General features: G+C 36.4%; 1 pseudogene; it reads left to right on the forward strand.

Moving 5' to 3' along the window:
* The first annotated feature begins 11,358 nt into the window (after positions 1-11,358).
* Positions 11,359-12,690, forward strand: LOC119528890 (annotated as a pseudogene).
* The last annotated feature ends 59,399 nt before the right edge of the window (positions 12,691-72,089 follow it).

Consider the following 72,089-nt stretch of genomic DNA (forward strand, 5'->3'; position numbering starts at 1 on the left):
TATCCCACTTCCTAGCATAGGGATGGGATGAGGGTGGAGGAGTGTGATGTGTCAACTTGGTTAGATTACGGTGTCCACTTATTTTGTCAAGCAAGCACTGGCCTGATTGTTACTGTGAGGGTATTTCATGAAATTAAGTCATCAGTAAGTTGATTAAATCATCTATGGCTAACTGCATCTACAATCAACTACGGAGATTGCCTTCAAGAAAGCTGAATGCCATAAAAGAAGAACTGATTATTTCAGTTGTTGGTAGGAATAATTTCCATTTCTACTTCAGCCAGTCAACTTCTCCTGGGGCATTCATTGAAAACCTTCATCAGAGTTCCCAGCTTATGGCCTGCCCTATGGAATTTGGACTTGACCATCCCCTCAGTCACATGAACCAATTTCTATAATAAATGACATATTTACATTATACATACATATGTATATATATGGTTTCCCTGGAGAACCCTGGCTAAAACAGAGAGGAATCTAGGCTTTGCTGTGCATCTGCTCTTTCACTTATCAAGATAAAGATTGTCCCCCAATGGACCAAGGACACACTACTTATGACTCTCCTTTTTGGCCAATGTCAGATTATCATCCCACTTTTTACCCCATTACACCCTCCACACAATTCCCAGGATGGAGGGAAGTTAGGGCATTGTGCAAAGGGAGGGAATGATGGAAGCAGGCCTAGAAGCATACTAGAAGTTAGTGGACAAAGCCTACTCCTGGTTGGGCCAGCAGTCCCCTTGTGAATTATAATGGTTTGGAGATGCAGGTACCCCAGAAAAGCATGTTCTTAAACTTAATCCATTCCTGTATGTGTGAAACTATTGTAAGAAGGACCTTTAGATAAGGCTACTTCAGTTAAGGTGTAGCCACCTCAGTCAGGATGAGTCTGAATCCTATTACTGGAATCCCTTATAAGCAGAATGAAATTCAGACAGATAGAGATAAAGCCATGAAAAGCACAAATTGAAGGTCATAGGAACCCAGAAGAGAATACAGAGGCCACGAGAGGCTGCCACATGCATTGCCATGTGACAGAGAAGCCCAGGACCAAGGATCACCAGCAGCCAGCCCTAGAATGGCAGTCTTTGGAGAGAAAGCACTGCCTTGATCAGACATTTATTTGGACTTGATTTGGACTTTTCCAGTTTCAAAACCATGAGCTAATAAATTCCCACTGTTTAAGCTAACTCATTGCAACTTAGTTTCAACAACTAAGGAAACTAAAACAGGAAAAATCATGGGATACCTTTGAGGAGTCCTGACAACTTCCATCTATCAGGAATGGTTGGAAGTGGGCCAGAAGATATGGGTAAAGTATTTAGATCAATGGGAAAGAGGAGAAGTTATAGCTCAGGGCAAGGGACAGAGAGACTGTACAGGTGGCCAGTCAAGGAGCTGATTTTCTCTGCCTCAGCTTTGTGCTAACAGTTGGAAGTCCCTGTGACAAAGATAACAGCACAGCCATTAGAGTGTACTCTTCTTCCCCACACCCCTGGACAACCTGCTAGAATACAATTCCTGATATAAGGAAACTGGCAAATGGCTCAGTCATCTTTCTGCTAGCTCCCCAAGGTGACCAGTGACTCTCTAAGTGTGGGCTGTTTCCTTCCAAGGTTTATCCTCCTTTGTGGACAAAACAAAACCTGCACTGGTGGGACCACTCCCTGCATAGGTCATTGGACAGTGGCAGGATAATGCACCTTCCAGTTTCTCAGCGTCCCCTTGAAAATTCATAACCAATGTCAGACTTCTCATTGGATTACTCCCCTCAATTTATTACCACAAGCAAAACCTGCCTGGTGGGGTCCATGATTCTGGGTTTGTCTTTTTTTGGCAGATCATTATTGCTCCAGCTTGGAGTAAGCACCATTGTACGCATGATATACAACCTGTCAGTCACCTTGACTGACACTGCTTAGTTCATAGCACAAGCCTGAAGACTCAACAAAATCATTAGACTCCCCTTCTGGAGAGGTGGAACAGGAAGTAACTAAAATTCAGTGGCAATCTCACTGGCTGCAAAGTGTGCTAACAGATTCTATGTGTGAACTCTTCACCTGGTTCCCAGAGATTTAGGGACCATGGATACAATCATTACTCCAAATAGTCCTGATCACTCTGCTTGGAGTAATTGTATGTACAAGAAAAGCCCTCCAAATATGCAGCAGCTTCTGGTGTTTCCAAATTTTTACTGTCAACAATGTTGAGCGCCAACGGTTGATAGACCTGACTCACCTCCACCTTTGTGTCTGAGGTGGAAGGTAGGCTTAAATTGTGGGAGCTATTGCAGAGGAGTAGGCTATGCCTGGTTGAGATGCTGAGGGATACACAGCTATGGAAGTCACGGACATGCTCAGTGCCATCTGCCCGCCTCCATCTATCTCCTTCCTTTTCCCTGCTTGCTTGCTTGCATACAGATATTTCAACATGTTTCCATTTCAGTCAGTGTAGATGTTAGTTCTAATAGATTGCCTGACCACACCTTGAACTCAAAACCAGGAACAAGCAGCCCCAGGTGCTTATCAAGGCTGGAACTCTGCACAAATTTTGCTTGATGCATGTTTTTTGCTCAGCAGAGGCAAGGTCTGCTCTTCTTGGGGTGCATAAATACTCAAGCCTCAGGCAGCACATATGTACACAGGGCATGCAGAGCTGCCATCCACCAACCCTGACCCGAACAGAGGCCTCACCAGGGGACTTGCCATGAAGGGATCTCTTTGACCCTGTTCTTTTGGGCTACATAAGTAATAAAGCGGTCATTTGCTGAAAGTTTTCTGTTGTGCCTGAGCCTGAGTTCCCATGATGCTCCATGTAGCAACTCATTCTACATGTCTTCCCAACTCCTCCAAATTTCCGACAGGCTGCAAATCTCTCAATGATCTGGATTCTTCTAAAACAAAATAAGTAGTGAAAAGTAACCATAACATATTTCCAGTGTTTACAATGACACTGGGTAAAGAGAATATCAGTTCCCCAAGAGAATTACTTCACAGGAACAGGCCTCAGTCTTCTCTGAGGTCTGTGTCTGCAGTAAATGATACTGACAAAATTATGCCGGATTGAAGACATTTTTAAGATGCTAGCCATGATTAAATTCTGTGGACATTTTATGAATTAAACCCATTGCTTTATATGTCAAGACCTATGTAGCATTTGACATCAAAGGTAGTAAAACAATAAGAAAAAAATTAGGAAAGTCAAAGTGCTTTAATTTCTTTTAATTGAAATTAAAACAACATAAATTGCTTAACATTTAACACCCTGCCTTTGTTTTCCATTACCAATTTTACAAGTAAAATACTTTGCTTAATCTCTCAGGGACACAATAGATTTGGTACACCCAATAATGGCAAGATGTTTTATCAATTAAAAGAAATTAAAGCACTTTGACTTTCCTAATTTTTTTCTTATTGTTTTACTACCTTTGATGTCAAATGCTACATAGGTCTTGACATATAAAGCAATGGGTTTAATTCATAAAATGTCCACAGAATTTAATCATGGCTAGCATCTTAAAAATGTCTTCAATCCGGCATAATTTTGTCAGTATCATTTAACTACTGTTTGCTTATAAAACTAATCCCAAACTGCCTATATTAGTCAGGATTTTTGTTAAATAAAATAGAATCCACTCTAGTTCATTTAAAGAGAAGGAATTTATTGCAAGGCTATAAATGGTTATAGTTTCTTTAAAAGAGCTACAGATACTGAGTAGAAGCTGAATTATCCAGAAAAACTCACAAGGTCAAAGTTGGTAGCCAACTGCCATTGGCAGTTTGGCAACTGCTTCTGCCATGATCCTAAGGGAATGGAATCAGAAAGCTGCTTGATACATTTTGAAGCCACCTCTATGCCACCCTACTCAAAAGCAATGCAATTTCTACCATATTTCACATCAGCAATATAGAGCTTCATACCCTGCATCTCCCGCACATGACTCAGTTCCAAATCCAAGTCCACTGAGTATACATTTGAGTGGCCAACTCAAAACCACGGTTAGAATCCTAGCTACAAGAGGATTTAAGAAATGCAATTATAAGCTTTCCTGTCTCAGGAAATGGGTTTGGAATGTTGGTTGAACAGGTCTGGAATGCGTATGAAAGAACCAACAGCAATGTCTTCCCATGCAGAGGAAAGCCAGGAGTATCATATGGCGCATGAATAAGTAACAACTAATTAAATAACAAACGATTAAATGATAAAAATTAAAATGGGAATACAGACAAAAATATTCATTTCTAAATAAGGATATTATAATTTTAATCTTGATAATATGCAGTTTAGTTTTGAACAATACTTTCTTAAAATCTTTTGCATAAAACAGATGCTTATTACTTTAAAAGTTAAAATATAAAAAGTCCATTAGGTTGTCAAAAAGTATACCCAAATTACTATCAACAATAATCAAAGAGGATAAATGTAAAAGGTAATATATATATATGTGTGTGTATATATATATATATAGATATATTGATATTTTTCTTAAAGACCATTGAGACTATTGACTATTCTAGTAAAAATAAAGACAATATACTGTGCTTGTTTAGGATGTATAGTAATAAAACATGTCATTGACAATAATGTTTTGGGTGGGTGGTAAATGGAATTGTACTGTAGTAAAGTCTTACTCCGCACACTAGAGCAACAATATAAAAATAATACAAAGAAGAATTTATCCCAGGTATGCAAGGGTAGTTCAACATAAGAAAATCATCACATTAACAGAGAAAAGGGGGGAAAAAAAACACATGATCATCTCATTTGAAGCATGAAATCATGTGATAAAATCCAGCACCCCTGCTTGATAAAAAACACTTAGAAATATTAGGAACAGAAGGAAACTTCCACAATATGATAAAGGGCATAAATGAAAAATCCACAGTTAACATAATACTCAATGGTGAACAACTGAAAGCTTTCCCTCTAAGATTAGGAACAAGACAAGGATGCCCACTGTCGCCACTGTTATTCAACATTGTATTGAAAATTCTAGTTACTGCAATAGGCAAGAGAAAGAAAGAAAAGACATCCAGATTGGAAAAGAAGAAGCAAAACTTTCCCTATTGGCAAATGACATGATCCTATATACAGAAAATCTTGAAAAATCCACAATAAAGCTACTAGAACTAATAAACAAATTCAGTAGTGGCAGTGTACAAAATCAACATGCAAAAACAAACCAGTAGGAGAATTAATCTCAAGATGGCGGCATAGAGAGGAGTGGAAGCTAAGTAGTCCCCCTGGAACAACTAAAAAAAAACAGAAACAGCTAGTAAATAATCTGGAATAACTGCAGGGGGACAAATGTGACCATCCACTCATCATACACCAACCTGAATTGGGAGGAATGCCCGAGATCCCAGCATAAAATCTGTAAGTAAAAACTGCGGCTCCAAATCAGGAGATCCCTCCGCCACAGCCCAAGCTACAAAGCCTCATTGTGCCAGAGAGAAGCTTTCTCCCAGCAAGTGAATATAGCTCAGCTGAGCTCCAACTGGGGTTTTAATTAGCGAGTGTGAACTGTTCACTATGAGGTATGAGTCCCCTACAAGTAGACAGAGGCTTTGAGTGATGACTGACCTTGGAGAGCCGGAGGGTCGCCTTGGACTAGCTCTGTTCCTTTCTCGACTCAGTGGAGAAAGCCTCAGCGATTTTCAGTTCCCAGTTCTGTGACCCAGACAAAGGTATAGCACAGGCAGAGGGAGACCATTGAAATGCTAATGACCTCCCCCTAGGGCGTCTATCTTCTCTAAGAGGAAAGGGGTGGGGCCCAGCTCTACTACCTGCCTTTCACTCAGAATTTACACCAGTCAAGAATTATAGGCTAACAGGTGCCACCTGCTGGGCAGAAAAGCACAGTGACCTGAGGCATCATAGAATGTACTAATTTTCTAAGACACACCCTCAGGGAACCTGGATACTGAATATCTTCCTTCTGGGACCTCAGCCCATTCTGGTCTGGGGAGGCCTGTTTGGGGTAACCAAGTAGACAACAGAAAACTACAACCTACACCAAGAAAAATGAGGTTATGGCCCAGTCAGGGGAACAAACTTGCATTTCAACTGTGATGCAGGAATTGAAACAACTAATAATAAATGAATTCATAAAGTTTAGGGAAGATATGGCAAAAGAGATGAACCATATAATGAAAACACAGGACGTACATAAGGTAGAAATTGAAAGTTCAAAAAACCAACTGGCAGAATCTATGGAAATGAAAGGCACAACACAAGACATGAAAGACACACGGGAAACATACAACAGCAGATCTCAAGAGGCAGAAGAAAACACTCGGGAACTGGAGAACAAGGCAACTGAAAGCCTACACACAAAAGAACAGATAGAAAAAAGAATGGAAAAATACAAGCAACATCTCTGGGAACTTAAAGACAAAACGAAAAGCAAGAATTTACATGTCTTGTGTGTCCCAGAAGGAGAAGAGAAAGGAAAAGGGGCAGAAGCAATAATAGAGGAAATAATCAATGAAAATTTCCCATCTCTTATGAAAGACATAAAATTATGAAACCAAGAAGCACAGCATACCCCAAACAGAATAGATCTGAATAGGCCTATGCCAAGACACTTAATAATCAGATTATCAAACATCAAAGATAAAGAGAGAATCCTGAAAGCAGCAAGAGAGAAATGATATATCACATACAAAGGAAGCTTGGTAAGACTGTATGTGGATTTCTCAATAGAAACCATGCAAGCAAGAAGGAAGGGGGTAATATATTTAAGATACTGAAAGAGAAAAACCACCAACCAAGAATCCTATATCTGGCAAAACTATCCTTCAGATATGAGGGAAAGCTTAAAATATTCTCTGACAAACAGACAATGACAGAGTTTGTGAACAAGAAACCTGCTCTACAGGAAGCACTAAAGGAAGCACTGCAGACAGAAAGGGAAAGACAGGAGTGAGAGGTTTGGAAAACAATTTTGGGAGACAGTAGCACAGCAATGTAAGTACACTGAACAAAGATGACTGTGAATATGGTTGAAAGAGGAAGGCTGAGACCATGTGGGACACCAGAACAAAAGACAAACGATAAAGACTGGGACTGTGTAACTCAGGGAAACCTAGGGTGCTCAACGATTGTAATAAAAGGTACAAATATGTTTTTACATGAGGTAGAACAAATGAATGTCAACATTGCAAGGTGTTAAAAATAGGGTGTGATTGGGGGGAAATACAATCAATGCAAACTAGAGGCTAGAATTAACAGAAACATTGTATTATGCTTCCTTTAATGTAACAAAAGCAATATACCAAAGCTAAATGCATATGGGGGGGAGGGGGAATAGGGGAAGGGTTTGGGACTCCAGGCATTGGTGATGTTGTCTGACTCTTTATTCTACTTTAGGTTGATGCTATCTTTCTTTCTGTCACCTTCTAGCTATCAAGTTTTTTTGTTTGTTTATTTGTTTTTCTCTCTTTCTCTTGCCTTTTTCTTTTGCCTCTCTGCCTTCTTTGACTCTTCGTCCGTCTTTGTGGAAGAAATGTCCTTATATAGAGAGTGGCGATGGTGCTCAATACATAAATACGTGATTATACAGGGAACCAACGATCGTTTACTTAGGATGGAATGTATAGTGTTTGAACAAAACCATCTTAAAAGAAATGGGTTGATGAAGAAACCTTGAGGGCACTATATTCAGTGAAATAAGATAGACAATATAGGCAAATATTGCAGGGTCTCACTGATATGAACTAATCATAATATGAAAACTCATAGACATGAAATATAAGTTACCAGGATATAGAATGAGGCTAAAGAATGGGGAGCGGTTGCTTATTATGAGCAGAATGTTCAACTAGGGTGAACTTAAATATTGGAAATGGACAGGGGTGATGGTAGCACTTAATGAGAATAACTAACAGTGCTGACCAGTGTGTGAAGGTGGCAGAAAGGGGAAGCTCAGAGTCACGCATGTCACCAGAAGGAAAGTTGGAGGTTAAAAGACGGGAATGTATCAAACAGTGAATCTTGTGGTGGACAATGTCCGTGATTAACTTTACAAATATTAGAAATCTCTCTCACGAACTAGAACAAATGTATGTCACTATAACTAGAGGTTAATAATAGAGAGGCATATAGGGGAAAAATATATACCTATTGCAAACTATATACTACAGTTAGTAGTATTTTAACATTCTTTCATCAACAGTAACAAATGTACTATATCAAAACTATGAATCAATAATGGGGGGGCATGGTTAGGGGTATGGGAGGATGTGTGTTTCCTTTTTTTTGTCTTTGTTTCTTTTCTGGAGTAGTGAAAATGTTCTAAAAACTGAAAAAAATAATTGTGTTGATGGATGCACAGCCGTATGGTGGTGCCATGGGCAATTGATTTTTTGGATCTTTGGATACTTGTATGGTATCTGAACAATCTCAATGAAAATAAATTAAAAAAAACTGTAGTGTTTTTATACATTAGTAATGAACAATCTGAAGAAGAAACCAAGAAAAAAATTCCATTTACGATAGCGACTAAAAGAATCAGATATTTAGGAATAACACTAACTAAGGATGTAAAGGACTTGTACAGAGAAAACCAAAAAAACATTGCTAAAAGAAATCAAAGATGATCTAAATAAATGGAAGGACATTCATGTTCATGAATTGGAAGACTAAATATTGTTAAGATGTCACTTCTACCCAAAGCGATTTACAGATTCAATGAAATTCTGATGAAAATTCCAACAATGTTCCTTGCAGAAATGGACAAGCCAATGATCAAATTCATATGGAAGAGTGAGGGACCCTGAATAGCCAAAGCCATCTTGAAAAGGACAAATTATGTTGGAGGACTCACATTTCCCTATCTTAAAACTTATTCCAAAGCCATAGTAAGCCAAACAGCACAGAGCTGGCACAGGGACAGACATATAGACCAATGGAATCAAATTGAATGTTCAGAAATCAACATTTATGGCCAAATGATTTTTGACAAGGTAGCAAAGACCATGTACTTGGGAAAGGATAGTATCTTCAATAAATGGTGCTGGGAAAACTGGATCTCCATATGCAAAAGAATGAAATTGGACCTCTACCTCACACAATATACAAAAATCAACTCAAAATGGATCAAAGACCTAAATATAAGAACCAGGACTATAAAATTCCTGGAAGAAAACAGGGACACATCTTCAGCACTTCGCGTTAAGCAATGGTTTCTTAGATTTTACACCCAAAGCACAAGCAACAAAAGAAAAAATAGATAAATGAGACCTCATGAAAATTAAAAACTTCTGTGCATCAAAGGACTTTATCATGAAAGTCAAATGACAACCTACACAATAGGAGAAAATATTTGGAAACCATACATCTGCTAAGCATTTAATATCCAGAATATATAACCAAAAAAAAATCTACCCAATTTAAAAATGGGTGAAGACTTGAATAGACATTTCTCCAAAGAAGATATACAAATGGCCAAAAGCACTTGAAAAGATGTTCTACATCATTAGTCATCAGAGAAATGCAAATCTAAACCACAACGAGATACCTTTTTATACCCACTAGAATGGCTACTAGTAAAAAGTTGGAAAATTACAAGTGTTGGAGAGAATGTAGAGTAATTGGAACACTCATTCATTTTTGGTGGCAATGTAAAATGGTGCAACCACTGTAGAAGACAGTTCGGCAGTTCTTCAGATAGTTAAGTACAAAATTACCTTATCACCTAGCCATCTCACTTCTAGATACTTATTGGGGGTTGGGGAATAAACCTTGACTCCATATCTCATCCCATATACAAAAATTAATTCAACGTCTTCTTGACCAAAAGGGGGATACGAAATGAAACAAAATAAAGTTTCAGTGGCTGAGAGGTTTCAAATGGAGTTGATGGGTCACTCTGGTGGACATTCTTATGCACTATACAGATAATACTTTTTAGGTTTTAATATACTGGAATAGCTAGAAGTAAATACCTAAAACTATCAAACTCCAACCCAATAGCCTGGACTCTTGAAGACAATTGTATAACAATGTAGCTTACGAGGGGTGAGAGTGTGACTGTGAAAACCTTGTGGATCTCATTCCCTTTACCCAGTGTATGGATGGATGAGTAGAAAAATGGGGAGAAAAAACTAAATGAAAAATAGGGTGGGATGGGGGAGGGGATGACTTGGGTGTTCTTTTTTTATTTTTATCCTGATTCTGATTCTTTCTGGTATAAGGAAAATGTTTAAAAACAGATTGGGGTGATGAATGCATAACTATATGATGGTACTGTGAACAGTTGATTGTACACCATGGATGATTGTATGGTATGTGAATATATTTCAATAAAACTGAATTTAATTTAAAAAATTAGTTCAAGATAGATCTTGGACCTAAACATAAAATTATAAAGTTTTTAGAAGAAAATACAGACTATTTTCACAACCTCAGAGATTTCTAGGACAGAACAACAAAAACAACAAAATACAATTAGTGAAAGAAAAAAAATCGATGAATTAGAAGTCTTTAAAATTAAAGATTGTTGGTCATCAAAAGACACAATTTAGAAAATAACATGCAAGCCACAGACTGGGAAAGCTATTCATATTATAAGTGTCTGACAAAGAATCTGCATCCAGAACATATAAAGGACACTTACAAATCAATAATTTAAAAATGAAAACTGCAACAAAACACGAATAAAAGACATGAGTAGACATTTTGCAAAGGAGTATTTGTGAACGGTCAACAAGCATATGAAAAGATGTTCAATGTCATTGATTACCAGAGAAATGCAAATTAAAACCACAATGAGATACAACTTCATACAACTAGAATAACTAAAATCAAAAGGACAAAATCAACTTTTGGTAAGAACATGGAATAATTGATACTTTTATACATTACTGTTTGGAATATAAAATGGTTCAACCCCTTTTGAAAACTGTGTGGTATTTCTTTATAAATTTAACCATACATCTATACCATGACCTAGGTATCCAAGAAATACATCCCATTTATAATATTCAATATAAAATGTTATATTATCCAATAATATAAAAAAGAATTAACTACTGGTAAGAACAATGATTTTCTGAGTGAAAGAAGCATAATCAGTAATTTGTAAACACGGCTGCACTCAGGGTTTCTGGGTGACTGAAAGTGACTTGGAAAGAAATACTTAGTTGGAAACTTGGGTAGTACTGCTTATTTGATAAGAGGGGAATGATTCTGGGCAGCAGAGTGAATTAAAAGCTCATGGCCCACCAGCTAGAAAGTATCTCTGTCATGAAAAAGAGGACATGATAAGGTGTCCAACTTATAAAATTGAAGTTACCAGTGAATTCTGCCAGGCAATACAAGGACCTGTGGTATATGAGTGATGATAGACCCCTTTCTATGCACTGCCCCTGGATGTGGCCAGATCAGAACCCAACACCATCAAGATCCTTGAAAAACTGTGAAGAGGAGGATTTGTTTAATGAGTTGGCAAGTCTATTTGAGAATGAATTCAAGAAAAGCCTCTGAAGATGACATTCTAAAAATTCCTCTAGACTTATCCCCTCTTGCAACATCCATCATAAGAAGCAAAATTGAGGAGCCCTCTGTTGTAGAAACAACTCACCAGGATAGTCCTTTACCTCATTCAGAGTCTACTCCCAGTGATGAAAAGGAAGCACCATTGCCACAAACTGTACAGCCCACATCAGCTATCGTTCATCCAGCATAATTACAAGTTCCCAATGTCCTGCTTACAAGTTCTGATTCAAGTGCAAATATTCAGCAGGCAGTACCCTCACCAACCTCAAATACTGTAATCACCCAAGCACCATCCTCCAACAGGCCAGTCATCCCTGTACCTGGCCCATTTCCTCTTCTGTTACATCTCCCTAATGCACAAACCATGCTGGTTGCTATTCCTGTATCAGTTACAAGTTCTAGTGGACATGTTCCTGCTGCAGTTCCACTAGGTCACCGTGGTACCTAGTGTCCCAGGAATCCCAGGTCCTTCCTCCCCTCAACCAGTAGAGCCAGAAGCAAAAATGAGATTAAAAGCTGCTTTGACACAGCAACATCCTCCAGTTACCAATGGAGACACTGTCAAAGGTCACAGTAGCGGATTGGTTAGGACTCAGATCAGAGGAATCCCAACCACAGTCATTACAACAGCCAGCCACATTACCACAGCTACTCTGGCTTCTCCAGCTCACATAACTCCACAGACCCAAAATACAAGTGGTCCTCGAAGAGCAGCTAATGAAGATCCTGGTGAAAAAAGAGGACGTTTCTTCAGCGAAATAGAGCAGGAGATTTAAGATGCTGACAAAAAAGGAAAGTCTGGGTTCAGTCTTGAGAGAAAAAAGCAGAAGACCGGAGTTCATTAAATGGTCAACTGCAGAGTGAAGTCATCCTCCTGAGAAATGACGCGGCACAGCTGAAACAGCTTCTTCCGGCTCATAAAGATCGCCCTGTAACCACCATGCAGAAGAAATCTGGCTATCACACTGCTGATAAAGATGCTAGTTCAGAAGACATTTCAGAGCCCAGTAGTCCACATATTGAAGCTAAACAGCACCGTTCTGCCAGCACATTTAACGGAGTAGGTTCAGCCTCCAAGGCAGAAGCCGTAGCTACTTCAGTCCTCACCCAGATGGCGACCCAGAGTCCAGAGCCTGTGCCTTCACAGATGGCATGGCTCCTTCCTCCCAGTCACAGCCTTCAGGAAGTTGATTAAAAATCGGTAGCGCAACGGTTTTACATACTCATTAGTGACTTCAAAGGGAAATCGGGGAAAGACCCGTTTCCATTTATGCAAAATCTGTGGTTGTCATTTTTTTTTACTTGAAATTAAATTTGGCTCTAAAGTTGGTGCAGCAGCAGTTGACAGTCAGACTGAACAAGAGTTTTTAGTGTCTGGAAAAACACTGATGTTGCTTTTTTTTTTTTTAATAAATATTCTTAAATGTACTAATTTTTCTGTGCTGGATGCATAAACTGTATCATAAATTTATAAATCCATTATGGTTTATTTCTCTTTAATTTGGTAGTGTTCTAAAAAATGGGAGGGTTACTGAATCTCTTTTCCCACTTCCATTTCCCCTGATCACCTCTTAACCCTCACCTGTGATGGTAGTGTTGTTACATCATTTATACTAAAATTCTGCATAGTCCCTGTTGACTTTGTAATGTTAATAAGGTCATAAAGCACTAGGCAAGGGAAAGATAGAAATTTGCTTTTATCTTTTTTTTACAATAGGAAGAATTGTGGAGAACACTTGTTTTTTTGTGAGTGATAACATAGTAAAAGACATACAGTGTTTTTACGCACATCCTTAATCTTGAACCAGATCAGTGTCATTAATAATAGTTTGTTTTTTTTAAAAAAATTTTAAGAAGTCATGAATTTTGGAATCCTTCATTTCAAAAATAACTCTATTTTTTCAAGTCTTAAAAGTTCAGTATTTATCCTATGTTTTGAGACTTAAAAAATATGTAATTATAGAATGTACAATACACGGTTATCAGTTTTGGAATTAACTTTCCTGGATGTTTGTGGCAGATTTCAGGTTACAAACTGAGAAGTTTATGCATAATCAAGTATGGTATGGTTGCCAGAAGAGCCTAAATATTACTACTTAGAAAATTTGAGGCTATTTTCTCCCCTTATCTTGTACTTGTGATCTACCTTGTACTTATTCTTGTGAAAGCACTGTCATCTTTTAGTAGCAAATTTTGGTAATGTTGCTTGTTGAAAAAAATCAATGTCTATCTTTAGTACAATGTGATTATAACGTGGGAAGCAAGAATGAGTGAGTGAGAGTGTATGTGTATGTGTGTCTTTGTGTCTTTTGGTAGTCTATGTTAACAATCTTTGCCTGAAAGTTTAACGATGCCTTCAGTGTGATACTGGCCAATAGATGACTGTATTTTAAAATGTCATTACTGCACCAAGGGAGGCAGGGCAAGATGGCAGACTGGTGAACTGTAAGTTTTAGTTACTCCTCCAGGAAAGTAGGTAAAAAGCCAGGAACTGGGTGGACTGGACACCACAGAGCAATCTGTCTTTGGGCATACTTCATACAACACTCATGAAAATGTCGAACTGCTAAGATCAGCGAAATCTGTAAGTTTTTGCGGCCAGGGGACCCGCGCCCCTCCCGGCCAGGCTCAGTCCCATGGGAGGAGGGGCTGCCAGCTCCGGGAAGGAGAAGGGAGAACTGCAGTAGCAGCTCTTATCGGAAACTCATTCTACTGATCCATACTCCAACCATAGATAGACTGAGACCAGACACCAGAGAATCTGAGAGCTGCCAGCCCAGCAGAGAGGAGACAGGCATAGAAAAAAAAATAACACGAAAAACTCCAAAATAAAAGCAGAGGATTTTTGGAGTTCTGGTTAACACAGAAAGGGGAAGGGCGGAGCTCAGGCCTTGAGGCGCATATGCAAATCCTGAAGAAAAGCTGATCTCTCTGCCCTGTGGACCTTTCCTTAATGGCCCTGGTTGCTTTGTCTATTAGCATTTCAATAACCCATTAGATCTCTGAGGAGGGCCCTTTTTTTTTTTTTTTTTTTTTAATCCTTTTTTCTTTTTCTAAAACAATTACTCTAAGAAGCCCAATACAGAAAGCTTCAAAGAATTGCAATTTGGGCACATCAAGTCAAGAGCAGAACTAAGAGAGCTCTGAGACAAAAGGCAATAATCCAGTGGCTGAGAAAATTCACTAAACACCACAACTTCCCAAGAAAAGGGGGGTGTCCGCTCACAGCCACCATCCTGGTGGACAGGAAACACTCCTGCCCATCGCCAGCCCCATAGCCCAGAGCTGCCCCAGACAACCCAGTGTGACGGAAGTGCTTCAAATAACAGGCACACACCACAAAACTGGGCGTGGACATTAGCCTTCCCTGCAACCTCAGCTGATAGTCCCAGAGCTGGGAAGGTGGAGCAGTGTGAATTAACAAAGCCCCATTCAGCCATCATTTCAGCAGACTGGGAGCCTCCCTACACAGCCCAGCAGCCCAGAACTGCCCTGGGGGGACGGCACTCACCTGTGACATAGCACAGTCATCCCTCAACAGAGGACCCGGGGTGCACAGCCTGGAAGAGGGGCCCACTTGCAAGTCTCAGGAGCCATACGCCAATACCAAAGACTTGTGGGTCAGTGGCAGAGACAAACTGTGGCAGGACTGAACTGAAGGATTAGACTATTGCAGCAGCTTTAAAACTCTAGGATCATCAGGGAGATTTGATTGTTAGGGCCACCCCCCCTCCCCGACTGCCCAGAAACACGACCCACATACAGGGCAGGCAATACCAACTACACACGCAAGCTTGGTACACCAATTGGGCCCCACAAGACTCACTCCCCCACTCACCAAAAAGGCTAAGCAGGGGAGAACTGGCTTGTGGAGAACAGGTGGCTCGTGGATGCCACCTGCTGGTTAGTTAGAGAAAGTGTACTCCACGAAGCTGTAGATCTGATAAATTAGAGATAAGGACTTCAATAGGTCTACAAACCCTAAAAGAACCCTATCAAGTTCAGCAAATGCCACGAGGCCAAAAACAACAGAAAATTATAAAGCATATGAAAAAACCAGACGATATGGATAACCCAAGCCCAAGCACCCAAATCAAAAGAACAGAAGACACACAGCACCTAGAGCAGCTACTCAAAGAACTAAAGATGAACAATGAGACCATAGTACGGGATATGAAGGAAATCAAGAAGACTCTAGAAGAGCATAAAGAAGACATTGCAAGACTAAATAAAAAAATGGATGATCTTATGGAAATTAAAGAAACTGTTGACCAAATTAAAAAGATTCTAGACACTCAAAGTACAAGACTAGAGGAAGTTGAACAACGTATCAGTGACCTGGAAGATGACAGAATGGAAAATGAAAGCATAAAAGAAAGAATGGGGAAAAAAATTGAAAAAATCGAAATGGACCTCAGGGATATGATAGATAATATGAAACGTCCAAATATAAGACTCATTGGTGTCCCAGAAGGGGAAGAAAAGGGTAAAGGTCTAGGAAGAGTATTCAAAGAAATTGTTGGGGAAAACTTCCCAAATCTTCTAAACAACATAAATACACAAATCATAAATGCTCAGCGAACTCCAAATAGAAAAAATCCAAATAAACCCACTCCGAGACATATACTGATCACACTGTCAAACACAGAAGAGAAGGAGCAAGTTCTGAAAGCAGCAAGAGAAAAGCAATTCACCACATACAAAGGAAACAGCATAAGACTAACTAGTGACTACTCAGCAGCCACCATGGAGGTGAGAAGGCAGTGGCACGATATATTTAAAATTCTGAGTGAGAAAAATTTCCAGCCAAGAATACTTTATCCAGCAAAGCTCTCCTTCAAATTTGAGGGAGAGTTTAAATTTTTCACAGACAAACAAATGCTGAGAGAATTTGCTAACAAGAGACCTGCCCTACTGGAGATACTAAAGGGAGCCCTACAGACAGAGAAACAAAGAAAGGACAGAGAGACTTGGAGAAAGGTTCAGTACTAAAGAGATTCGGTATGGGTACAATAAAGGATATTAATAGACAGAGGGAAAAATATGGCAAACATAAACCAAAGGATAAGATGGCCGATTCAAGAAATGCCTTCACGGTTTTAACGTTGAATGTAAATGGATTAAACTCCCCAATTAAAAGATATGGATTCGCAGAATGGATCCAAAAAAATGAACCATCAATATGTTGCATACAAGAGACTCATCTTAGACACAGGAACACAAAGAAACTGAAAGTGAAAGGATGGAAAAAAATATTTCATGCAAGCTACAGCCAAAAGAAACCAGGTGTAGCAATATTAATCTCAGATAAAATAGACTTCAAATGCAGGGATGTTTTGAGAGACAAAGAAGGCCACTACATACTAATAAAAGGGGCAATTCAGCAAGAAGAAATAACAATCGTAAATGTCTATGCACCCAATCAAGGTGCCACAAAATACATGAGAGAAACACTGGCAAAACTAAAGGAAGCAATTGATGTTTCCACAATAATTGTGGGAGACTTCAACACATCACTCTCTCCTATAGATAGATCAACCAGACAGAAGACCAATAAGGAAATTGAAAACCTAAACAATCTGATAAATGAATTAGATTTAACAGACATCTACAGGACATTACATCCCAAATCACCAGGATACACATACTTTTCTAGTGCTCATGGAACTTTCTCCAGAATAGATCATATGCTGGGACATAAAACAAGCCTCAATAAATTTAAAAAGATTGAAATTATTCAAAGCACATTCTCTGACCACAATGGAATACAATTAGAAGTCAATAACCATCAGAGACTTAGAAAATTCACAAATACCTGGAGGTTAAACAACACACTCCTAAACAATCAGTGGGTTAAAGAAGAAATAGCAAGAGAAATTGCTAAATATATAGAGACGAATGAAAATGAGAACACAACATACCAAAACCTATGGGATGCAGCAAAAGCAGTGCTAAGGGGGAAATTTATAGCACTAAACGCATATATTAAAAAGGAAGAAAGAGCCAAAATCAAAGAACTAATGGATCAACTGAAGAAGGTAGAAAATGAACAGCAAACCAATCCTAAACCAAGTACAAGAAAAGAAATAACAAGGATTAAAGCAGAAATAAATGACACAGAGAACAAAAAAACAATAGAGAGGATAAATATCACCAAAAGTTGGTTCTTTGAGAAGATCAACAAGATTGACAAGCACCTAGCTAGACTGACAAAATCAAAAAGAGAGAAGACCCATATAAACAAAATAATGAATGAAAAAGGTGCCATAACTGCAGATCCTGAAGAAATTAAAAAAATTATAAGAGGATATTATGAACAACTGTATGGCAACAAACTGGATAATGTAGAAGAAATGGACAATTTCCTGGACACATATGAACAACCTAGACTGACCGGAGAAGAAATAGAAGACCTCAACCAACCCATCACAAGCAAAGAGATCCAATCAGTCATCAAAAATCTTCCCACAAATAAATGCCCATGGCCAGATGGCTTCACAGGGGAATTCTACCAAACTTTCCAGAAAGAACTGACACCAATCTTACTCAAACTCTTTCAATACATTGAAAAAAATGGAACACTACCTAACTCATTTTATTAAGCTAACATCAATCTAATAGCAAAACCAGGCAAAGATGCTACAAAAAAGGAAAACTACCGACCAATCTCCCTAATGAATATAGATGCAAAAATCCTCAACAAAATACTTGCAAATCGAATCCAAAGACACATTAAAAAAATCATACACCATGACCAAGTGGGGTTCATTCCAGGCATGCAAGGATGGTTCAACATAAGAAAATCAATCAATGTATTACAACACATTAACAAGTCAAAAGGGAAAAATCAATTGATCATCTCAATAGATGCTGAAAAAGCATTCGACAAAATTCAACATCCCTTTTTGATAAAAACACTTCAAAAGGTAGGAATTGAAGGAAACTTCCTCAACATGATAAAGAGCATATATGAAAAACCCACAGCCAGCATAGTACTCAATGGTGAGAGACTGAAAGCCTTCCCTCTAAGATCAGGAACAAGACAAGGATGCCCGCTGTCACCACTGTTATTCAACATTGTGCTGGAAGTGCTAGCCAGGGCAATCCGGCAAGACAAAGAAATAAAAGGCATCCAAATTGGAAAAGAAGAAGTAAAACTGTCATTGTTTGCAGATGATATGATCTTATATCTAGAAAACCCTGAGAAATCAACGATACACCTACTAGAGCTAATAAACAAATTTAGCAAAGTAGCGGGATACAAGATTAATGCACATAAGTCAGTAATGTTTCTATATGCTAGAAATGAACAAACTGAAGAGACACTCAAGAAAAAGATACCATTTTCAATAGCAACTAACAAAATCAAGTACCTAGGAATAAACTTAACCAAAGATGTAAAAGACCTATACAAAGAAAACTACATAACTCTACTAAAAGAAATAGAAGGGGACCTTAAAAGATGGAAAAATATTCCATGTTCATGGATAGGAAGGCTAAATGTCATTAAGATGTCAATTCTACCCAAACTCATCTACAGATTCAATGCAATCCCAATCAAAATTCCAACAACCTACTTTGCAGACTTGGAAAAGCTAGTTATCAAATTTATTTGGAAAGGGAAGATGCCTCGAATTGCCAAAAGACACTCTAAAAAAGAAAAACGAAGTGGGAGGACTTACACTCCCTGACTTTGAAGCTTACTATAAAGCCACAGTTGCCAAAACAGCATGGTACTGGCACAAAGATAGACATATAGATCAATGGAATCGAATTGAGAATTCAGAGATAGACCCTCAGATCTATGGCCGACTGATCTTTGATAAGGCCCCCAAAGTCACTGAACTGAGCCATAATGGTCTTTTCAACAAATGGGGCTGGGAGAGTTGGATATCCATATCCAAAAGAATGAAAGAGGACCCCTACCTCACCCCCTACACAAAAATTAACTCAAAATGAACCAAAGATCTCAATATAAAAGAAAGTACCATAAAACTCCTAGAAGATAATGTAGGAAAACATCTTCAAGACCTTGTATTAGGCGGCCACTTCCTAGACTTTACACCCAAAGCACAAGCAACAAAAGAGAAAATAGATAAATGGGAACTCCTCAAGCTTAGAAGTTTCTGCACCTCAAAGGAATTTCTCAAAAAGGTAAAGAGGCAGCCAACTCAATGGGAAAAAATTTTTGGAAACCATGTATCTGACAAAAGACTGATATCTTGCATATACAAACAAATCCTACAACTCAATGACAATAGTACAGACAGCCCAATTATAAAATGGGCAAGATATGAAAAGACAGTTCTCTGAAGAGGAAATACAATTGGCCAAGAAACACATGAAAAAATGTTCAGCTTCACTAGCTATTAGAGAGATGCAAATTAAGACCACAATGAGATACCATCTAACACCAGTTAGAATGGCTGCCATTAAACAAACAGGAAACTACAAATGCTGGAGGGGATGTGGAGAAATTGGAACTCTTCTTCATTGTTGGTGGAACTGTATAATGGTTCAGCCACTCTGGAAGTCAGTCTGGCAGTTCCTTAGAAAACTAGATATAGAGCTACCATTCGATCCAGCGATTGCACTTCTCGGTATATACCCGGAAGATCGGAAAGCAGTGACACGAACAGATATCTGCACGCCAATGTTCATAGCAGCATTATTCACAATTGCCAAGAGATGGAAACAACCCAAATGTCCTTCAACAGATGAGTGGATAAATAAAATGTGGTATATACACACGATGGAATACTACGCGGCAGTAAGAAGGAACGATCTGGTGAAACATATGACAACATGGATGAACCTTGAAGACATAATGCTGAGCGAAATAAGCCAGGCACAAAAAGAGAAATATTATATGCTACCACTAATGTGAACTTTGAAAAATGTAAAAGAAATGGTTTATAATGTAGAATGTAGGGGAACTAGCAGTAGAGAGCAATTAAGGAAGGGGGAACAATAATCCAAGAAGAACAGATAAGCTATTTAACGTTCTGGGGATGCCCAGAAATGACTATGGTCTGTTAATTTCTGATGGATATAGTAGGAACAAGTTCACAGAAATGTTGCTATATTATGTAACTTTCTTGGGGTAAAGTAGGAACATGTTGGAAGTTAAGCAGTTATCTTAGGTTAGTTGTCTTTTTCTTACTCCCTTGTTATGGTCTCTTTGAAATGTTCTTTTATTGTATGTTTGTTTTCTTTTTAACTTTTTTTTTCATACAGTTGATTTAAAAAAGAAGGGAAAGTTAAAAAAAAATAAAAAGAAAGAAAAACAAGGGAAAAAAAAAAAGATGTAGTGCCCCCTTGAGGAGCCTGTGGAGAATGCAGAGGTATTCGCCTACCCCACCTCCATGGTTGCTAACATGACCACAGACATAGGGGACTGGTGGTTTGATGGGTTGAGCCCTCTACCATAAGTTTTACCCTTGGGAAGACGGTTGCTGCAAAGGAGAGGCTAGGCCTCCCTATATTTGTGCCTAAGAGTCTCCTCCTGAATGCCTCTTTGTTGCTCAGATGTGGCCCTCTGTCTCTGGCTAAGCCAACTTGAAAGGTGAAATCACTGCCCTCCCCCATACGTGGGATCAGACACCCAGGGGAGTGAATCTCCCTGGCAACGTGGAATATGACTCCCGGGGAGGAATGTAGACCCGGCATCGTTGGACGGAGAACATCTTCTTGACCAAAAGGGGGACGTGAAAGGAAATGAAATAAGCTTCAGTGGCAGAGAGATTCCAAAACTAGCCGAGAGATCACTCTGGTGGGCACTCTTACGCACACTTTAGACAACCCTTTTTAGGCTCTAAAGAATTGGGGTAGCTGGTGGTGGATACCTGAAACTATCAAACTACAACCCAGAACCCATGAATCTCGAAGACAGTTGTATAAAAATGTAGCTTATGAGGGGTGACAAGGGGATTGGGAAAGCCATAAGGACCACACTCCACTTTGTCTAGTTTATGGATGGATGAGTAGAAAAATAGGGGAAGGAAACAAACAGACAAAGGTACCCAGTGTTCTTTTTTACTTCAATTGCTCTTTTTCACTCTAATTATTATTCTTGTTATTTTTGTGTGTGTGCTAATGAAGGTGTCAGGGATTGATTTAGGTGATGAATGTACAACTATGTAATGGTACTGTAAACAATCGAAAGTACAATTTGTTTTGTATGACTGCATGGTATGTGAATATATCTCAATAAAATGATTAAAAAAAAATGTCATTACTGTGTGCTTGGATAGCTAAAATGCCATGATATAGTTTGTTTCTGAGCTGATGGTTGTAGGTACACTTTTCTCATTATCCAATCATGTGTGGGATACTTAGTCTTACAATGGTCCATTATCTATTTTTATTCTGAAGTTATGTTCAGAATACAGTACAATATTTAAAAATAGGCTAAATTGTTTACAGATAGATAGATAATAGATGTTTGTAAGAAAACTTTGTAAAATAGTTTATGAGTCCTACCCTAGCAACTTCTGGCATTCAGGGAGGATTCCATTACATAAATATCTGTAATGCATTTATGAGAAGTTGTGTAGTTTGTTCTGCATCCACACTACACTATTTGCTAAAGTCTCAGTGTCATCTCCTAATGAGATTGCATTTTAAAAGCCTATAAGGAATATCCTTTATAATTCAAGGAAACATCCCACCTGCCTGTTTCAAACTGGGAAACATTCAAATTATACAAATGACATTTCAGGACTTTAAAGTATGAAGATAATAGGAATTTTATTGTTTGATTTATTTAAAATGAGAGAATTTTTAGTTGATACTTCTAAAATTTATTTTTAACTGATTTTGTAATTTCAATGTAATCAATTTCTAATCATGACTTTGCCACAGTTATGCTAAATAGTTGATCTCAAAGGTACAAAATATGGATTCTGCAAGAAAGCTATTTTTGTTATAGTTTTGAAGGTTAGGAAAAGTCTCACTGTTTGACCCTTCTAAGTGATCCAATGCATTTTTCTTTCATCTTATTTATGCAAGTTAACTTTCTTTGGTAACAGAATTCTTGCAACTGTAAAATTAAACTACATAGATGTAAGAAGTCATGTAAATGGTTAATGAGCTTACCAAGGGCAGCAAAACTTTAATTGTAAACCAATCCGTACTCAGCAAATAAAAAATATTATTAATTGTATAAGCAAATTCCATTTTGACTTTTAAGATGTTACAGTACTTCTGGACCTAGCATTTTTAGTCCTTGTATTTGGAATGTTTGTATACTATTTTAATATGCAGTTTGCATGAGTAAACCATCAGAGAATAAATTCTGTCTTAAAAAAAAAGTGTATACTCTATGATTTTATTTATATGAAATTCAAAAACAAATAAAATTATTCTAAAGGAATAAAAATTAGATAATGGTTGGAGGGACAATGGAGAGTAGATCTGACTGGAAAGGGGAATGAGGGAATTTTCTGAAGGGAGAGAAAGGCTATTAATCTTGTCACCAGTCATGTTTACACAGATAATACCATTGTCAAAGCTTCTTGAACTGACCAATTAGATCTGTGCATTTTATTTTATGTTAAAGATAGTTAGAAAAAATCACAGAATTTTAAACAGTTTTGAGAAATTTAAGTGGGGCAATTTATGTAGCTCATAGCAAGTTGACAACTTTGTATGAGCAACATTATAAAAAAAAATCTGTATTTCTTATAAAAAAATCTGTATTTCTGAATGGCAACACATTCTAATTCTACTTTTATCACACATCACATTTACATATGCCTCCAAATATTTGCAAGAGATTTATATTGAAAAGGATCGAGAGATACGAATGAGACTTAAGGAGCACCATGAAAGAGAAGGCAGTATATTTTTTTATGACAACAGAAATAAAAAAATAAGAAAACATACTCTCATGAGAAATACCGCAAAAATCAAATTTCTCAAGCATAAGCTTATCCTGAAATATTTTAAAAAGTCACAGTAAAGGTATATTTATATTTGTAAATAAAAAGTGAAACTACTCACTTTTGGTCTGTGAATTTGCACTCTAAGGTATGTCACTAAATATCAATTTTTGGTTGATTTATTACAAGCCTTTGAGATTAGACATTTACAAAGAAAATGCTGACATAGTTTAGCTCTGGCTGTCAGACTGATTGCATTATAATTAGATAAGAATTTAATGATATTAACTGAAGATGAGCAGAAAAACACCACAGAGAAATTAGAAAAGAAGAATTTATGAGACTTCATTTCTAATGCAAAAACTAAATTATTTAGTAATACACTGAGCCCTTCAAAATCAGCATAGCCAGCAGAGACTTGTTATCCAACTAGGGCAGGAATTTGAAAATGACAACCTTTAAACTTCTAGAAATAACCATTTCTTGGCAGAATATAGATTTAAATGAGTTCATATTTGTAGCAGTCTTCACATAAGCCACATTGGGACTCTATTGAGGAAGACGAAGCTTGTCAAATGAAAGACCAATGAGTCACTCTCCAGTGGGATAAAAATAGAATGAGACTGGCAAAGGTAATCTGCAAGAAAATTAGTTCAGCAGTAGGTAGCAGGAAAAAAAATAGTTTTAATTGTCAAATATGTAAAAAAGTAATAAGAATTGAAGTGAGAATAGTTTTATGGGTTCAAAATAGCTAGGTTCACAAACATGAAGACAGTACTCACTAAGTGAAATGAAAACTATTCCAGATTAATTTTTTTAGCTTTTAATAAAAATAAATGTCTTTTATAAAACATAACATTAATCAAGTCAATTCTATAGTGTAGTTAATTCGTCTTGGTATTAATTAAAGGAAAATTCCCCTTATTAAAAAAAAATGTATAGAGGGCCTAATAGCACCAGCAATCATTAACACCTCAGACATTTTAAGGAAAAATTTTGAAATATTAGATAAAGTAAATAGAGGAAAAATATTTAAATTAATCATAAGCTATTGCTTTTAAAAGGCTCTTTCACAGCCTGTAGCAATAGTATTTCATTCATCTTGGAAGAGGGAGAAGGTATATTCTGGTTTACAGCTGCCTTACAATTAAGACTTCATTTTTATCAACTCTATTCTTCAAAGCTGAAGACATTTGAAAAGCAATTTATTTGTATAAAAGTGAATTATCCCCTTGGTGTGTTATAGATGCTTTATCATCCTATCACTTACTTTTGAGATTACAAAAAAGGTAGAAGAGGTGTCTGTAACTCAGACGTGTTCATTTTTTATGTTGATTCTTCTATTTTGTCCAATTATAAAAACATGCTCAAATTCCATCTAATTTTAAAGTATTTAGGAAAAAGTACCTAAAAATATACCAATATAAAATCTGTGATTTAGAAAACATTTCTAATAAAAAGAAAGAAATGTTCTGCAAAATTAAATAATTTTCTTTCCTAGGTGGGGAAGGACTTCTAGAGTACCACATTGCTCTGGTCAGATCTTTGTCCCTAACCAATGGAGAATAGAACTGAATAGCAGCTGAGCATTCCTTCTGGGTCACCCTTGCCCACCATGGGTTAAATAATACTGAAGAAGCAGAGAAGGAAGTAGTTCAGAGATGAGAAACTTGGAAATTTGGTGGGGAGTTGAATTTGTCTAGTTCATGTGTCTCTGTGAGTGAGATAGGGGCAGGGTGACAAATAAGAAATAGAGGATCAAAAAAACAGAAGCTCTTTGTTCTGAGATATACTTATCACACCCCTATCTCCACATTTTAAATTTATCTGGGGCATCAAAAGTTGGTGTTTAAGCTTTTAAACTTCACCCATGTTCACAATAACAACTATAAAATTGATAGCACCAAGGATGTATGCAGTTGTGTAACAAGTAACCAGACCTGAGGAATGCAAGCATTATGTAAAAGCAAAGTAAAACAAAAAATGCCCAACTTATAACATCAAAGGCAGAATTACTGCACCATACAGAACAAGAATTAAAAATAAGCATAGCAAACATGTTCAAAGAAATAAGGGGATATTGGAAGTATGAAGCAGAAACAAGTATTTATGAAGAGGAACCAATTGGAAATACTAAGTACAGAATAACTAAAATAAAGAACTTAATGGATGAATTTAAAGACCAGATTGGCTATAGCTGAATAAAGAATTTATAAAACACTGAAATACAATTTTGTGTCCATCAAAAAAGCAAACATTTCAATGTCAGACACTATCTTTCTGTTGGAAGAAATGTGGAACAATGAAAACACTCATATACAGCTAGTAGGAGTGTAAAGCATTTTAAAAACCAATTTTTATTACCTATAAAGTTAAGATGTACGTGCCCTATAAGTTAACAATCCTAAATCTAGTTATAGATAGTAGAGAAATGCTTGCACATTTTCACCAGGCCCAAGAGAAGTGTCATGGAAGTTATGAAAGATTTCATCTCCACCTACACATAATAGAATTTATTCCTGTTGTTTCCCCATATCAATGATTGATACTACCAACCATCAACCAAAGCCTAGGAATCATCTCTGATTTCTCTTTTCTCCATCTCTTCATTTCCACGCTACACAAAGCCACCATCGCTGCTCATTGCAGGTCTGGTGTTCTTGATATCACTCTTGTTCCTCTACAAGTTAGTCTCCATGGAACAGGCAGAGTATTTTCTCTGAAAACATAGTCACGGTATGTTACTCTCTACTTAACACTACAATGGCTTTATATTACATTTAAAATAAGATCCAAGCATACTTATTCTGTAATACAGGGTCCAGCATGTGCTTGTCCTTGCCTTACTCCTCCTTGCTACTCTCCTATCTTTGACCACACTTTCTTTAACGACTTCAACAACATTAATTTGGATCCAACTTAGGATATTACAGTTAATCTTCCTTTTGTTTGAAATGGTCTTCCCCTCCATATCTCCACATTTTAATTTTTGACATTCTGTTCTCAATTAAGATGTACCTCCTCTTAGGCATTACCAAATCATCCAAATAATCTAAACTAATTAACCCCCTTAGTATTTGTCAATTCACCTTCCATTAGTGTCCACTCTACCCTTAACACTATCTGAAATTAACTTGTTTATTGATTTTCTTGTTTCTTATTTGTTGATTGTACAGGCCCCCTCCCAGACTTCATTGCCACAAAACACATGGATCCTCTTATGTGTTGTTTAACAATGCAATATCAGAGTTCAAAACATAGTAAGAACTCATTAACTCTTTGTTAAGCTAATAAATAAAAAATGGAATTCAAAGTGTTTGGAAAATGTTAGGTAATGACATGGAGAACAATGGATAACTATGGGAAATAGAATAGGCTAGAAGATGTTATAACTGGATATCTTTAATCAAAAGAGAAGAGAATTTTACAGAGGGTCATCAAAGCAATATTTTAGAGCTGGCTATCTTAATTCTATTTAAAATATTCATAAGAGATCCAGCTTCAAGCTACATGAGAAGTAATGATAAGGAAAATAGAAGAAATTATTTGGTTTAAGAGGTTAAAAGTATAGAAATATTCATTAGTAATGCAAGCAAATGAGGATAAACTGACAAAGGTGAGGGGATTAGTGATGGGAGGATGGTGGGTATGGAAGTTAGAAATGGAAGAGAAGGCATTGTACTTGTGTGGAGGAGCTTGTATTTTGGGTTATAGCTTGATGGTAAATTCAAGAAATATTTCTTGAGCACTTAGGAACTAGAAATTCATTTATAAGTAATTGTCTTAGCTTGCTAGCCCTGCTGTAACTAAGTATCATAGAACAAGTTGGCTTAAATAACAGGAATTTATTGTCTCACTGTTCTGGAGGCTAGAAGGTTTAAATCAAGAGCTTGGCATGGCTGTGCTCCCTCCGAAATCTGTATGGTTCTGGTAGTGGCCAGCAGTGCATGAAGTTCCTCAGCTTATGGCACAACTCTGCTTCTGTCACATGGCTATGTCTCTTTCCCTGTCTCCCTCTACTGGGTCCAAACTTCATCTGCTTATAGAGACGCCAACGCCAGTCATGTTACACTAGGACACTGCCCCCCTCACGATCCAATTTGGTTTCATCTTAACTAATATCTTCAAAGACCCTACTTAAAGTTCACATTCACAGAGTTTAGGACTTGAGCATGTATCTTGAGGGGACACAATTCAATCACAACAGCAAACATTGACATATTTTCAAATTTCACGGGTCTTGCAATCCATTGGTGGGGGGAGGGTTATTCCAGCATCACATTAATAAATGTGTAAGTACCACCTGAGATAGGAAAAGTTCTTTTTTTTAATTAGTTCTGTGAAAGTATAATGAGCAAGATATTTGATCTCAGACTGAAGGGTAAGTAGGAGTTATCTTTCAGGGAACAAGAGTAACAGTCAGAGGACACAGCGTGCTCAGAAATCCTGTAGTTGTAGGGACAAAAGCCCATTCTAGAAATTAAACACGGTCATGTGACAGATGCCAAAAGAAGGAGTAGGTCAAGTCACAGGAGATAAGACTTAAAAGTGAGCAAAGACCAGGCCACACAGAAGTCTTTATTCCTTTATTTTTTTTAGTTTTTTTTTTATTGATATTGTTCACATACCATACAATATCCAAAGATCCAAAGTGTAAAATCAATTGCCCATGGTACTATCATACAGCTGTGCATCCATCACCACAATTTTTTTTCAATTTTTAGAACATTTTCATTACTCCAGAAAAGAAATAAAGACAGAAAAAGGAAACTCAAATCCTCCCATACCCCTAACCACACGCCTCTCCATTACTGATTCATAGTTTTGGTATAACACATTTGTCACTATTGATGAAAGAATGTTAAAATACTACTAACTGTAGTATATAGTTTGCAATAGGTATTTATTTTGTTTCCTATATGCTCCTCTATTATTACCTTCTGTTTATAGTGTCATGCATTTGTTCTAGTTCATGAGAGGGATTTCTAATTGTACAGTTAATCATGGACATTGCCCACCACAGGATTCATTGTTTTATACATTCCCATCATTTAACGTCCAGCTTTCCTTCTGGGGACATACGTGACTCTTGAGTTTACCTTTACCACCACCTTCACACACCATTCAGCACTGTTAATTATTCTCACAATGTGCTACCATCACCTCTGTCCATTTCCAGATCTTTAAGTTCATCCTAGTTGAACATTCTGGTCATAATAAGCAACCACTCCCCACTCTTTAGCCTCGTTCTATATCCTGGTAACTTATATTTCATGTCTATGAGTTTACAGATTATAATTAGTTCATATCAGTGAGATCCTGCAATATTTTTCCATATGTGTCTGTCTTATTTCACCCAATATAGTGCCCTCAAGGTTTCTTCATCAACCCATTTTTTTTGACAGTTTTGTTCACACACGATACATTCCGTCCTAAGTAAACAATCGTTGGTTCCCTGTATAGTCATGTATTTATGTATTCAGCACCATCACCACTATCTATATAAGGATATCTCCATTTCTTCCACAAAGAAGGAGGAAGAGTCAAAGAAGATAGAGAGACAAAAGAAAAGGAAACAAGAAAGAGGGAGAGAAAAAAATATGACAACTAGAAAGCAACAAAAGGAAAGATAGCATTAAACTAAAGTAGAATAAAGACTCAGACAACATCACCAATGCTAGGGATCCCACACCCTTCCCTTATGTCCCCTCCACCATAGGCATTTAGCTTTGGTATATTGCCTTTGTTATATTAAAGGAAGCATAATACAATGCTTCTGTTAATTATAGTCTCCACTTTGCACTGATTGTATTTTCCCCCCAATCCCATCTTATTTTTAACACCTTGCAATGTGGATATTCATTTGTTCTACCTCATGTAAAAACGTATTTGTACCTTTCATTAGAATCATTGAGCACCCTAGGTTTCACTGAGTTGTACAGTCCCAGTCTTTATCTTCCATCTTTCATTCTGGTGTCCCACATGGTCCCAACCTTCCTCTTTCAAAGATGCTCACAGTCATCTTTGTTCAGTGTACTTACATTACTGTGTACATTACATTACACTATCTCCCAAAACTGTTTTTCGAACCTCTTACTCCTGTCTTTTCCTTTCTGTCTGCAGTGCTTTCTTTAGTGTTTCCTGTAGAGCAGGTATCTTGTTCACAAACTCTGTCATTGTCTGTTTGTTAGAGAATATTTTAAGCTCTCCCTCATATTTGAAGGACAGTTATGCCAGATATAGGATTCTTGGTTGGTGGTTTTTCTCTTTCAGTATCTTAAATATATCACCCTCACTTCCTTCTTACCTCCATGGTTTCTTTTGAGAAATCTGCACATTGTCTTATCAAGCTTCCTTTGTATGTGATGGATCTCTTTTCTCTTGCTGCTTTCAGGACTCTCTCTTTATCTTTGGTGTTTAATAATCTGATCATTAAGTGTCTTGGTGTAGGCCTATTAGGATCTATTCTGTTTGGGGTATGCTGTACTTCTTGGATCTGTAATTTTATGTCTTTCGTAAGAGATGGGAAATTTTCATTGAATATTTCCTCTATTATTGCTTCTGCCCCTTTTCCCTTCTCTTCTCCTTCTGGGACACACATGACACTATATTCCTGCATTTTGTTTTGTCCTTAAGTTCCTGGAGATGTTACTCATATTTTTCCATTTTTTTCTCTATATGTTCTTCTGTGTGTAGGCTTTCAGGTACCTTGTTCTCCAGTTCCTGAGTGTTTTCTTCTGCCTCTTGAGATCTGCTGTTGCATGTTTCCATTGTGTCTTTCATCTCTTGTGTTGTGCCTTTCATTTCCATAGATTCTGCCTGTTGTTTTTTCAAACTTTTGATTTCTACCTTATGTACACCCAGTGTTTTCATCGTACACTTCATCTCTTTTGCCATAACTTCCCTAAACTTTTTGAATTGATTTAGTATTAGTTGTTTAAATTCCTGTATCTCAGTTAAAGTGTAAGTTTGTTCCTTTGACTGGGCCATAACTTCATTTTTCTTGGTGTAGGCTGTAGTTTTCTGTTGTCTAGGCATCCGATTTCCTTGGTTACCCGAATCAGGTTTTCCCAGACCAGAACAGGCTTAGGTCTCTGAAGGAGGCAATAGTATCACATCTCCCTGTGGATGCATCTTAGAAGACTGGTACACTCTGTGAGGCCTCGGGTCACTGTATTTTTCTGCCCAACAGGTGGCACCTGTCAGCTTGTAGCTCCTGCTGATATAAGGAGGTGTGGCCCATGGCTATCTTCCACCAGGCTCTGGGGTCTGGTTCTGAGTGGAAGGTGGGTAGTAGAGCTTGGCACCACCTTCTTCCTCATAGGCAAAATACACCCCCTAGGGAGAGGTCATTTACATTTGAATAGTTTCTCTGCATGTGCTATGTCCACCATGTCTGGATCAGAGCACTGGGAACTGAAAATGGCTGAGGCTTTCTTCACTGACCCAAAAAACAGACAGAAAGCCCCCTTAAGGGCCAGTCTGCGGCCACTGTCTGGCTCTCCAAGGTCAGTCATCACCAAAAACCTCTGTCTGCTTGTTGGGGATTCATAGCTTGTATTGAGCAGCCCACGCTTGTTAATTAAAACACCAATTGGAGCTTCAGTTGAGCTATATTTGCTTGCCGGGAGAGTGCTGTTCTCTAGCATCTCAGGGCTTTACACGTTGGGCCATGGGGAGAGGGGAATTCTAGCTTGAATCTGTAGTTTTAACTTACAGATTTTATGCTGTGATCCCAGGCATTCCTCCCAATTCAGGTTGGTGTATGATGAGTGGATGGTCATGTTTGTTCCCCTGCAGTTATTCCAGATTATTTACTAGTTGTTCCTGGTTGTTCATTAGTTGTTCCAGGGGGACAAACTAGCTTCCACTCCTCTTTATGCCACCATCTTCTTCCATCTCCCTCCTTTAATTTTAAGTGTTCTTAAAATTGTGTTTTTTATTATGGCAGCTGTGAGGAACAATTTAAACATTTTAGGGTCAAAGGTAGCAATGATGTGTATTAAGAAACTGTATCCTGGATGACATGTATAAAAACATTGGAAGGATGGCAGGATGGGTGTGAGAAACCTGACAAGAGGCTAACTTAGTCCTCTAGGAAAAAGATAGATGATAGTGACTTGGGCTGGGCTCCATGAGAGGAAATACAGAGAAGTGGAGGATTCTACAAAATATTTGGGAGGTAAAATCTACAGAATTCAGTGATGGATTCAATACAGGACAGGTGCAAGGATGTGGGAGAAAGGAATGTGCCAAAAATAACTCCAAAGTGTTTGGCTCACATAACTGGATGGCTAGGGTTGTTATTGTCTGAGGTTAAAAAAAAAAACAAAAACCACAGTCACGGACTGGATGTGGAAGGGAAGATTATGGGTTTGGTCACAGACATGCTGTGTTTGACGTACATTTGAAGCATCCATGTGGAGACATATTTCAGTGAAGTCTTTGGTGGAGCAAGTACAGAGGAAAATGGTATACAGAGCTTAGAACAGAGTTCTGAGAATTCCAAAATTTGATTACTAGAATAGGATTAACCATCAAATACAGCCAGTAAAATGGGAGGAAAACCAGGGGGTATGACGTTAGAAGGAATGAGTGGTCAACAGCATCACATGCCACTGACAGGTCAAATAAAATGAGTCCTGAAAAGCTGCCAATGCATTTAGACTCTAAAAAGTAATGGGTGCTATTAGAAGTCATAATGAAGTAGATCTAGGAGACAGTAGGAAATGGGGAAATAGATACTATGTGCTAACAAATTCGGGGAATTTGAGATACCAGAAAAGGAAGAAATAGGTAATAGCCAGAAAGAAGAGATTTTTCAAGGTGTGAGAACTTGAGCATGTTTAAGTGTCATAAGAAAAATCCCAATGAGAGGTAGAAAAGGAAAGCCTGGGAAAGAGAATAGCCAGTTAGTAGTGGGAGTTATGAGAATGTGAGAAGGCCTAGGTTCCAATGCACAGGTGGGGCCATGCAGAAACGATGCTTCTCCACTGGTAGGGTTTGCTAGTAGGAAGCTGAGGGAGTTTTATGTCAAGTCAAAGCCCAAGTCAACTGCTAAGACTGAGCAAGGAGGTAGGTGTGCAGCCATGGGAACCTCACTGCAGCCTCGTGGCGTCTAGGCTGCTCCTTCTGAAACATTAAAAGGATCCTCCCTAAGAGCCACAGCACAACGGGATCAGGTTGTAGTAGGAATACACTAACATTTAGAATCAATTTAACATACACACATACACATGCACACAAAAAAAATCCTGAGGAAAAATAACAAGTTATAGACATCAACAGCTATAATGCAGATTAAGAAAAAAAATAATCCAACCCTCTAGGCCCATATTTTTGCCAGTGTTCACACTCAATGCAACACAACATTTCAGCCTTAAGCAGCTGCATAATAAAACAGGTGCAGAAATATCCCCCAGGGCAGGTTATTATATTGCACAAAATTTATTAATTTAATCAATTAAATTCCATAGTAATTTATTTTTTAATATTTGAAATGATACGGGCATTTGAAATAAAGTAATTTTATTCACAATTTGTTTAACATAGCATACTTCTTATGTCTTCAGAGCATAAAAGTTATGCAAACCTCATTTGTAGCTACATATGTTTGACAGTAAGATGTGATTGGACATCTTTTTAAAAGACAGTAAATGGTTATCTAACCAAAAATATTATTCACTATTTTGCCTGATTCAGTTAATTTATTACCAGAATAAACAAAGGAAGTGGGTTTAATGTAATAAAATAATGTAAAAAGATTTTAAATATATTGCAGAGATTAAAAAAAATTAAAGAACATTATATATCCACCACTTCAGGAATAAAATGTTAATGGATGACTATGAGAAGGAAAATATCAAAACTTATATTTGCTCTGGTTGTTTTAAGCAAATGACAACCATTTTTCAACTCAGAAAGGTGGGATAAACAACATATGGAGGGGCTTGAATTCCAGAAAGACAATGAGATAGTAAGTGAGCCCCTGGCTGGTACAAATGAATTAAGAATCTAATTACAGATAGAAAACATCTGAAGGTAGAAAGGAAAATATTTTTTGTTATTTATTATATACATCTTTACAGCAACTCTCTTAGAAGGGTGACATAAGAACCGTTTCCCCTACCCCATCTTCCACTGTCAATCCCCATCTGCCCCTACTTCACTGCTCCCAGGCCCACAGGATCTCCTGGCTGGTAAAGTCTTGCAGATCACTTCCAGGAATCCTCACATTTTTACAAACAATGGAACTGACCTCCCAAAGGCAATTGCTCAAGGACACCAGTTGGTTAGAATCAGTCAATGAAGGGTTCAGATGTCCTGACATTAAATGAACAACACTTTTAACTGCAAGATGGCATTTGTTTAGAAAAACCATTCTGATGGTGATAAACCAAAGTAATTCATTCTCAGTCTTCAATTTCTATAACAGTTTTCGGTGATAGAAGAGAAAACACTTTCTTAAATCATTTTAATGCTTGAATCTTTACATCAAAATTTTTAGAGATTTAATAACTTCATTAGTTTTCTATTGCTATTGTACAAATTACTGCAAATATAGCATCTTTAAACAACAAAAATTCATCTAACAATTTTGTACATCAGAATTCCAGATTGGCTTGGCTGCTGCCCCTGCTCCAAGTTTCACAAGGCAGATATCAGCTGCCTGGGTTCTTATTGGGAGGCTCTGGGACAGGATCCACTTCCAAGTTCCTTCAGAATCCTTTTGGCAGAATTCAGTTCCTTGTACTTTGCACTTTTAGGACTGAGATCCTTGTTTCCTTGCTAGCTGTCAGCTGGGGCCTCTCTTGGCTCCTAGAAGAAGCCCTCTCCCATCCTTGAAACTGGACCCCTGCATCTCAGAGCCAGCAACAGTGCATCGAATCCTTCTCGTGGTTGGAACCTCTCTTCTGCTTTCCTCCTCCAGCCACAGATCATTCTCTGCTTTTCAGGGCATATGTGATTAGATTGGACCCACCCCAACAAACCAGGATTATTTCTCTACTTAAGGTTCACAACCTTAATTATATCTACAAAGTCCCTCTTGCTATCTAAGGTAACATTACCAGATTTCAGGGATTTGTATGTGGACCCCTTTGGAGGTCCATTATTCTGTCTACCATAATTACCTAACTCCACGTTGAAATGTAATAGTCATTACCTCATCTCCATTGTTGTGTGGGGTAATATCTATTATAGTCTGAAGTCTGGTTCCCAGTCTCCTTATGTGGATTCTGTTCCTACTTGTGGTCTTTTGCCACTCTAAGAGATTGATTAACCGCACAAAAACTATGGAAACATGTTGTGACTCTTCTAACACACATACATGGATAAAATAATGAACTGCTAGGTGTTACTGTTAGGTGAAATGGGAACTTGTGCAATGAAACCCAGTAAGAATTGGCTACTGACAACTGGTCAACGCAGAGTAAGTGAGAGGGAGAACAATCGAGATTGAAGTTTATCACAATAGGCTGGACTACTGAACTGGAACCAAATTAAATTCTTCAGGAGAGAATATTATGTATTTTGCATAATGCCACTCAAATAACACAAGATGGAGAAGATATGATTTGGTTAGTAAAAACTTGTGAAAATCTTCATAAAGTTTTAGTCTGCTACCTGTTTTCACCTTTGAAAACCTTCAAGAATCGTTCCTGGTAAAAATCTGCTATGGTTCTTGGTAACATATTTCTCTTTAAATGATTACTGAAAGAGGGAGAGAACATGATACATTTTTATTCCCACAGTGGTGGAGATGGTGGACTCAAAGTATTTGCTTTTCTAAGAGGTTTATTATGTGTCTTATAATAATTAGAGAGAATTGAGTGGAGAGCTGTTCTTCACACCCTCTCTAATCACCACTACTTGAAGCAAATTAAAATGAATCCAACGGTTTCTTACCTTGTCAAAAGCAATATTGAGGACAGGAATAATTAATTTTCAAATGGAATGGATTTCTACTGCTTTCATGTGGGGTAAATGCAAATTATATCTAAAAATATAATATGCTATAACTTTTCCATCAAAAATGCCATTTTCATGACATTGTGGAGAAGATCAAATACATATTCGTAATTTAATATTCTTCTCTTTGATTCTATATACTAGAAATATGATAAATGAATAACCAACATGTAAACACATACAAGAATAAACTTCACTTAGAAATTTTAAGTTAATATTTTCTTGTATGACCCACTTAAGAAATATTTGCTCACTACATGAAATCCAAATTTATTAAAATATATTAGAGTGTGATTATTCAAATTATAAGTTTTTTTGGCCTTACAAAGTGACTCTTAAGAAATATAGCTACATAATTATCTTCTCCAATGAATGTAAAGCATGATTTGGTTTACTTAAATTTAATTTTTACCATATTTAGCCAAGAGTCTACTTCATGATATGATGTACATCTCTTTGATCTAACTATTCAAACACAGAGATAATCATATAATGAAATATTTCTGGCTAATCACTTTTAGGAATATATTCATATTTAGCTCCAGAAACACTTGAAAGATCATTCAAAATGTGTACTATTTTCTGGAAATTTGCTTCAGAATATTGATAAATGGTACCTTCACTTATGTTTACTCAGATCACTTGCCCATTTCCCCTCAGTTCCCTGACCCCCAAAAAACATATTTCTCCCCATTTATACACATTCCTATTCTTTTCCTCACGTATCTGAAAAAGAGGTTTCCCTTTTTCCAGATAAGTATACCTTCCCTTGTTCTCCTTATCCTAAACTGTGTTGAGAGAGAAAAAGGTAGAAACAAGGAAAAGTCAGCCAATCCAAATCTAATTCCTGTCTATATCACTTATTAGTTGCTTGAATATGGGCAGTTTATTTAAGTATTTTTAGCATCAATGTCCTCATTAGTTAGTGGGAATAATAACCCTTACCTCAAAGAATTTTTGGAAGGGTAAATGGTTGCTACTGAATAAAAGTCAACCTTCAACCACCTCCTCACCATCCCCCTCCCAGACTTTTCTATACAAATACTTCATTCGCTCTCCTCTATGGCAAATCACTCTATCTCTGTAAGTTCCACATCACCTTATTAGGTAAACAAGCTCCCTTCCAGCCTTAAATAATCATAATCATAATCATAATCATAATAATGAGAAGCCCTCCCTTGATTAACATTGTCCTCTTTCCATTTTCTTTCTCTGCCTGCCTTCACAGCCAAGGGTACACATTTTGACACATTGATTCCCCTTCTGATAAGGATTTGGATTCTGTCTTCAATCCTCTTCTTACTCATTACAAATACGTGGGTTCCAATATCATCTCTGAAAATTGTTTACACAAGGATTGTTTTACTAGGAACACATGCTGATTATATAAAAACATAACTCCCTAGCTCCTGGCCCAGATCTCCTGAAGTATAATCTCTTGTGGCAAGCACCTGGAATTGGATATTGTAAAAGATATTCAGGTGATTCTGGTAATGACACAGGTTTGGGGACTATTGATCTAGGAACATCCCAAAACCTTCTTCTTAAGACTTTCCTCTCCTAAGCCCCAAATGTTTATATTCAATTGCCCCCAGACCAATATTTATAGCTCATAAGTTGATAGCACAGCATCCCTAAATAATTTGAAACAAGGGAAATAGGGCTGCTTTTTGAGATCTAGATTAATTGCATCAATTCATTGGGACAGGAGTACATATCTCCTGGGACAGGAAAATAGACACTTGAATGATTACCACTCTCTAATTCAATGACATTTAGAAGACTGATGAAGAATAAATGTTAGGGACTATAGAAAAACATAGTTCAGAGAAGCAAATTGTCAATTTTGGTCATGGCCAATGAGGACAGAGGCAGAATCTTGGTACACAAGTGTACTAATTACTAGAATTGCTTTTACTGTTTTAGAGTGGGGTATTTGAAGGTACATTACTATGGCCTGTGACATGACATTGAGAACCTTGGATGTCATTGTTCTAATTCTATGCTCAATAAAAAAAAATCTAATTACCATACGGAGTTTCCAGATGCCTACAAATTAGACTCTATTGTGGAAACTATAGATGAGCATTCCAGCTTCCACAAAGGGATAACTCCCTCTGTATTGATGTTCCAAAAGACCAGTTTCCAAAGCCAAGACTCTAGACTGATAATTTCATCAACGCCATACCATTCAGTCAATTCTCTATCATAACAACCGTCTGAAATTTTCCTGGAAATAACTTCAGACCCACTGGACACACATAATTTTCAATACAAAATGCCAAAACTCTTGATTTGGACTTGTCCCACCAGCCTTGGAGTCATATCCATTCAGCTTTCTTGAAAATGTTCACAGTGTGCCTGGCCTCTTTGGATTTCAGTCCTTGGAGGATTTCTTTAATCTCCAAGTCACCTCCCATACTCATGTTTTTGTTGTTGTTGTTGTTGTTGTTTTTGTTCTTGTCACTACAATCTATACCTCACAGTACAACACCTCACTATTTTTCTGTCATGGGTTTTAGTATTCTCATCCCCTCACTTTCATGGATTGTTGTATGTGCTATATTGATCCATATGTATATCCCTCTCTTGTTTCCATGGAGGAGTAATCTTTCTTTCTACCAAAGACCAATTATCCAACAGGGCTATAGATGTCAACCCCATGCTTTATTATGACTATATTCAATTCTCTCCTGTCTTGTGTACTTTCAACCTTCCACTCTTTCCCTTTATTCTGACATAAAAATTTAACATGCTCAAATCTTTCTCATCTTAACAGCAAAAAGCAAATAAAAACATCAAAAATGACAAAAAAAAAATTGTTGTCTTCCTGGATACTGTCTTGGATCTCCCATCTATTTATAGTCAACCTTTCCCAGCCAATTTCACTTGTTCACTTTTTAATAATATATTTTAATAAGGAAGGTATTCCTTAACAATGCCACAACTCCAACAATGCCAGCTTCACTGCAGATACTTAAAAATCATCAACTCTAAAGGCTACTCATAAGCCCTTAACTTTATTGATAACATTGAAAAAGACTAATAGTAAAAAGATTACATACAAGACTTTAAAATCAGATAATTTGGATTGAAACCCTGTAATATGCTACGATTTGAGTAAGTGACTCACATTTCTGAACTTAATTTATCTCATCAGTGTAGTGCATATGAAAAATCATACCTCACAGTATTGTTGTGAAGATGTGTTTGGTACTCAAATACTGGCTCCTAATCTAATACTGTTATAGAATTCCTTCTTTCTACTACATTATTAATATAAATGCATATACATAAACATAAATACATATAAACATATAAATACATATATATGCATATACATACACATACATATGTGTTTCGAATATATATAATCTTAATCTGACCATGTGCCAAGTCCTCCACCATTAAGATGCATTTTTTTATTCTATCTTCTCTTGACTTGTATTCCTCCTTTTTTCTATTCTCTAAGTAAATATTGAAATTCTCTAGTGTATGGCCCCAGGCATCTTCTCACTTCTTATAGAGCAGTTCATTATTTCATTCAAAAAGTATTTATTGCATGCTCATTGGATACCAGAAAATATTCTGCCTGCTGGAAATAGTGGTAAACAGGAGAGAAAAGGTCCTTTCTCTCACAGCTACTACATGTAAGAAAAAGTAAACAAATAAATTAATATGAAGACTTCCCGTTATAAATGCTATGAAGTAAATAAAGTAAGGCAGTGTTATGTGACAGTGGCAAGGATAGATTAGTCACTCCACCAGAAAAGGTCATGATGAGGAGGATGTGATCTGATATTTTAATGTTAAATAATTGCTGACCAGGAGAATAGAAGGCAAAGACATTCCAAGTAAAAGGATCAGCAAGTACAAAGACTTTAAGGGAACAATGAGTTTGACATGTTTGAGGAACAGAAAGAAAGCTAAAGAATAGGGAAGCTATAGACCAAAGAAGGAGAGTGGTGGACCATGAATATGTTGGGATTGGAATTAATTTTGAATGTCTAATCAGAATCTATAGGAAGTTTATTCAATATAATTGTTCATGATTAGATTTGCCCTGACAAAATTATACTGGCCTGCTCTCTGAAGGATAGACTATACAAGATGTGAACATAGATAAAAGTAGAAAGATATTGAATATATTTTGAGTAGATCCCAAATGTCTTGATAATAGCTAGGACATAGGGGTGATGTAAAAGAAGGAATCGAGGATGAGTCCCAAATTTAGGGTTTGAGCACCTGGGGAAAACAATATTGCCTGAAGGAATATGTTGACATGGTTGTCATTAAGAATTTTTTCTTGGCCATGTTAATATGAAGTACATCTAGACATCCAATTAGAATATCAAGTAGGCAATCAGTATGTGAGTTTGGAGATCCATGTGACAGATAAAATTCACAGATTAGAAGCACAGGGAGAAGAGTCCTGAGGCACTTATAATTTATCACAGACAACACAGAATAGAGAGAAGTAATAAAATTAAAGGAGAAAAGCCTGGTTCAGATCCCTAATCTGCATTTCAGGCCCATTTTGACCACAATATATTTAACTGAATTCATCTTCCTCTGACCAACCTTAACAATATCCTCTCCCTGATAGTTCATATTCAAGTTATTCCCTAGTCCGAACAATTCAACCTCCCAAGTATAAATTGAGTACATGCTGTTCCCCTCTTTCTCTGTTTCACTTCGTGTTTTGGTTCCTATCCTTATAATGCATCATATGGCCCAATATTCCAGTTTCAATCCACCCCTCCTCTGCTCTCATATGGTGTTTTGAAAATATAAATTTGCCTTCACCTTTCCCTTCTTAAAAGACTTTTACGGAACCACTGTTTTGGATTTGAAATCTCAAACTTTCTTGCATAGATTTATGATTCTTTATAATTTGAAGAATGCCCTTCTTTTCCCCTCACATCCCTCACATCCCAATCAACTCAATAGAGCTCAAAGTTATATGACTTTTTAATATTTTCCCCCTTTACCATGTTGTACTATCCAACATGGTAGTTACTAGCCACATGATGTGGCTATCCATTATTAAATTAATTAAAATTATATAAAGTTAAAATTCAGTTTCCTAGTTACTTAATGGATACATGTGACTAGTGGCTACATTTGACATTTAAAAATATAGAATGTTTTCATCATTACAGAAAGCTCAATGGGGCAGTAATAATCTAATGTACTCTTTGGCCATTTTTCTACTAACTTATCCTGTACAAAATTAGTCAATACAATAACAGTTGGAAATTTCAACACATCATTTTCAATACTGATATAACATCTAGACAGAATAGCAAGAAGGAAACAGTGGACTTGAACAACATTAGAAACCACCTAATTCTTACAGACATATATAGAACACACCCAAAAAGGAGAATATACATTCTTCTCAAGTGCACAAGAATCATTCTCTAGGATACACCAAATGTTAAGGCACAAGACAAGTCTCAATAAATTTAAAAATATTAAAATCATACCAAGTCTCTTCTCAGATCACAACAAAATGAAGGTAGAAATCAATAACAGAAAAAAAAACTGGAAACAATAAAAATATGTGGGAATTAAACAGCACATTCCTAAACAGTAATTAGGTTAAAGAAGAAATCACAAGGGCCATTAAAAAATATTTGGAGATCAACGAAAACAAAACCACAATATACCGAAACATATAAGATGCAGCAAAGGCAGTGCTCAGAGAGAACTTTATAGCTATGAGTGCCTATATTAAAAAAGAAGAAGTATCTCAAATCAATAATCCAACCTCACATCTGGAGGAACTGGAAAAAGAAGAGCAAACTAAACCTTAAGTTACCAGAAGGAAGGAAATAATTAAGATTAGAGTGGAAATCAGTGAAGTAGAGAATAGGTAAAAACTTGAAAGCATCAACAAAACTAGAAGTTGGTTCTTTTAAAAGATCAATAAAACAGAGAAAAGCAGAGAGAAGACTAAATAACAAAATCATAAATGAAAAGAGTGACATAACTAGAGAATTTTAAAAATAGAAAAGACTATTAATCTAGATAACATGGAAAAATTCCTAGAAACACACAAATTGCCTAAGTGGACTCAGGAAGAAATAAAAACTTCAATAGACTTGTAACAAATAAAGATATTAAATGAATAATCCAAAACCTTCCACCAAAGAAAAGTCCAGGACAAGATGGCTTCACTGGTGATTTCTACCAAACATTCCAAGAATGATTAACACCAACCCTCCTCAAACTGTTACAAAGAATACAAGAGGAAGGAACACATCACTAATTAATTCTATGAGGGCAGAGCCAAATAAAGTCACCACGAGAAAAAAAAATTACAGCCCAATTTTTCTTAGGAATATAGATGCAAAACCCATCAACAAAATTCTAGCAAACAGAATCTGACAATATATTAAAAACATCATACACCATGACCAAGAAGGATTTCTCCAAGGAAGGCAATGGTGGTTCAACATACAAACATCAAGGAATGTAATACAACATATAAGTAGAATGAAGGAAGAAAAAAAACATGATTTTCACATAAATGCTGAAAAAGCATTTGACAAGATTCTCAGCATGATAAAGCTCATTCATGAAAAAAAAATAAAGAAACTTCACAGCTATTCTTATACTCAGCGATGAAAGACTGAAAGATTTCCCCCTAAGAGCAGGAACAAGACAAGACTGCCCACTTTGATCAATCCTATGAAGTTCTAGCCAGAGCAATTAGGCAATAAAAATAAGTAAATTGTATCCAAATTTGAAAAGAAGATATAAAACTATCTCTATTTGCAGATTACATGGTCCTATGTATAAAAAATCCAAAATAATCAATAAGAAAGCTACTAGAGCTAATAAATGAATTCAGAAAAGTTGCAGAGTCCAAGAGCAGTGGATTAGAGATAATACATAGGCATAAAATTCAAGTAAAATGTTTATTTTTACTTAGCAACTTTTTTTTTTTTTTTACTTTTGGAGGAATGAAATATAAAAGATCTAGATAAGTTTTTCCCAGGTTCTTCATGTGACCATGTAGTTCAATATTTAACTGGATTTTTCCCAGGATCTTATGAGTGCTATTCTTAAATATATTATATCACTTTGTAAGTTTTTCACTGAAAGTAACACAAGTAGTAAAAATGTCTGGATATAGCTCATTCCAGGTATAGTTTATCCACTTCAGATCATACATTCTTTCTTTCCACCAAAGTATTTGGTAATACCTTCACTTATGGCCTCAAAATGCCTGCTGCAGTTCCAGACATCATGTCTTCACACAATAGTGCCCCAGCAGGAATGAAAGGCAGAAGACAAAAAGGGATTCTCCATATATGATTCTGTTATATGTAAGGAAAATTTTTCACAAAAGCAGATTCTTTCTTGTAAAGTATTTGCCAGAACAGAAACACAAGGCCTGTACCTATTTCCATAATTAAGTGAAATGGAAATGGATTTCACTTATTGAATTAAACTAAGCATGATTTATCCTCTAGGATAGTTCATATTGCCAAACAAAATCAGGAACCTGAGGGCAAGAAAAATGCAGAAATAACTATGGTATAAACAATCAAGAGGTCTGCCATAATTATTTTAAAAATCCTTAAAGAAAACAATAACAAGTACCAAACAGATGTGCAATTATAGATATAGGTATTCTGGACAACACACCTGGATATTAAAATCAAAAAGGCAAAAAAAAAAAAAAAAACCTGTTTTTCCCCTTACATTATTGTATGCAGCCTGACAATCTCTGCCTTTTAATTAAACTATTTAGCCTATTTATATTTAATGTAATTATTGACATGTTTGGGTTTAAGTCTACTAACTGATTTCCATTCTTCTGCTCCACCTTTTCAGCCTTCTTTTCGGTGCATCAAATATGTATTAACAAACCATTTGACCTCCCCTATTAGGTTTATTGTTAAGTGGTTTTTCTAGGAATTACAATAGGCAACTAACTCATTACAGACTGTGCTGAACCAATATCACATTCTTTCAGGTTTAATATGAAAAACTTATGTTTTACCTCCATTTATCTCTCCTTCCATTTTGTTAATACATAATAAACTATACAATACTATATATACATGCATATATTTACCATTTCTAAGGATCTTTATTCCTTCAGGTCAGTATGAGTTTTTACCTAGTATTTTCCTTCAACCCAAAGAACTTTAACATTTTGTGTAGTGCAAATCTGCTGGTGACAAATTCTAAAATGTATTTATCTTACCTTTATTTTTGAAGACAATGTTTATGGCTACAGAATTCTAAATTAAAAGTTGTTTTCTCTTAGCATTTTACAGATATTGTTCCATTGTCTTCTGGCTTGCATTGTTTTCTGATGTGAAGTCAGTTTATTTTTCATTGTTGTTTCCCTGAATGAAATATTTTTTTCTTTAGCTGCCTCAAGATTTTCTCTTTTCTTTTGTTTCTATCAATTTGAATATTGTAGCTAAGTTTATTTTCTTTTTTTGTTTTCAGCCTGCTTGGGAGATATTGAGCATATTTTTCACCAAATTAGGAAAAAAATTGGCAATCATATCTTCATACAATTTTTGCATCTCAATCTCTCATATCTTGTTCCAGGACTCCAGTTACTTATATAGAACAACTCTTGATATTGTTCCACAAGTCACTGAGGTTCTTTTTGTTTTTTAACTCTCTCTCAGCACTTGTTTCAATAGTTTCTATTGAACATTCTTCACTTTCCCTGATAACTTTCACCTGCAGTGCCCAAAATTGTTAATTTTATCTCATGATGTATTACAATTAGTATATATCTGTTTTGTAGTTTTAGTATTTCCATTTGCTTCTTATTTATCATTCCTATTTCTCTAATGTGGTCCTATTTCTTCTCCCATTATGTCTAGCTTTTCCTGTAAATTACTGAAATATTTATAATAGCGATTATAAATCCCTTGTCACCTCTGAGTTTGTTTTTATTAATTGTATTTTTCTCCTGGTTATAAGCTCATACTTTCTTGTCTTTTTGAATGTCTTGTTTTTCATTTGTTTATTTATTGCTGTATTTGAGCTTGTGTATTCTCCTCTGTTGAGAGTCTGTTTTCTTCCATTAAAGAATGCTGAGTTTTATTTTGGCAGTTAATAAACTTGCTGATTTTTTTTTACTGATGTTTACAACAGAACCTGAAAAATTTGTATGTGTATTATCCAATCCTATAGGCAAATTAGTACTGAAGCATTATTCTATTATTCTGTCGAAGAGCACAAGAAAAGAAAGTAGTTGACTTTCATGTTTACTGAAGTTATTGCCTTTGGTCTTAATATGTAAACTGGTTTCTTTACCACTGGAAATTAAGTGTTTAGTTTTGCTTTTTTAAAAAAAATGAAATCATACAGAAAAGGATCATCTTTGCATATAACTTAATTAGCTATAAAGTTGATTGTGATTTGACTAGTGAGATATGTACTCAGGTGAACTATTTACAAATCTTTTTGTGAAAAGAAAATATATAAATAACAAGGGGAAAAAACAGGGCCTATTTTAAGCTACACATGTGTGTGTATTTTTGCCAGGCCTCATGGAATCTTACAGTAGACATGTACAGCATAGTATTTGGCCAAAGACATAAAGAAACACTTCTGCAGATTTCTGAGCTCCTTTTCTGCAGAGCTGACTCTTCTTTGGTACCCTACCCCATAAATAACACACATCAACAACTCTGACATCTGATCTCTAGTTCCTCTTCTCAGAAAGTCTGATGCTCTCTGTTTGGGCTCCACTTCTCTGTTGTAAGGTTTTTGTCCAAGGCAAAACCCTGGGTTGACTCTGGAGCTCACCTCTCATATTTTCTTCTCTCAAGAAGCACATGCCTAAGCTGTCAGTTGTCCAAAACATGGAAATAGTAACTTCATATATTTTATCCAGTTTTATGGTTGCTTACTGCAGAAGGGTAAGTACAAAACCATTACTTCGTAATAGCTATGCCAGACTTTTCCAATGCACTTATAAACAATACATTTTCTTGGTCTCACATTTAGCAGTTTGTCCCAGTCCTGTCACCTCAATTTAGTGAAAGAAAATTCTGTTCTCTATTGTACTTTATCCACTCACATTGAGGTTCCTTTTATTTTAAAATAAAAGGCTAAAAGTAAAAAGGATTTAAAGGATCTAAAAAGGAAGATTCTTCAGGGGATTATCTTCTCAGAAAAAAGCCACATGTAACAAATGCAAAACACAGACTACTTCCTTTGTCTTTAGTATTACAGACCCCACAGTGTTGGAGACCCACCAGTGTTTGAGAGCCCCCACTCCCACAGTAATAAAGCTGCTAAATTAAAACCAGTGCACTGTTTACTGGGAAGCTGTGAATTATATTCATCTCCAATCCCCATGGCCACTGTGTCTCGAAGGTGCCCTCTTTCTGCATCATTTACATTCTGATGCCTCTCTCGTTCCATGGAGACAGGGAACTACTACCCGGCACCCTGCAGTGGGTGCTTCACAGCAGCAGTGAGCACAGTAAAGCACTGCTAACTTATAATTATGCTAAAAGAATACAATTTGTGACTGAGATAATAGGGGAGAACAACAGCATTCAGGAACTTATATAATGTACTACTTCTTATTTTAACCTACAATTCTATTAGACTGCCTTTGGTTACGTATTTATTTCTGACTGTAATGTAGTTACCCAGCAGGATTGACAGGGAGGAGAAAGGGAATTATTGATAGAGAAAAACTAGCTGCAATAAAATAGTCTTAAGACCAGTTATCTTGTTACCTTCATATTTCTTTTTTATCACCCAATAGTGCAACACATATTTCTTTTGCTTTTGTAACTATAATTCATCTTCCAGTGGGTGACTGGGTAGGTGAAAGTGGCTTCGATTTATTTCTTCCCTACTTGCCATATCACTATTTATTTATTTGGCTTGTTTTTAAAGTTTTAAGTTACTCTCAAAGACTTGACCAGAAATTCTCACTGGGTGAGAAAAGCTTAAAGCATATTAGAAATTACTATTTAAAGTGAACAGCTTTCATTAAATGGTTGCTTTTAGTTGTAGGTTGTTATGATTTGATTGATATATAATATGACAAACTAGATTACTATTAGTCCCATATTTCAAAATGCCATTTAATAAATAACATTTAAGCATTGTAGGTAATATGTATACTTACATGTATTATTAATTATAATACTTATTCATAATATATTCTACAAAAAGAAAAAAATTTTCCTGAGTTTTCTTTCTTTATGCATTTCTTTCTCTTCATTTCCTTTACATTTAAAATATCTCAGCTTTTTACTTCATTCTATCCCTTGTTCTCTTTGTTCCAAACAATCATACCAACCTTCTCTTTAATACCTTGACTGCACAACACACTCTCCATCTCAGTCTTCCCACTGTGTAGGAATCTTGTCTTATATTTCATGTAGCCATTTTCAACACATTTTCTAAGTTTCGATCTTAAAAATTACTTGCTCTTAAGTCATCAACATCCTGCAACACCGGTTAGAATGACCCTAGAGGAGAGAGCATATATGGCTTCCTTTGTTGGATTTTTGTGTTGTTTTTCATCTTAAAATCTTACCATATGGACAATGACTAACTATCATTTGAATAAGGCAAAATGTACTTTACAATATTCATTGAGAATAAGACTTTTTATTTTAAGGAGCGGATTTTTGAAGTGATGTGAGTTAGGGAGCCATCATAAATGGAAATCAGTTTTTGGAAAAATAAGAGGGTTGAAATGATTCAGATAAATTCCATAGCCTGATTTAGATTCTGGAAAATAGGTCAGAAAAGGGTAAGAAGTGTGTTTAATGCTGTAGACAAGCTCATGTTACTTTCAAGTTTTGTAATATTTTCACTGAACAGAGAGATACTTTGGCATTGGCATTAACCATCTCTCTTGTGTTACTTATAAGTATAGTATTTCCTGAATCAGAGTTAAATAGTGGAGACTATATTCTTTTTTAGTGGAACATGAGTGGTTTTTGAATACATGCATATAATTTTAAAAACAATTTAAATGGTTCACAAAAACATATATATAACATAATGCAAAAATTATGCCTGCATTGTATGTATAATATGTGATACAATGCATATAACATTGTATAAAATAGGTCCACATTAAACATATGACTGGACAGATATCAAATGCTTTGCATGACTGTATCAAAAAAAAAAAAATTACTTGCTCTTACAATCCTTTCTTGATATCCCAACCAAGAATTTTGGGTTGCTATATACTATCATAAGACCATACACCGGGGGTCTGCATATCTTCAGTGTTTGATCTACTAGATATTACAAAAACTCTTTGAAGACAGAAACTGTTTAACTTGTTTACCACCACAGATCTAGTACCCACCATATTGCCTGGCATGAGTAGGCTCTCAATAAATACTTGGTGAATAAATGAATAGATTTCAGGGCTTCTTTCTTTTAAATAATATTCCTTCTTATTTTTATGAATTTAGATTTAATATGAGTGTCTTTGTGTTAGGGTGTGTATGCCTTTGTGTTTCAGATGCAAAGAAAAATGTGTTTACATGATTCTGGTGAGTGCCTTATTTTTCATGTTTAAAATGTATTTGTTTTGGTTCATCAAATTTTTAACAGGCTCTTACCTATTTGGGTTAGGTAATTTAATTTCTGCTTTACTAAAAATGTGTGATCTTGATCTTCCGTTATACATAATTAAATATGAAAAACATATCAACTTAATATCCTGAATATCTTGTATGTGAACAATATCTTATCTGTTAATATTAATACAAATATTTGTTTCATTATAACTCATCTATACACACACACACAGATACACATGCACAGTCAACCTCCACTGAACCAACTCCAATTCAAAAATTGATAATCTCTTGCCTGAATTCTTTTGGGAAATTCAAATTCAAGGCCAAGGTCAAAGTTATGAATTTTTAAGTCCTTCGACAGTACCCCAGCTACTCTGAGAGCCTTTCACCATTCAAGTGTACATGATTTACTTTTCAGTCAGATAAACTGCTTCTTTAAATTTCTATTATCTACATCCATTCCCTCCCTCTCCTAAGATGTTCATCAAAGTGTCATCAGATCCTGAAACAAACTCTAAATAGGCCCTCCATCAAGTCTAGAACCTTCTACATTTTATAGAATGACTGAAGTCTGTTCTTCATAAAGCCGTTCTAGATGGCAGAAAAACAAACCGTCATCTATCATCATAATCTTTGCTCTATAATATCTTAAAAGATTCACTCCAACCTTTATCGTTTTGTGTATGAAAAAATATGTACTATATAGCTTGCTTAAAGCATTGCCATTCTATACATACTATACATACACACTATACACATATATATTCAAGTGAGGGAATGGAGTGTGTGTGTGTGTGTGTGCATAAGAGAGCGCTTTACGATATGGCGCTAGAAGCACTGGGATGCTCTGTGCTGAGCCAGAAGTTGTGGACCTGCTTATTTGTGATTGGCCTACTAAAATTTAGGACACAAAAAAGGTATATGCAGAAGATCAGTCACCTTGATCCTGGTTCACATATGCTGGACAACAAATTTGAGTATTTTCCCCAATGCATTCTCCTAATCTGTTCATTTTATTGATCAGAAAATTCAGCAAGAGTTTGTTAAACCCATTGTAAGTACGTATTTCATTAAAACTAAAGGGGAGATACTGCCTTTAACAGAGACAGAAGACTTTCATTTTAATAGGAGGTCTTGTGGTGGCTTGGAGCTATGTATCCCAGAAAAACATGTTCTTAAACTTAATCCATTCTTCTGGGTTTGAATCATTGTAAATAGGACCTTTTGATGAGGTTACTACAGGTAGGGTGTGACCCAACCTACTCACAGTGGGTCTTAATTCCATTACTGAAGGCCTTATAAGGAAAGCCTCAAAGAGAAAAAAAAAAGCAAGAAGTAGCAGCCGGAAGCTGAAAGTCAGCAGAACCTGGAAGAGAAGAGAAAAGCCAGAAGAGGCCACCATGCACATTGCCATGTGACAGAAAAGCTAAGGATTGAGAAACACTGGCAGCCAGCCCCAGAATGCCTCAGTCTTCAGGGAGAAAGCCTCACTTTAATGACACTTTGATTTTGGAATTCTCCTAGCCTCAAAGAGCCAATAAATTCCCATTGTTTAAGCCAACCTATTGCATGGTATTTGCTACAGCAGCCAGGAAACTGAAAGAGTCCTTTGTATTCTCTGATGCTAATTTGACCCTTTAATTTATATAAACTAAACTCTGACATTATTACTTCACTATTCCCTGCATATGTTTCCAGTATGTGTGAATATCACACAGGGAATTTGGCAGAAACCGAGCTTCAGTCAACCTCCACTGTTACAACCCCCATTCAAAAATTGATAACCACTTGCTTAAATTCTATTGACAAACATTTCCATGTTGCAACACATATAGTTAGTTAGGGACTAACAGAAATTTTTTAAAATAACAATAATTAGTATTTAAAATGGATCTTGACTCAAAAATTTTATTCTGGTCATTTGAGGGAATTAGGCAATTTTGGCCATACTATATTCCAGCTTTGCACTTTGGTAAATCTACAGTCCCACTGAGAAATGTGTTCCTGGCTTGGGTTCATCATAATAGACCCACAAGAACCACATGGTGCTCAGTTTCCATTGTTCCACCTTTCCTTCTCCCTCCATTTATTTCTATAAGAATATGTCCTGAGTCCAAGACACATTAATGTGGACCACAAGATTCCAAGTAATTCTTCGTTTGAGATTCAAATGCTCATTTTTAAAATTGTGTAAATTAATCCTTTGTTTTTCTTTGCACCGTTTCACTGAATTTTTTTTTCATTTATAGTTTTTTTGCTTGTTCACTAATAGTGGAATCATGTGGATTAAATATATCCTGGATACACCTGAGAAATATTTACTGATATTTAAGAAATAAAATGGATCAATTAAACATTATAGTTTCCACATGGTAGATGAAAAGAAAATATGGATGTTTTCTTTTGGCATAGAACATATTAAATAATAGTTGTATATTTGAAATGAATCCCCCCAAATATGAATTTTTCCCTTGTTCTAAAAGAGGAATTAGAGATATCTTTTTAATTAAAATAAATCAAAAGCTACTCAAGCAAAAATATTTGTATTTAATTATTCTAACCCATTCACAATATACTACAAGGAATAGGCATCTTGAACTTTTTTATTATATTGATTCCTGTAATACAGTTTGAAGTTTCTTCTAATGTTTAATTAGATCATATAAGGTAAGACTGTCTAAATGATCTAGTTTAGTGAATGTCATCCAAGCACATCAACCTAACTGTTTCTCATTAAGAACATAACCTGCCTTCGTAGCTTCATTAAGAAGAAGATACGTTTCCAGTGAAATATTTTTTCAAGTAACTTAGGCAAAATCTTATAACTGTGTGTGGAAAACTGGGAACTGAGGTACTGATGATTCTTTTTACATTAACTTTCAAATAGCCAATGTACACATTACACTTAGCAAAATCATGGCTTAATCATCTGTTGGTCCAATTACAATGACCTATGGCCAGAGATATACTAGCATCCATATCTGTATTAATTACAAATGCTAACTATCACAAACAGCATGATCTTTCATTCATGGAACTCCATTCTTTGCCCAGTGAAATAACGAAGCAGCAGTGAAATGTCATGACTTCTGGACTTAGGCAATGGAATAGAAGCTCCAAGTCTTCTTTTGCTTATCTTACCAACAGAATGACCTTGGACAAGTCACTTAACACCATTTAACTCCCCCAAGTTTCACTACTGGTACATAAATGGAAAATGGGCAAGCTTATTTATATATCTGCTGTGCAGAAAATCAGATGTTTAGTCTGGCCATTACTGTGGAAATGAGCTGTGAGACTACATGCAAAATAGAGCAACCATATTATTTTCACCAGTAATAGAAATATCACAATTTTTTTCAAAAAAGAACAATGGCACCTCTTCCATAGGTTCCTAAATCATAGGTTATTACTTTATTCATCTGCAAGGGCTTCATTCTTTGTATTGACTCAAAACATTTGTAAATATTCAAAGATATTATCTATAATACTTACAATATGCCATGAGTTAAGAGGAAATGTATACAAAATACTACGTTGTAGTGGAGAAAGGAAGGTATATGGAGAGGTAAGATCTTGTTTGAAACCCAGCTCTATTACTGGCTTGATGATCAAGCATGAGCAGTTCATTTAACAACTTGTTTTCACGTCATCATAGGTATGATAGTACATAAAAATTTGCCTTGCCTACATCTCATGGCTGAGAGAATTCAACGAGAAAATATCTGTAAATGGCAAACCACTATTGACATCTAAAACTCAGGATTACCATCATTCTATAACCTTACCTATGGATCCTACAGAGAGCAACTAAAGGTAATATGAGACAAGTTATTCCTAAACCAAAGATTCATTTCAACTCTGAGAATTGGTTATATTCTGGCCAATATATGGAACATGTACCTAAGTGATTGTCTCATCCATGGTCGACAGGGATGGTTCAAAAAATGAGGATGTGAGGATAATAATAGGACACAGATAATCTGAGATTATCATAACATAAAACATGATCTATCCTTATTTGCTAGTGGTTATAAAATCCATGTGTTTATGTGATACTTTCAAAAATGGTGTCATTTCTACTAGATCCACTTAGAAACATTAAAACTATGGATCCTAGGGCAATTAGAGAACCCTCCTGGCTTTCTCTACACTTTCTATACCGATATCTCTTGTTACCAAAGCTGATTTTCTACAGACATGAATACCGGAAAGAGTTGGTTAGTTTGTTGAGTTAAGTGGATTTTTGAGAGACAAGATTTATTCTCTTGTGAAAAAAACTTATTTCTATTTCTCTCATTTCATCGCTTTTCACAATATATATATTCACAAGTAGTGAAATAAAACATAATTAAGTAAACTAGCACATGTTTGTTTGTTTTTTGTCCCAGTACAATGCACAGTAAGCACTCAAAATACCATTAACTGAAACTCAGTATTCTAGTTTTTCCTATATATTTAGGCAAATTCAAGGCACTTTTCCCATTGCCACAAATCTATAATTTGCCTCATAGGTTTTGGTTTTTTTTTGTTTGTTTTTTGTTTGTTTTTCAGGAATTCTCTCTGTCCTAATATTTGTGCCAAATAACTATATTGTAGAAACCCACAATCTGTACTCTGAGCTTCTTTAGGTGTTTATGTGTTTATATCTCCTGGTCATGGACACTTTCACACTTGCATTGTAGATAATATACACTATTACATTATATACACTACCAGATTTGAGATCCATGAAAACAAGAAAACTATCTTTGCAGCCTCTATACCTCTAAGCAGAGTGTTTTGCACATGGCAGATAGTCAATAAATGATTTATAAAACAATAAGTGCATGAGTGAATAAAAGTTCTTTATTAAAGCTAGCCCTTGTGTAATTATTCCTGGAGGTAAAGGTGCTTCTGAAGAAATTTAAACATGTATCAAAATGACTCAAATTTTTGTGCTGTTAAGCATGAAAAACTTCAAAATGTTATTAAAAATAACAGAATTTTATATCATGGACTGATTGCCATATAAGTTGTTTGCATAAAAATGTATTATTTGTGAAATAAACATTAATTAAACAACATGTTTACAAGCTTATTTAAAGGCAATACATAGGAATATTTAGATTTTAGTATCAAGTAATGGTATGTTATGAAAGAACATAAAAATGGGGCAAGTTTGCTTTTCAAGTCTAACATGCATATATTTTATATTTTTTTTAGGTTTTGCTATCCATTGTCATACAGGATTAAAAGACAAGGCACAGCACAATCAATTTAGCTTTATAATTCAACTATTTACATTCAAAAAGAAAGAAATAAGGAAAGAGAGGAAAAGAAAGAAGAAAGGATACAGGAAGGCTAAAAGAATAAAACATTTTTATCAAGGGGTAGTAGCAACATGGTCTAATTTTAACTCCCATTTAGGAAAATAAAGTCTCTCACAAACAAAATAATCTTTGAACTTGACTCATCTGCATGTTAATAGAAAAATATTTCAATTTTACCATTATCTGTTACAGACTGGGTATGGTCCAACTCCCTGCTATTTCAGAAACAGTTATTAGAATTTAATATTGCTGTCTGTTGCATTCATAGCCTGAATATTTTAATACATAGGGGAAAATGATTCTGCAAGAGAAAATCTTGAAAATGCTGTCTTTAATTAATGCCCAAAGGAAGCCATGAAAAAGAAAAAAAAAAATTGCAATTGTCACATACTAATTTTAAACACTGTTTACCAGATTTACTTACATGCACTGCTCTAGCCTCCCACTCATTAGTTTGATAATAGCAGAGCAGTTTCATGCAGAATAGATCCTTGGCATCTAGAATTCAGTGTGAGTAACAGAATACAATAAATATATGAAGAAGCTGCATTATGATGCAGCTAAACTCTAAGGCTTTGGGTAAATACTCCGTTATAGATATCCACTCATATGCAAAGAGATGTAAAGGAGACAGCGTGCTTAAATTGGAATAACAGCTATTTATATTCTTGAAAGGCAGTGAGCTGTTTGCTTAATATACTATAGTCTACACAGGCCATATCAGACATTTTTAGTCAAAACTCGTTTTAAAAGAGCAATTTATAAATTCATTTTACTTTTCTAAATGAGGGGGCAATGCTAGGAAGGAAAGAAGAACAACAAATTACAAGGGAGAACCTCCTTCCTTTTCAGTGTTACTACATCGGCAGAAGAGGCTGGTCTTATTTCTGACCTGGATTAAATAAATGCAAACCTTTCCTTCCCGGAGACAGAGACCATTGAAAATTGGACCACACCAGTGCATCAGTATACTCAAATATAAAGAATGGAAAATGAAATACTACGGGAAATACTGGGCTAGATGTCTTGCACAAATATTGTCTCACTTGTACTCGTGGTAATTACATGAGGTAGGTTTTATCCCAATTTATGCTGACCTGAATCCCAAATCAAGGACACCAAGCCTGCTTGTGTCCACTCATGACGTGTCTACAGAATCAAGCTTGTTGCAGGTAACTATATTTATTACAGTTTATCTCAAGAGTCTGCTAGCCAGCCCACAATTATACAATGAGATTTGGGTTGTAGATTTTCAAGACTTTTTCTCCATTCCACATCAATCACTGATGCAATCCTGAGTCCTGGCCTCTCACTTGTTCTCCACAAATATCTCCTGCTCTTCCCATACTTGGGATAAAGTAGGGAATGTGGACAGAGTGAGAAAAGAAAACCATGTAACTGTTTTTACCCATTGAGAGACTTGTTCCAAATTTGTCCTTTCTTCTATCTTGCTCTCTATTTATTTGCCCAAGAACCACAATTTTCCTGCTATTCCACAGAGTTTTTCTCTGTTCTATCCCAAGTCCAAATCCTTTCTTTTTGATACTTGAATTTCAAGTATCTTTGGTCTTGTCTGCTCTTTACCGTGTCTTCTCTCAAACCTCTGGGAAATGTTGATCCATAGTTAATTTTTTCATGAAATCTGAAATGATTTCCCATAATCAGAGGGAAGGAGCTGAGGACTCTGTTAGAACTGGAGGCTTAGTATTTCAGGAAAATGAAGAATGTGGTCTCAATTCTACTTGGCAAAGCTCCTACCATGGGCAGTCAAATGAGGGATTTGAACCAGATAATCCCTCAGGACTAACTGTTCTGATTCTTTATTCTTCCCTCAAGACAGGCAGCATATAGCAGAGAGGATCATCCTTTGTGTTATTTTATAGAGCACAATCCCTGAAATAACTTGCAATGCCAGACCTAATAGTGGGTGTTAAAATTAGACCATATAATAGGGATTTGGCTGCCAATTAAAGTTCTGGACAACCTGCCCTTTTTGCCCTTTTCATGGAAACAAAGAAAAAAAAAAAATGAACCAGTCACCTGCTACTCTCTGAAGCTTCTTGTCATGTAGGCTGGTGTCATGGGACTTTGCCAGCCTGTTTTGTGGCAGTACAATAACCCTGCTGAGCTGCCATCTGCACCTGAGAACTCAAAGCAGGCATGGAATCTCGACTAGAATTACCTGCCAATGCCAAAGTCGGGGACAGTACAAGTCTTGCATTTATAGTGACAATATTTTAAACAAAAAGCAGGGCACAGTGTCTGACAGGTACAGCTATACATCTGGGAGCACTGCTGAAACAGGAGATTTAAATTCAGGGATGCCCTAGAAAATTTGAGGTATATCTCAGCCTAAAATGATCTGATGTGCTGGGTGCCATGGAAGTTATGAGAGAAGAGTAAAGATTGGTTTCATTATTTTTAAAACCACAAAACAAGCAGGTGATTAAAACAATTTTAAATTTCATAAAGTATTTTAACTTTGCTCTCCTTAGAGTGATGAAAAACTTTTACATTATACTATTAAATAATATATTCTATACCTTATCACATTTTGTATAAATCTTTACTTATAAAATAACATGAAAATAATGAAACAAATCCTAATGTGGAGGAGCTGTATATATGCTAATAACAGTAACCTTTTTATATCCTGTCTTTTAGTATTCATACCAGATTCATGATAATAATAAAGATAGCTGCTACTAGGAATTGCATGCATTCTGTGTATCAGGCATTGCTAAGTGAGATGATGCCTGTATTAAGCCTTCTGCATGCTTCTCAATAATCCATAATGTAGGCATTTTAAAATCTACTTTATAAATGATAAATTAAAGCCCAAAGTAACACAGCAAGAAAATCAAGAGCAATTTCAACCCAAGTCTATCCTGAATGCAAAGACTATGCCCTTTACCAAATGGCATATAGAAATTACAGGTAGTTCACTTGTTCTCCACCTTTTTCTGCTCTACCTTTGGCAGATAATGTAAACATGGCAACAAATCCCAATTGCAATTCCCAGAGTGTTGGCCATAGTTTCACCTTTTTCACTTGAGAAGAACTATCAGAAAAGAAGTCAGTGGGAATGAAGGGAATGACCAGGTCAACTCTGAATTTGCTTTAATTTATGAAAAAAAAAAAACTTTTACTTATTTAGTTAAGGTATTATCTGAGCCAAAAAAGTTTTACAAATTAGTATAAACTTAAGGCACATTTAGTATGTCTGGATATTATTTTTTATGAAAGCACGAAAGAGAATTAAAGAATGAAACAGACTTTGACCATGGGCATTTTCATTTCAATGATCAGGATTTTACTTAACTATAGACAAATATGCATGAAATAGAAACATTTTATTTTCAATATAGAGATACACTACGGAGTGGCACACATATATATGGTTGAGATTTTATTTTATGAGCAAGACACTGTAACTATGAGAAAGCATTAATCAATTTTGTTCTTATTGTGTGAGAGTCTATTTTACTTTATTCATTTACCATACCCCCAAAATATATGTAATTATATTAGTAACAGTATATGGTTGCTTTTTCACAAAGGGCAATTTGACTGATTAAAAACCAGGCTGCTGCACTTAAATATGTAGCAGTTACCATGGAAACAATTTTACTTTGACTCAGAGCATATCCTGTTTTAAGGAGAGCAGCCTGTTGTTATGGCAATGGGAACTCAAGCATTTTTCCCAAAAAGAAAGACTAGCGCAGAACACATAACAGGGTTTTACCATTTAAGAAGCGTATATAAATACGAGTTTGCTTACCTTTGATACTTTATAGGAATCATAGCTGGTAAAGACAATATGCACCATTCTAGTCTTGTTTGGACATGCTTTCCGTGCATTCCTTGTGTTATTTTTAGCTGTAACAAATTATAATAATGCAGTATTATGCTTGCAGTTTTACTCACTGAAGGCAACAAATTCAAAATTTTTGTTTCTATGACAACCACATATGATGTTTTATTTAAAACTTTGACACAATATATATTTGAAATGCTAGAAGAGTCATAATTTGTCACCTATTTGTTGAGACTGAAGATGGTGAAAGTGATGATGGCCAAAATATACAAATAGTTACTACATACTATGTACTGTTTTAAGACCTTTTCTTATATTAACATATTAAAGTCTCATAATACCTTTATGAGGGAGGCAATATTAATATCTCCATTTTACAGAGAAAAAAGCTGAAGCACAAAGAGGTTAATAAATTTATCCAAAGTCACACAGAAAAGAAGTACTAGAGCCAGGAATCAAATCTGGGAAATCCATACTCTTAACTACTTTCTTATGCTAGTATTTCCTAATTGCCTAATATATTAGTTGTTATTTAATTATATTAGCATTAATTCTTATCCATCATTTGGAATACTAAATTATATTCAATATCTCAAGCTCTTCTGAAAACAAGTATAGATTTCAGCCAGGAATTGACAATATGAACTTGAATTTAACTGAAGCAAATAAAAATAGAATTACTTTTCTCAAAAATGGTCCTATGATTTTGTTATGTTTAATCTTGACATTAATTAATATTTAAGTAATTTGGGATCATTTCTGTAAATATGAAAGGCTTCCTTGGAGAGAAGAAAGTCAGATTCTTTGGGGAATTATTCTGAATATACTTTCAGTTCTGAAATATGTATGCAAATATAAAAATTGCATCCAAAGGATTTACAATGATAGGGCTCTAATTAGAATTGCAAAAGATTTCATTTTAGGGGCTTATGCCTTTTCTCATCAAAAATTTTCAGGCTTTTTAAACCAAAGCCATTACTCTTCATAGTTTATATGTTGCAGATGAATCATGAATACATCGCTTTTTTTCTCGTAGGCAATATCACGTAAGTATTTCAACAACACAAATGTTTATTCCATTTTGTGTTATTTTTCAATATTGTACCAGTGAAAAAATTTTCTCAGTGAAGGCAGGTGAATTTTTGATATGGAAGTAGTTTCTAAAACAAAAGTGGTTAACCTGATAAAGTTTATATACTCATAAAAAAAATTTCTGAAATAAATGTACTTCTAAATACAGTAATAGTAAAAGTATTCCCTGTCAAATCAGGAACATGGCAAGAATGCCACTATTCCCATCACAATCAACTTTGCCCTGGAGATCCTTCCCAGCAACACAAGAGGAGCAAGAGGGTGGTTAGCAGAGGATTGGCAGATGTTCCCTTTATATTAACATTCAAAACACTTAACACATGATACTAAGGTTTGTTTAAATAAAGAGCAGTGCAAACAGTAATTTGTTTAAAAAGCAATGTGGGTTAGTAAAAAGCTATTACTTTAGCTAATGGCTTTTTCAGTACCTGTGCCCTGATTAACTTGCCAATGGGCATGACAAGTAAGTTCAAGACACTCCCACCTTGTTCTCAGCCAAAATTCTACTCACTTTTCCGCCAACCCAACTTGCACCTCAATTAGTAACAGTTAATGAAGAATCTTTTACCCTCTCACCTTTTATTCTTTTAGAAGGCATGAACACCATGTGCCAAGGATAACAAGTTGATCTTTTTTTTTAAATCAAATATATAATTCTGTATATTATATCCGAGAAAAAGCAAAAACAACTGCTTGGAGCATATTTTTTGCAATCATACCTTTGGTCATTCTATAAACATCTGTTTGTGCATATTATGAGCTGGGTTTGGATATAGGAGGCAATGACACAAGTCTGTGTACTTAAGAGCTCACACCCTGGGGTGGGGTGGGGGAGTGCAGAAAGGAGATAAGTAACCAGTACTCATAATGAAGTATCTCACATGCCATTATAAACGTATCTATAGAGTTCTAAGGGAGCACAAGCAAGGGCTTGGCTGAGAAAGGAGAGCAAACTGAGGCTGAGGCTGAGTCTTTTAAAAAAAGGTCAGGACTCCAAAAGCCAGAGAAGAGGATGAGGATTTTTTATGGAAAGGAACTGCATGTGTAAAGATACAGAAGCATGCCACAGCATGGAACATTTGAGAAGCTAGATATTATACAGGATGGCTAGGAAGGAATGGTAGAAGATGAGAAAGAAAAGAGGCAGGAACTAGATTTGAAAGCAAATTATATGCCTGCTGAGAAGTGAAACAACCAAGAATAGATGAAATAGGTTTTAGATTGATTTCTCCCTTTAGAAGTTCCTGTGAAGGGAATGAGAGAATGGTTAGGTATATAAGCATGTTGGATCAATACTTACATGTACATGTATGATTCTTGGAATGTATGTATGTGATTGGTGTGTGTATGGGGGGGTGTTGCTTGCTTATTTCAGATAGGAAATGTTTAAGTGTGTCTATTCGTCAAAAGGGAAGAAGGGATGGGTGGTGAACAATTCTCCTACAACCAGAATATAATTCAGATTATAGTAAGAAAGTCATCTATTCCACTTTGAAGTAAGAACAATACAGATACAGAGGTTTGAAATAGGTAGTAAACATATCCCTGGAGGCAATATAGGGAGTCATTCAGCATCGGATATTACATTATCTCTTCTAATAACACAATGCAATAAAAAGCAGTAAATGCATAGTTTTCATGGTCTGAAGTTTTCAATTCATACTTATTACATGATTCACACTTTATCATCATCTATCATAATTTATCAAAAGCCAATAAATACTTCATTGTGTGGAGGAAATGCTTTACTTTTTCAGATTCTAACCAGCAGAAGGAGGCAGGGAACATTCTCTCCTGCTCTTCCCTATAGCTCCATGTAGCTGAAACATAGCGATCACACAATACATATTGATTAATCAGTGAATCAGTGACTGATCACATTATTTAGGGAGATCACCTTCCTTGTTTCTTAGGTTTGCCTCCCAGTTAGCCTAAGACACCTGGTCTGTCTCCAGCATTTCACTCTTTCCTCTCTAGAAGCAGAGTGACTTACTCTCATTAGGGAGTTCAGAAGGAGAAACCTGGCATATGATGTCAGTCTTTCTCTCTTTCCTTTCCCAGAGCAATCCAATGGGGTGCAGCCAGGACTAATGAGTAGGTAAATCTTTCCAGTTCTAGAGTTAAATGAATTTAAGCATTATGGGAAATAGAGGAAATATTTTGGTCTATATCTGCTAATGATTGGTCCTGTTTCTTGTTTGATTCAGAATTCGGGTGGGGAAGCTGGTATTCTTATTGACCCCTTTCATCTGCAACACACATAGAGTTCAACAAAACACTTGGAAAGTAGCTCAGGTGGATCACTGAAATATATGTGTGTGTTTTTATGTGTGTGTGTGATTTCTGTATTAGGATCTGCAGAAAAGTCTATTTCAGTTTGTCTCTCCTTTGTTATTCAATCTTAAAAAATCATTAATATCTTTCAAAACTCACTTTCCTCATCTATAATGTGAAAATACATCCTGTCCTACATACTTTATATAAATATAGAGATATTAAAATGAGATTTGAGGTGTGTTTCCTCCCAATCACTCTCCTACTCCTTGCTTCTTAAAGGTAACCATAACCTGGCTGTCAATTCCAGAGCTTTCTCTGACTTATTTTAGTCTTTCATATAAATGGAGTCATAGGGGGAAAACAAGAAAGATTTTTTTAAAACACTAAAATGTTTATAAACATTTTATAAATATCTATAATTTTAATGTTAAAGCTCTATGTAAATATAAGCATGAATTTTGTTGTCATAACTAGTACACTTTCTCCATCCCAGCTGGTGTTCCATTAGCTAGAATCAATACCACTCCTACTCTGATAATGACAATAGCTGCCAAAAAGGTCTTCCTGCCTCTAACACAATTTCTAAGGAATTTCCCTCCGTGACATTAACTCCTTCACTCCACAGAAAATTAAAAACAATTAGATGGAGCCTTCAGCTGAGGCACTACCAGTGTGAAAGGACTTGAATCCCTCATGGAACTGCCTGCTGTAACCAGGGTAAAAGCAGAGGGAAAGCCTAGAGGATATGAGTCAGACTGCCAGAGAGGGTGCGCAGAGGGGCTTTGCAATTTTTATTCTGTGGATCTCATAAAAACTTCATATATTTATTTCAGCATATAAACTGGAGAAGTTTTTATGGTAGAAAATATAATATTTTATATCATAAAATATAAAAAACCAACTACAGACAGTATTTTTATGAAAACTTAAGTAATCAGCTAAGCATAAATGACTGTTTCAGCTAATATAGTTATTCATTATCATCAAATCAATACCACTTGTTTTATTTATTTATGTCATCTGCCATTATATGTATGTAAATGAAAGACAGGATTTTAAAAATAATTGAAAAAGAAAACTTGGGGGGAATCTTATAATTGAAAAAACTACCAATTTCAAATTTTCCTGCTAATTAAACCAGTGTTAATTGATTTGAGTAGCTCTGCCTACAGCTGTAATTCTCAGGCATATAGCCTGAGGCTCACTAATCCAGTATCTACTTTGTTGCTAGATTGATTTTTCTAGAACTCTAAAACTCTACAATATTGGTCCTTACCTGCTGCAGCTTTCAGTTCCCTAACCATCCTTATCTTGTTCCTGTCACTTTGCTGGGACACCTCATTCACCCTCCTGGGACTGCCTGCCATCCCCTTCTAATGGACTAAAGTCCCCATTCGTCCTTCAAGCCCTAAGAAAAGCCTCCCCAATGCCTTCTCTAATCTTCTTGAGGTGGGTGTTCCTTCCTGGGGTTTCCCTGGTTCCCTTTTAAATGTATCCAGTAGAACATTGGTTTACTTTCATGGCTGGAAAATATCTCTGAATATTAATTGAAATTTAACTTCATCTCCAAATATGTTTTCATGCCCTGGTTGGAAGTTACCCCCATCAGGCAGTAGCTGGGTCCATTTCTGTTCACTGTCTCAGGGAAGTCCTATGAATTATCATTCTTCCAGCTTCTACTCTAAAACATGGTCTTCCTTTAAATCACCTTGCTACTAAAAATTCATTAATAAGGATAAGGTACAGTCTACATAAAATATGTAATTTCCTGTAGTAAAAGAATGATTTTTATTTGAGAAAACTATTTTGACCATTGATTGTTAGGAGAAACTACCAAACAGTGAGATTTTAAACTAACAAAGCTGAGACTGTAAGTGCTGGCAGATGGGGTTGGAAGGGAGTGCAGAATCACGTGATATTTGTTAGCAAGAGATAGCTTAAAAGTATTTGGCTTTATAAACTTCCTGTTAACTTTCTTCATCTAATCATTGCAAACTTGTTCTTGGTATTGTAAAGCACCACCATTAAATATTGGAGAGAGTTGCGGGGAAATAGAGGGGAGGGGAATGAGAGATAGAAAAATGGAACATTAAGAGGTTCTAGGCTTTCAGAGGCATAGAAGAAAACTTTAGTACAGTTTCAGCAAAAGTGCCAGGAATGGCAGGAAAGAAATGGAAATGTTAACTTACCTGGGAGGGAAGTCCTGGCAGTCAACATGGAAGAAAATAAATATAGCTGGAAAATAAAGCAATGAACGAAAATGGCTTGAAATCTGAAGATAAGTATTTATATTTGATCTATCAATGACAAGCGGCCAAAAGACAAGTGCTACAATACCTCAAATCAACACAGTGACTGTACACCTTAGGCTATAGTAAAGATAGCATATCAGAAATAAAAATCCTGAAAGTGAGAAATACATTTAAAGGAATGTACTAATCCAATCACGAGTTAACTGGGGCTTGAATTAAATGATATAAAGAAGAGGTGGATGAAAAGAGCATGCAGGAAAAGTGACAGAACCTATTATTGGAGAATGAAAACTATGAGGTACAAGAGGCACACATGAATTTGAGATATCCCCACAAGGATAGTGTGATAACTACATAAATCAAAGTAGTAGGACTTAGACTGAAAACCCTGAGATAACTATTTGTTTATGATGTTGAATTTCAGAATTTTAGTTTTGAGATGATGTGGTCACAAAGAAAGATGATGACTGGCCCATGTTGAAAATGGGATAAATTAATGGTTTGTTGAATTTAATTGATCATCTTATCCTTTATAGGAATTGTCTAATCACTTTTTTTTACAGGGATAGCCATTATTTTCACTTGAGGAAAATCGGTTTTTTAAAGATACATTTTGACTGTCAGCCTCCAAACATACATAGCCAAACTCTGGAACTACTTTTCAGCAGATGATAGACAAACAATAGGTAGTCATTTGCCCTGCATAGTTAAATATCTCTTGACAATAGCAGAAAGTTCCACCATTACTGCCGTGTTGATGCAATGTGAATCAAACTGTATCAATGAAGGCTCTCAATTAACATAAATTTAATTCTTTTTTTTTTTGGTCTATGACATCAGGACTGTTTGAAAAGAGGGTTCCAAATAGTATCAGATGCATCTCTAATCAAACTTCTATTTATGGGATCTAGGCATGTGGTATATAGCATTTGGATACTGGTCTCTGCAACAGAGAGTACCAGCCAGGCTGAAATCTGCAGTGTTTTTAAATGTCAGGTTGCAAAGATTCTTTTTCCAAAAACCCTAAGGGAATTATTACCTTGACAGATAATATGTGACTATCAGGCTGCAGTCTTCAGACAACTTTGCTTGTCAACCCGAATCTATGAAATATTGAGTTGGGAGTGTGGGAGGTGTGTTAAAACAGAAAACTATACAGTACACTTTCACTAGGCTTTATCCTCTGCTGCTGCTAAGTCTTAGAGAAACAGGCAACCATTGCCATGGCTCATTAGGAGGCTTACCCAGGCAAGGAGTTTGCCTGCCTGCTTGCTGGGTTCACATCTAAGTAGGCTGGGGCTAATGAAACTAGCAAAAAAACTAACCATAAAAATATAAACTTCATTCATACAACTGAATGTCTGACCCTGGGCTTGGTGCAGAACCACCATAAATATAATAGCTTTTGGGTTTTGCTTACAGTTTCTCCCATATTTTTGCATATGATCTTAGGCAAACCTAATCTGTGTTCACCAAGAATAATACATGTGCAACAAAATCTGGGCTTTCTCTTCACAGCAGTCTTGAATGCTTTCTGCAGGAATAACCTGGCTTGTAAATCTTTATCATGCTGTGAGAATGAAAAGCTAAAGGATCTTGTAAATATCTGGCCTAGATCCCCTGCTTCTATGCATGAGGAACTTTGCCCAGTATCTCTATAAGCATCTAAACACTAAGCTTTTCCCTCTAAAAGCATTAATGGATTAGTCTCCACAGAAAACTGAACTTTGTTTTTTCTAAATACTCTACCAATTTATCCTTCACAGTACATCATCTTGAGCATTTACAGTTGCCCCTTCTGATGCCAGGTAAAGATCAGCTTTGTGCAAAGCCATCAGTAAGCAAAGCACAGGCTTTTCTCTTTCAACCCTGTCTCAAACTTTCTTATTAAAGCAGCTGTCATGGCAGAGCTGTGACACTCTTGCACAGCTCCATCACAAATGCCACTGCATGTGGAGATACTCCTAAATGAGGCTTAACAACTGAAGGAAGTAATTCCTTTTCTCTGTTTTCCCAGCTATAATATTTATATGCACCCACATATGAAAAAAATGAACTTTGTTTTATGAATTTTGGTTTTTAAATGTCTCTATAGAGTGCTTGTTCTAAAAACAAAGCATGATCCATCAGCATATGAGTCACTCCACAATCCTGAGGTTTAGTCATTTGTGAAAGAACTCACATTTATAAAATAAGGAACCGGATTTGAACTTTTTAAAAAAATAGCATTGAGGAAGATCTTTATGAAAGCTTTAAATGTGCTTTGTATGAGCCAGTAATGTTGCTGTCCCTTGCTTCCAAGAAATGATAACTATCTTGGACTGACTCATCTCTATCATTCACTCAACCTTTGGATTGGTAAAGAAACCCATTTTACCTAGATATTGTTGGTTATGGTTGCATGTGCTAGAAATTTTGGGAAGCTAGAAAAGTTCCTCAGTTGAAGGACGGATTGGGGATTGACATCTAGTTCATGTCCTGCATGGGACAGCAAAAGTCATCTTTCCCAAATCATAAAAAGGTGCTACATAGGTTGTCCAGAGTCTAAAGCAAGGTTTCAAACTTAAATGTCTGCGGGGACAAGGCAGGGTAACAGAATCAAGATATATGGGCTCAATAAGGAGTCTGGTGTGATGCAGAGCTATCCAAAGGGAGCGGCAGATACTCTGCTCTAGCCAGCTGATCTTAGATGGGGCATATGAGATCAGAACAGTCTTATATTTTAAGTAAAATCAGAAATCTAGACTTTCCTGTTGCATGCTAGCAACAATAAACAATAAAACTGTGTTCTGATAGAGGCCCATCTGAAGGTCAGATATGACTTGAGGGCCATTCATTTGCAAACTCCCAGCTAGAATTAGGGATACAGTTGAACACATAGTTTCTAAGATTGAAACTGTAAAACTCATAGGGATGGATCTCAGCCTTGCTTGCCTTCAAGGTCACCATGCTCTAAAGAGCTCTGAACTCTACATATTTTATGGCATTGAAATCAATCTTTAAAATAGAAAAAAAAAAATGTTTATTTCTCCTTGGCTTATTTCTTCTGAGTCTCAGAGGTTAAAACAAATTAAAGATGTCTCTTTACATCAACCACACTTTACAGATTTGCAGGGAAGCTCTAGTTATTTTGACAGAATGCTGGAACTAACCCATTCCGGTATAATCTGTAACTGGCTCAGTAGACCAACTGTGCTCAAAGAGGGAACTTAGAAAAATAGCATTTGTTTAATGTCATGGCTTTGGCTCTACTGAAATGAGAAAAGCTGAAACCAGAGACATTAGTAAAGATTGTATATTTGAGTAAAGTTTTCAGAAAAATAAATGACAAGAATTAAAGCTACTTCAACACTAAAATCCAGTGTTTTGAAACCTTCCCTATGCTAGGATATTCTACCAATGCAAAAATCTTAAGTGAATAATTTGCATTGGAAACCTAGACTCCCAAAATAATAGTGTCCCTTACATGTCAGGTAATCCAAAATGTCCTGGCAAAGAATTATTTATTTTAAAAGATATTTTTTGTAATCTAGAACTAAATAGAAGAGTTCCTGAACAAATACAAGTATATAAGAGAGATAATAAGAATATTTGTATTCTTTAATTTCAAGCTCCGAATTTCTCAAAAAATGATTAATATAACAATAAAATTATGGAGCTACTGCATTCCTACAGTATAATATAGTATGTGAATTCACAAAGATAACTGCGTAAGCTGTGATAAAATATGATCTATGTCTCTCCAGTATCAGTCATATAATGAAATTCTAAGATGATGGATCCCTAACTTCATTATATTTCTATTGTTACTTTTAAATTATTAGAAAATACTAAACATCCACATAATGGTACCCCATAATCTTGATGGAACATATCAAAAGCAAGTAATGGCCATAAACTCAAATTAGAGGCAACATTTGCCTATTTGACTTTCTACATTGTTCATACCTTTAGATAGCAATCTTTCTAACACTGTAGTCTAAATGAATACATATGATTATATTAGCAAACTGATTGTAGGTACACAACAGTGAAACAATCTTGAGTAAGGACACTTGTAATGACAACTAATTCTGCCACCTTTTCCTCCCTCCCTCCCCTCATTCCTTCCTTCCTTTTTCCTTCCTTCCTTCATTCCTTCCTTCCTTCCTTCTATTAGATGTATTCCAAGAAGTTGGTTTCTGTTTTATTAGAGCTGTAAAAAGAAAAGCCTGCTAGTCTTTTCCCAGTGAATAGGACACCGGCTCCCTGATGGACAGAACAGAATGGCAAATGCACTTGTAAGCAAGAATGAACAACCAAATAAAAATGCACTTGTATTCTAATTAGTATTTTGACAATTTATTGAGAGGTAGTCCCCATTCCACTCCCAGTAGCTTCACTTCCATTGTTTACAGTACTTCTGATTTTTGTTAATATTTCTATGCACTCTAGTTTCTGTCCCTCTCTAGCACTCAGTAGCTTACACTAAAAAATATTTTAGATGCATTCTTAATTTTAAGGTCATTTTTGGTCTGCTTCAAAATGACTATTTTCCCTAAAAGCCGTTGGAGGGAAGAGTCAATACAGCACAATCTTAAACCTTTTATGGTCACACAAAATTCTCAATAAATATTTGTATAGTTTTTAATTTGGTAATAATGACAGAAGTGGTAGGGGACAGAGATTATGAAAATGACATTTTTACAGAATCATTTTCACTTTAGTAAACTATGAATAAAAACATATTACTGTTTCTCATTTTGGAATACGAAGCCTAATGTGCAACTAGGGTGAAATTGGAATGTTTTGTTAATGTACAATAAAAAATAAGAATGCCCCATATTCTAGCAATCAACTCTCCCTAAACAATAATGCACTGCTGATTGTTTCCTGTCCATATAGCCCCTCAAGCTTGTTTTCAGTAGATACAATATAAATATATTTGCCATCTTAGTGCTATCAAGTCATGGTTTTAAAAGTTCTTTTAAAAGTTCTTTTTAAAAGTATAATAGCAAATTTCAGGAAATGAAGGGAATAAGAAAAAAAAAGGAGGGTGAAAATAAGAAGAGAGAATTTAGAAATGGGAAAATTCTAAAAGGAAGTGATGTCATATTTTGGGATACACTTAGGCATGGTCCAGTTAAAAGCTGGGGAACAAGCAAAAGGTGCAAAAACAAGGAATTTGCCCCACTCAACACAAAATATAGTGACTAGAAGACCTAAGGACAAGTTACAGGCATTGAAAAGTTCAACACATAAAAGTAAATGGGGAGAACCTAAGATGGTGGCTAGGTGAGACAGGACAAAAAAAATCTTCATGAAAAATAGTAGGAAAAAAACAGAAGGAGACCCAGAGTACCAGTTTCAGCGATGCGCCAGTTGGATGAGACCTCCTAGCACCACAGGGGCCATATACTTGGTGTAACCAGGAGTCTGCGTTCCGAAACGAGTGAGTAAGCCGGCTGGAAGACCGCAGCCATACTGCAGTGTGGGGAAGCTGGAGGTTGGTGGCTGGAGACAAACTGGTTCTTTAAAAAAAAAAAAAGGGAAGAACCCAGGAGCGGCCACAGTTGCCGATGGTGGAAACTGCACAGTGAAACACGACAGGAGCGAGCTGAGCCAGCCTCTCAGTGTTGGCCGTGGAGGATAGCTCGCAGCAGACACCCTCGGGACCGGGGAGTGCAGGGGAGAGCCGGAGGGAGGGAGAAGCCCCGCTGCTTGTAGCTGGATCCCGGAGGGCTGGATAAACTCCTGCCCAAGGCCATGCCCACAGCCCAGAGCCCTGCCAGTTGTCCTGGAGTTGGGAAGGAGGAACTGTGCGGAGAGAGGGGGTTGTGGAGACGCCCCGTTCAACCATTTTTGCATTGGGCTGAGAGCGCCCCAGCACGGCAGGGTGGCCTGGGGCATCCCTTGAGGGATGGCGCACAGTTGTGACGTAGCACAGCCCTCCCTCAGCAGACGTCCTGGAAGATCACAGCTGAGAAAGAGGGCCAGCTCAGAAAACCCAGGGACACTGCACCAAGTCTGGTGGTTGGTGGGTCAGTGAGAGAGAGGGTCTGGGATGGATCCGAAATGAAGGCTTAGACTCTTGTGACAGCCTTGAATCTCCAGGAACACCTGGGGGGATTGAATATTAAAACTGCCCTGCCTCCCTGGCCACCCGCACACACGCCCCACATCCAGGGCAGACAGCTCTAGCAACACACCCAAAATGAGTTCACCAACTGAACCCCACAAGAATCATTTCCCCACCCACCACGGGGACAAGGTTGGGGAGAGCTGACTTGAGGGGTATAGGTGACTCACAGACGCCACCTGCTGGTTAGCTAGAGAAAGTATACGCCACCAACCTGTGTTTCTGAAAAATTAGATCGGCATTTTTTTTTAACAACTCAAAAGAACGCTATCAAGCAAAGCAAATGCCAAGAGGCCAAAAACAACAGAAAATCTCAATGCATATGATAAAACCAGATGATATGGAGAACCCAAGTCCAAACACCCATATCAAAATATCAGAAGACACCCAGTTCTTGGCTCAATTAATCAAAGAACTACAATCGAGGAACAAAAACATGGCAAAGGATTTAAAGGACATCAAGAAGACCATGGCCCAGGATATAAGTGACATAAAGAAGACCCTAGAAGAGCAAAAAGAAGACATCACAAGAGTAAATTAAAAAATAGAAGATCTTATGGAAATAAAAGAAACTGTTGCCCAAATTAAAAAGATTCTGGATATTCACAATACAAGATTAGAAGAAGTTGAACAAAGACTCAAAGTCCTAGAAGTCCATAGAACAGAAAATGAAAAAACAAAAGAATGGAGAAAAAAATCTAAATAATTGAAATGGATCTCAGGGATACGATAGATAAAATAAAACATCCAAACTGAAGACTCATTGGTGTCCCAGAAGCGGAAGAGAAGGGTAAAGGTCTAGAAAGAGTATTCAAAGAAATTGTTGGGGAAAACTTCCCAAACCTTCTACATAATATAAATACACAAAGCATAAATGCCCAACAAACTCCAAATAGAATAAATCCAAATAAACCCACTCCAAGACATATTCTGATCAGACTCTCAAATACTGAAGAGAAGGAGCAAGTTCTGAAAGCAGCAAGAGAAAAGCAATTCACCACATACAAAGGAAACAACATAAGACTAAGTAGTGACTACTCAGCGGCCACCATGGAGGCAAGAAGGCAGTGGCACGACATATTTAAAATCCTGAGAGAGAAAAATTTCCAACCAAGAATACTTTATCCAGCAAAACTCTTCTTCAAATTTGAGGGAGAGCTTAAATTTTTCACACAGACAAACAAATGCTGACAGAGTTTGCCAATAAAAGACCTGCCCTACTTCAGATACTAAAGAGAGCCCTACTGACAGAGAAACAAAGAAAGTAGAAAGAGATATAGAGAATTTTAACAGACATATATAGAACCTTACATCCCAAATCACCAGGACACTCATTTTTTTCTAGGGATCATGGATCTTTCTCCAGAAGGGACCATAGGCTGGGACATAAAACAAGCCTCAATAAATTTAAGAAGAAAAAAGAAACTTGAATATATTCAAAGCACATACTCCAACCACAATGGAATACAAATAGAAGTCAATAATTTTTTGAATTGTAACTCCACTATTTACTTCCTACATGATATAAAATACACAAACTCTAAGGACAAATCAGTGGTTTTGAACTCAACATAAAATATGTAATTTTTGACAAGAACTATATAAAGATGGGGGAATGGAGAAGTATAGGAACATAGTCTATGTGTCCTATAGAAGTTAAGCTGGTATCAAAAAGAAACGGGGAAGGGGCAATGGGGAGTTAAGAAATGAGTGTAGGGTTGCTGTTTGAGGTGAAGGGAAATTTCTAGCCATGGAGGGTGGGAAGGTGATAGCATTACAACATTCTAAATGTGATTAATCCCACTAACGGAATGCTAGGGAGGGGGTGGAATGAGCAGATTTAGGCTGTATATATGTTTCCACAGTTGAGGAAAAAAAAAAAAGTCTAAATAGACAACAATTGAATGCCAAGGATGACCCTGGATAGGATCAGATGATGGAGGACAGGAGGCTCAAATGGGCATAGTTGAGACATAAGGAAAAGGAAATATAGAATATAAGCTTTGTATCATTGTTGAATCTCTTGTACTTCTTAGCTGCGCTTAATGGGATTGCATAAAAGAATGTTCTTATTCATGGGAATTGTATATGAGAGTTATAGTGTTTGTTCAAAGAGGTGTGCAGATAGCTCTCATATGTTCAGAAGACAGAGCAATAGATGATGGATGATAGATAGGAAGGGAGGGAGGGAGGGAGGGAGGGAAAGAAATAGCAGTGGAACAACATGTTAAAGTTTGTGGATCGGGGGGTATCGGGGGGTATCGGGGGAGGTCAGGGAATGCTGGAGTTCCATATATGGGGTTTGTATGGTTTTTGCAACTGTTCCCATAACTTTGAATTTATTTCAAAATAAAATGTTAAAAAAAAAAAAAGAGAAAGGGAGGAACTGAAGGCTTCAAATTTGCAAATTAAATGCTGTATGAAAGATTAAAAAAAAAAAAAAAAAAGTAAATGGGTCTCACCTTAGGCTGAGCATGGTGAAGGTGACAGCAAGAACAGGCGATTTGGAGAAATCTAAGCAAGCAGGCGGCTGTGCTAAAACATGTTGGCCCCCGGTAGTCTGGCTGGGGTTCAGTAGTAGGACACCAGCCCTTGGAAGGAAGAGGACTAGAAGGCAAGGTGATCTTCTAGGCGGTCAAGTACTAGGCAGATTGCCAAAATGGGAATTCAGCTACCATACCAAAACATAAGGAAGTGAGTAGATTACAGGGAGTTCTTTTATTAGATTAGAGTTAACTATAAAGGATTAAGAATGTTCATTTATCTCTACTTTCTCCAAAACATCATTAAACTGACAATAAGAGAATAGTGGCAACTGTTTAAATCCATAAGGACAAAAGAATGGGAGAGGGGGACAACAGTAGCTGGTATGTGTCAGCAGGATTTTTAAAGTGAATATATATAATAAATCCAAACATTTTATGTGCTAGTCACTTTCATAACTGCTTGAATTGTTGCAATAGCCCTATGGGGTATGGGGTAGTTAATATTTTTATCCACAATTTACAGAGGCAGAAATTTAAACACTACAAGTTTGAAGAGTTTACCCAAGATTATGTACTTAATAAGTGGCAGAGAAAGGGTTTGAACCAAGGAAGTTTGTCTCCAAAGCCTAGGCACCTAGACATGCTCTGAATGGTAAGTGATTAGGAGAATACAGAGTTCTCACCTGTGCACCTACCTGAGGACAAAACCTGATTCCAGCCAAAGAATCTCAGAAAAACTCAGGAATTGAAAACATGTACTTTTGAAGGGGATGGGTGTAGGAGTCTGTGAAGAAGGATGTGCTATAAACTGAAGGATTGATTAA

This window comes from Choloepus didactylus, chromosome 3, assembly GCF_015220235.1.
Source record: "Choloepus didactylus isolate mChoDid1 chromosome 3, mChoDid1.pri, whole genome shotgun sequence".
Taxonomy (NCBI): Eukaryota; Metazoa; Chordata; class Mammalia; order Pilosa; family Megalonychidae; genus Choloepus; species Choloepus didactylus.